Source organism: Artemia franciscana, chromosome 2 (assembly GCF_032884065.1).
Source record: "Artemia franciscana chromosome 2, ASM3288406v1, whole genome shotgun sequence".
In the NCBI taxonomy this organism is placed as follows: domain Eukaryota; kingdom Metazoa; phylum Arthropoda; class Branchiopoda; order Anostraca; family Artemiidae; genus Artemia; species Artemia franciscana.
Window position 1 is genome coordinate 58,790,442 of NC_088864.1, and position 72,089 is coordinate 58,862,530.

The window sequence follows — 72,089 nt, forward strand, 5'->3', positions numbered from 1 at the left end:
GAGAGGGCTAGTTGCCCTCCAGTCTTTTTGGTAACTTGAAAAGGTCACTAGTATTTTTAATTTCCGTTCAAATGCACTCTCCACCGATCTTCTAAGACCATTATTCTGATGCAATCACCCTGAGTAAAAAAAAAGAAGAAAAACAGGCATCCGTTCTGGCAAAATACAAAAAATTCTACATTTTGTACATAAGACCTTGAAACTTCTACATCAGGGTTCTATGATACGCTGAATCTGATGGTGTGATTTTTATTAAGATTCCTTGACTTTTAGGGGGCGTTTCTCCCTTTTTCAAAAATCATGCAACTTTTTTCAGGCTCTTAATTCTTGACAAGTAACAGTAAACCGGATAAATCTCATACATTTGGAATCAGCAGGATAAGATGATTCTTTTGATGTGTCTATAGATATAACAATTTCGTTTTTTAGAGTTTTAGTTATTATTGAACCGAGTTGCTCCTTACTGACAGTTTGTTAGCACGAACTGTTTAATGCGGAATTCAGACGAGGGGAGGGCAGAGGAAAAAATTGATGTATAAAAAAATTGATGTATAATTCCCAGGGCCATAACCAGGAATTTAGTTGGGTGGGCTGCTTTTCCAGGGGGGGGGGGGGTGTACAAAAAACAACTAAAAACATCAGAAATTTTAATCGATATTTAATCCCTCTTGCTATATGGGAATATTTCTAGTCTACGCAGCTATTATGAAAGTAAAGGGTAACATTTGACCACAAAATTAGCATTCCATTTCTGAGGCGGACTGAGCCTTATTCAACCTCAAGGTCTCAAAAGTGCTCCTTATATCAGAAATCGAGAGTTCTAGTCCTTTTTTATAAACCGGAAGCGATTAAAAATCAACCATCCAGGGGGGGGGGGGGGGTAAACATTGGCTCTCTTGTATTAAATGCATCTTTATACTGTCTCTATAGCCGTCAACGAAGCAGTCCAGTCAAGCCGTAATAGAACTAACTCATTAGGAATAGACTTCCACATTTCAAATCGGAACAACCTGTTTGTCAAAGTTGTGATGGATAAGAGTTTTGATAGAATTGGACATAGCCAATGAAAAAACTAAGGAGCCACAGAACAGTTTCTTATAATAAATAAGTCAATATCTTTTTTACAAATACATATATATATATATATATATATATATATATATATATATATATATATATATATATATATATATATATGAATATGTATGTATGTATATATATTTCCTTAATATTTCATTAGAATCTATTTTATCTACTGATCTACCTAATTAATTTAGTCTATTCAATCTATAAGTCTATTTAGTTTTGCTTTCTACAGTTTTTATTTTATTTATATTTTCTTCTCCATTTTGCTCTTCTCTCTTTGAGTAAGTGATTATTTTATTTTATTTCTTCTCTGAGTAAATGAGCAGGGGAGGGGGGCCAGCTGCCCTCCAATATTTTTGTCCACTTCAAAAACGGCACTAGAACTTTTGATTTCTGATAAATGAATCCTCTTCCGATATTTTACCATCACTTGTTGGATACGGTCAGCCCTGAAAAACAACAACAAATAAACACACGTCCAAGATCTTTCTTATGGCAGAAAATACGAAATTCCGTAATTTTTGTACAAAATTCTCAGGTATGCTGACTTTGATGGTGTCATTTTCACTTTAAAATGATTGTGTCAAAATGACTTGATGTTTTGGGGATGTTTCCTTCTTTTTTCAAAAATTGGGCAAATTTTCTCAGGCTTATATCTTTTGAAGGGTGGCACTAAATTTGATGAATTTTACATATTTTGAATAAGCATCAAAATTCGATTCTTTTAATGTTTTTATTGTTATCAATACTCTGTTTCTTACAATTTCAGTTACTATTGAGATGCATCGCTCCTTACTTACAATTCGATGCTACAAACAGTCTGATGAGAGATCAAGTATACGATATCAACTTCGCCTCATCAGCAAGCGAATCCCTGTCAGTGCTCACATTAAAAATGTATTTAAGGCAGATTCTTTCAGGTTACAGTACCAGACTGTTCTAATATTTTGTGGTGATTATCATCCCCATTTTCAGTTACTTTTTTCTCCAATTAGCCCCTTCTCATTTTCATTCCTCCTCTTTTTGGAAGTGTAATTTTTTATTTTATTGTTGGTTTATTCCTTGTCCCTAAGGAGATACTATTGAGATGCATCACTCCTTACTTACAATTTGATGCTACAAACAGTCTGATGAGAGATCAAGTATAAGATATCAACTTCGCCTCATCAGCAAGCGAATCCCTGTCAGTGCTCACATTAAAAATGTAATTAAGGCAGATTCTTTCAGGTTACAGTACCAGACTGTTCTAATATTTTGTGGTGATTATCATCCCCATTTTCAGTAACTTTTTTCTCCAATTAGCCCCTTCCCATTTTCACTCCTCTTCATTGTTGGTTTAATCCTTGTCCCTAAGGAGATGAATCGAGTTTAACTCTCTGTGTACCTTGTAAACTAAAATTATATTAATTCAATAAAATAGTTCAATTCATCAGTTTTACTTTTATTCATTCCTTAATTTAGAGTTTTTTCATTTCCTCAAGCTGAACTGGTTTGAAATATTTTCCGATTTTCACAGTTTTCTACGAGTTTTTAAGTCTACAAAAACTAAATTTGAGAAAAAAATGGATCTAACTGACTCATTGCTATGGAATAACAGCCTAGAAAATACTATTACTTTTTCAATTCTATTCAGTTTTTTTCTTTTTTTGCGAAATAAATGATTTAGACACCTTTCCTATCATTACCTTGCTTTTCTAGGTATATTTTTGGACGCCTAAAAATTCTAATAGGCATGCGCTTTGGACACTATATTCTTCTATTTCTGTTCAAATAACTCATAAAAGAAAATATTGTATTGCAAACTAAGCAAAAGTATGTCTCTACTCCGGTAATTCTACAAATACTTGGGTTAATGGATAAAATCAAAATTCACTTGCCAAAGAAGCAGAGAAGCTGGAGACAAAAATCTCACTTAAAAAGTTTTTTTTGCGCATGCACTCTTTCATGCTTCTGCAAATTGCTCGAATAGGAAAAGCTTTTCTCGCATAAATCATATTTAAATGGTCTTTCACCTGTATGCACACTTTTATGCCTATGCAAGTCACTCAAAGAGGAAAATCTTTTCTGACTCACGTTACATTTCTATAATTTTTCTCTTGTATGCACTCTTTGATGCCTATTCAAACTGGATGGTACAGAAAAGCTCTTCTTACATAAACCACATTTAAATGGCTTTTCACCAGTATGAATCCTTTGATGGATGTGCAAATGGTACTTTTGAGAAAAGCTCTTTTTACATACACTGCATTTAAAAGGTTTCTCGCCGGCGTGTACTGCTAGATGTCTGTTCAAATTGCTCAATAAAGAAAAATGTTTCTTACATATATCACATTTAAATCGTTTATCACCGTCATGTACTCTTTGGTGCTTATTCAAATTGCTCTTAAAAGAAAAGCATTTCTGACATATTTCGCATTTGAATGGTCTCTCTCCAGTATGTACTCTTTGATGCCCGTTCAAACTGCTTGATACAGAAAAGCATTTCTTACATGTATCACATTTAAATGGTTTATTACCAGTGTGGATTCTTCTGTGCTGATTTAAATTGCCCAAAAAAATAAAGCATTTTTGACATATATCACATTTAAATGGTTTATCACCAGTATGCACTTTTTGATGCTGTTTCAAATTACCCAAGGAAGAATAGTCTTTCTGACATTGATCACATTTAAATGGGTTTTTCCCTGTATCTACTATTTTTTGTCTTTCCAATTTTCTGTACCGTTTAGTTTGCGAGCGAATACTCAAATGCGATTTTTGATTATTTAAGCTTTTTGTTTCAGATTCCGATTCAGAGGAATTTAAGCAAGTTCTTGAAGACGAATCGTGTGATGTATTCCGCTGTAATTCTAGTTCAGAAACATACAGTGAAAAGTGGCCTTGTGTGACTAGATGCTGTCGCATATCACCAATATCTTTTTGTAAACAAATTGGACATTTTCTTGTCCCTCCCATTTGGTGTTCCATAAAATGAACAACAAAATTTTTGTAGTTACGAGCCACTGCAGGACACAGATCGCATTCTATTGGCGATAGTTCTTCACAGCCAGTGTCCACGTGAAGATCTAGCATCAAAAATGAGTTCTCTGCTTTTCCACAGGTGCTGCAACGCCAGACACCGGCTGTTGATTCTTCTATAAACTTCTCCGTCAGCCTTCTCACCACAACGACCGATTTCGGGCCTAATAGTTTTAGCTGAGATAGAGTATCAGAACTGCATGCTGTAGAATTCAAAATCTCTAAAGTAAAGAATTTTTTATTTGTAATAGAATAATATTAAAAAATTAAACAGAGGGGAGTCAAAGCAATTATAAATGAATGGGGAACACTCGACAACTATTATACGATTAAGATCTACATCGTCTACCACTTGTTTCATCTGGTAAGGTTAAATATTAACAGAAAACGAAATGAAAATATTTCAAATTAGTTTCAATTCACAGATTAATTGAATTAAAATACAAAAGCAATCTTATGCCGAGTAAAAAAAAAAAAACAAAAAAAAAACAAACATTCAAATGCTTCGATATGTTTTATGGATCTTCTATTTCTCTTTCTCACCTGGCTGTACTTACTTTAACTGTTGAAAATAGACTTTCTGATCACAGGCAGTGCACATGCGCTGCCTAAATAAAGAGAGATGTTGGCACAATGTAATATTTTTTTTTGGTCTTAGACCAGGGCATTTCGTATCGAAGGAGTTGTCATAGAAACTTCAAAAACGACTCATTCGATTGGAAATTTAAAGAGCTCTTTTTAATAGTCAAAAGTGATTAAAGGACAACTAACCCCCTTCCCACGCCCACCATTTGCCCAAACACATCCAATGAAAATTTTGAGATAGCCTTTTTTTCAACGTAGTTGAAAGGTCCGGAAATTATTTCTTTGAGGCGGACAACCCCCCTCCTCTACAGCCCTGAGGGCAAGGGTTTTAAGTTATGCCATGGGGGCATTTAACGTTTATATAGAAAGGGTGATTGTATAAACTTCAGATGAGGTTTATTGGATTGTTAATTATCAACTCTAGTGCCCTTTTTAAGATTCAGAGTGATCCGAGGGTGGATACCCCCCCTACATATCGTGTATTCTCCCGAAATACACCTAATAGAAATTTTTAGATGGCCATTTGTTGTCATGGGAACTTCAAAAAAGGCTCACTTGATTGGAAATTGAAACGGCTACTGCCCTTTTTAATAGTCAAAAGTGAATGGAGGGCAAGAAGCCCCCCCCCCCCACCCATCAATTCTCTAAAAACATCTAATAATTTTTTTTAGATTTTTTAGCCATTTTGTTCAACGTAATTGAAAGGTCTGAAAATTATGTCTTTGAGGATGACAAACCCCACCCCCTTCATAGCCCTCAGCGCAAGGGTTGTAAGATATGCCCCGACGGCATGTAAGGTTCATATGGAAAGTGTGTGCGTAAAAACTCCGGAGGGGGCTCATTTGACAGAAAATCATATGTTCTAGTTAGCTTTCTACGAATCAAAGTAATTGGGAACACCCCCCCCCCCCACGTAGTATTTTCCACAAATGCATCTGATAGAAATTTTTAGATAGCCATTTGTTCAAAAATAGTCCAAAGATCATATAATAACGCCTTAAGGGTTGACAGAATCCCCCAGAGTCTGGGAGTAAGGGTTGTAAGTTATGCCCAAGGGGCAGGGGCATATAAGATTTTTACATTCCAGGAATATATAAGGGAAGGGGTGGTCGTTTAAACTTTAGAAGAGGCTTATTGATTGAAAATGTAAAGTTCTAATTCCCTTCTAAGATTCAAGCATGATGGAGATCAACAGGCCCCCCCTTCCCTGACATCCTCTTTTCTCGAAACGCATTCAATTGAAAGTGTGAGATAGCCATTTTGTTACTGACAGTCCAATAATCATGTAACAATGTCTTTAGGGCGGACACAATCCCCCAGAGCCCACGGACAAGGGTTGTAAGTTACACCCCGGGGCATATACGTTTTTTTGATGGAACGGGTGGTTATATAAACTTTGAATCGGATGGATCTCATTTGATTGGAAGTCGGAATTTTCAACGAGTGTTGAAGGGGATGAAGAAGCCAAAGGTGCTATGCGCATACTGCTACTATTACTGCTACAATTATTGCGACTGCGCAAGCTAAGGGCATTAAGGTGAAGCTTCTAAGGAATATTTAGGCGGTTGTTGAAATAAATCAAAACAAACTATGAGCATATGGACTTTCAAAAAGATGACAAAGCAATATCTCAAGAACAACTCATATTCTTAAGTTAGACCTTTAACGGTAAGTTGTAGGGAATTTTGAACTAGCCAGAAGGCACTACGTGTATACTTTCAATGCTACCACTGGAGTTACTGTAGCTAATGATGCTAAGGATATTAAAGGGAAACTTTTAGGCAACTTTTAGGAGGAGTCATAGTAGGGGAGCTAATTTGATTCAAAATTAAAAGTTCCAGTGCCTTTTTTAATAGTAAAAAGAGATTGGAAGGCAGCAACCTTTCTCTCAAGCCCGTTCTTTTTCCAAACACATCCAGTCAAAATTTTGAGACAATCATTTTTTTTTCAGCATAGTAGAAAAGTCCAGCAACTATGTCTTTAAGGATATTGGGCATATTAACCCCCATAATTATGCAATGGCCCATTATGGTTTAAAACTAAAAGTTGCTTTAAACTAAATCAAAAGGCATTGTATTTTTGGTTGCCAATAAGACACCTCCAGCAATATATCGAGAACGACTGAGGGTATTAAGTTGAAACTTTTGAAGCTACTACTATTACTACTTCTGCTCTTAAATTTAAACAAATAAAAGATGTAAGTATATCTAGGTTTTCACAGAGCAATGTTATGTCAGGATTAAAAATTGTTTCTCCAACATACAAACAGCAACCCAAACTGTGGATTCTTATAGAACAAAACTGAAAAGATATAAGATATTATTTTTTTCATGAAAAAGACTTTGCCAACAAAAAACAAACAGAAATTGATTTAAAAACAATTTCCACAAAACAAGTTTTCAAAGAAAAGTAAGAGCTTAATTTAGCCAAAAATGGCAGAAATAAAGTCATATAATCTTCTAAGCTTAAAACTACCACAAACCATTATCAATAAATAAATGAATCAAAATGAACAGAAATTACAATAAATAGCCGAGTCAAACTCAAAATGAACATGAGTAAGGCTGATAGCCCCCATACCTTCTCAATTCAGTCATATATATTTAAACAAAAAACACATAACTGCTGTACATAATCTACCATGAAAGCACAAAAAGTGCTTGGCTAGGGCAGAAACTTCAATAAAGAATAACTAAACAATCAACAAACAGAAACAATGAATCAACTGGATTTATCACAAAAAGAAAAAAAGGGGCGAACAAAAAGAAAGAAAGAAAAAAAAAGAAAAGAAAACGACCGAAAAGAGGAGGACCGCACAATATTCAAATCTAAACAGTATTTCTCTAATGACCCTTCAATGCTTGCTGGAACATAATAAGATTATTTGAATTCCAGATTTCCAAGGGGATTAAATTCCAAATAGCTGGTGCAAAAAATCTAATTAAAAAAGAAGCTCTTTTTGTTGGTGGTGTCTTGTGGACAATGTAACATGGATTTTGTGCTTTGTATGCAAATCTTGATTTAAAACCAATAGATTTTTAAATGATGATGGAAGGAGGTTGTTTAAATATTTAAAACAAAAAGTTGCAATCTGAAAATCCCTAGTCTTTGCCACATCAAATATTTTAGTAAGTTTAAAATATAATGTTATCTGAATGCTGAAGAGGTGATATAAATTCAATGGCCTTATTTTGGATGATCTGGATTCACTTATAACATGAGATGAAGTTACTTACCCATACAGAGCATCCATAAGACAAATAAAGATGTAAAACAGAATGATAAATCATTTTCAGGATTTTTTTTTAGGGAAATGGAATTTAAGATGGCAGATAACTCCTAGGGACCTTGATACTTTGTTACCAATTAATTTGGCATTTTCTTTCCACAAAATATTCTCATCAATAATAAATCCAAGATATCTACTGGTTTTTACTCTATTTAAAATATTATTTTTTAATTTTAAATTGAGGTCTGTTTGGATTGATCCAACTCTAGAAAATAAAATATAATTTGTTTGACCTAATTTAGTGTTATAGACTGTGAATCAGCCCACAATACAAATTCTGTCAGAGCAATTATCATTTTCTAAAATAATGAAGACCAGAACATAACTTGCACTTTATTTAAAACAGAATACATTTTAAATATGTTCACTTTTTTTACTTTCACAAATATAAAATTATCAAAACTTTCAGGAATAAATATCAATATGTCAATTAAACTGATAGTCCATAGTTATTTGTCTTATCAGTAAACCACTTAACACTTAAATTCCGTTGATATGTTTGCTAAGGATTAAAAGTGAAAACTTGACTCAAAATAAAACACTTATTTTGACCCAATATTACCCCTTAGAGACTAGAATGGGATAATGAAAAAAGAATAAACCCTTTGCAAATTTGATTTAACTTTTTTATTTACTCAAAAAGTGCTGTTATACCTCAAACATAAAAAGGGTCCTACAAGAAGCTATTAAGCTCACAATTGTTTTGTGTTTAATACTTAAATTGCTTTTAAGTATTTTCTAAGGATCCCTAATAAAAACTTTAGACTTTTAGTAAAGCTATTTGAAAGTTTCATGGTTTATCTGAGATAATAAATTTCTTTAGTATAAGATCATTTTTTATTGATTAGACAATATTGTAGGTTCAAATATACCTTTGCCATTACTATCCACTTCCTGGGAGCTGGTTTCTGGCAAATGAGTGGAAGTTCTAGGTGAAATACCACCAGGTGGTAGAATTTGATGTTGAGGCAGTGTACTAGAGTGTGAGCTGTCCATGAGCATTCCAGTATCACTTCATTAAGTAGCCTATCTTCAAATCCTACAAAAAAAGAAAATATTTAACAAAATATAATAAAAAATTCTTAATAACCTACCCAGACATTATAAAGCTTACAAACAAAAAACAAAAGATGAAAACTAAACTGAAAGATTGGAAAAACAAGAGGCTTGAACAGATTTAAACAGGGTATTTGAAAAAATACAAAGCCAGCTTCATTAATTAACTCTTTATTCACAAATTTTAATGTTCAAATCAGTAAAAACGTTTTCTTCTGTTAAAAAACAGAAAAAAAAATCAATTATTGGAGCTTTGCATCAAATGTACAATTGACTTCAAATTTCCAGGGTTAATTTTTGTTTGCTGATATTGAGGTAAAAATTTACCCCCCCCCTTCCTGATTGGATTCAACCACAGCAATACTAACTTTGAAATCCTTTTACTCCATGAAATAGTCAATGTATATGAATTGAATTTATTGATGACCCATTGTAAACACAATAGCAAATTGAGTGCAAAAAGGAAAAGAAGGACAGAAATAGCAAATAAAACAGAATCAAAATTTACACCATAACAAAAGCACAACAATTAAACACATAAAAAAATCCAACACATTTGATGTTTAAAAAAAAAAAACACAATGAGGGCCCATTGATTTGTTTATGATTTGAAATGGAGGTGTTTCAAAATATCTTCCCAGTAGATCAGTAGACTTTTGATATATTCCAGAGAATTTTCTTCACCTGACTCAATTGCTTTTCAAGATAGCATGAAGCCCCTCTGCTAGAATTTACATATCACAACACTTGTCTCAAACTAAACATTTCCCATATTGAGCCTGTTTATGATTTAAATTTTTTGCTCTAACTTTAACATCCTCTTTCTAAGGTTTGATAACATTTTCAAGGAAAAAGCTCAAGGTTTGAAGGTGTGTGGAAGATAAGATTCCATTATTGCTAAACTTCACAAATTGTTTTTCCAAAATTATTCCATCCATCTTCCATGTTGTCAAATTTTAAACTCTCAAGTTCAGTATTCAACTGTTCCTGGAAGGTTTTTCTCAAATTTTCATCCTGGAGTCTATCAACATCATAACTTTCTGGGAAGTAGTTACTCTTCCAAAATTTCAGCTTTAAATTAACCTTAGACACTACTAGATGGTGATCTTTACTTTTAAAATCAACAACAGCACTCCTATACACCCTAGTATCTTGTATTGATCCTGCTAGTCTTTAGTTTACAATAACATAATCAATAAGGTTTTCTGTCTTACCATCACATGAATACCATGTCAACTCATGGGCCATTTTGTGACCAAACACTGTATTGGTTATAACTAGGTGGTTATACCTAAAAATTGCAAGATTGCAAGTCTATAGCCATTACTGTTTTCTTTTCCTATACTGAATTTACCTAGGCTAGGATACCATATATCCCTATTTCTACCAACCTGGGCATTAAAATCTCCTAGAACCCTGCTATTTGCTCCTGTAACTGTAAGTAAAATTTGTCTGAGTCACTAGTATCTCTGTTAGTTGGTTCTACAGGGGCATATACTACTACAACTGATACCCTGAACTTTTTAGTCATGAAATGAGTAATTAGTGTTCTATTATTAACACCTTCCCAACCTAAAGAAGACTTAGCAGCTTCCTTATTCATCATGAACCCTACTCCCTGTTTGTGTACTCTATCCTTCCTGCCTGAGTAAATAAATTATATGTCACCTAATTTCTTGCTTCCTACCCCTGGATATGAGTTTCTGAAACTACTAATAAATCCAGTTCAAACCATCTGAATTTGTCTTTCAAAATGTCAATATGATAATCATTTTTTAACATTGTAACATTCTAAGTTCCAATTTTCATGTTCTTCAAATCTTTGAAATTATTTTGGGCTCAGGAAAAGCAATGATCCTGGAATACCAGTGCAGGATGGGGACCAACACATCTTCTTACCTCTATACCAAAGTGCTTAACCTGGCTTAGAACCAGACAGCAATAAGTCCCTGGGTCCTCCAATAAGTTGGAGGCTTTGTGCATTCCTGGGCCCATATTGGTCATAACATGGTTTTCAGCACTTGGCAATGCTCTTCTATCAACAAGAGTCAAAACCCTTCACAGACAGTCTCAAGCCTATTACCTCTAACTCATTATATATTCATGCCTACAAATATTATGCCACTATGGGGAGGCAGCCCATAGTAGATAAAGTAGCTAAGAAGAGGTTTTTCAGCCCAAAAATGCCCATTGAGACAAACCAAACCCAGAAAAATATCCAATCATCAGAATCCCATGCAAGTGCTCTGTTGCTTACTAGGCTACAATTTCCAAAGGGGCACAACCCCTCAAGTGGGAAAAGTTGACCACAAGTTTCCCAGTCTTGCAGGTAGCCTACCCTGAAAGGGTCAAGACAGCCCTTTACAGAGAGTGTTGTGCATAGATGTGGATCTTATGCCCTGCAGCAGTTGTCCTCCTATACAGGATCCTCCCACAATAGTGTTCTGCATCACCATGCAATTTAACCTATTACTGGGGAAAGGTTTGTAACTCATGGGACATGTGGAAATGAGGGCCCTCTTGAGTGAACATTTTGGGGCCTTCTTACTCCTCCACCTGCATTTATAGCCTCAGGAGAGGGTGCCCTAGTTTCTATTATGTGCACCCCTGAGATAAGATCCTTCTGGGTCTGTGCCTCCTATGGAGGTACTCTATATATCTGTAGGGCATTCCCCTATCTGTTGTCCTCTACCAAAACCTAGCATGATTATCTAATAACTAATGCAAATAATGAATATTTGCAGTAAAATGTAACTATGGGTGGTCTGAATATCATCAGGAGCCTTTACAATTTTCTATAAATTCTTAATATTCAAACAGTTTACCTTTCTTAATAGCCTAGCCTAATAAACAAATTAATAATAGGCTGTTTTTCTTAAATCATAAACACTGTTGCCAGATTGTCAACGCAGAAAAGGGCCCTGGGGTTTCAAAATAAGCCCGAACAATCCCACTTTTGAGATTTCACTTTTTATAGTAAGCATGTATGAAAGCTTGTTTCACGGAGAATGCTACATCTGGATGCAACACTAATGCTGAATTTTCAGTCCGAAAGCTGTTCTCACTGTTTCTTCTTTAAACTTAAGGATAAGGAAGAGTCGTAATTTTGTTGATCTCCCCTCAACATTCGCAGGGAAGAAGAATAAACCTACCCGGCAGACGGAAATACTTGACATTTTATGCTGCTTTTAAGTTTGAAATATAAAAGAATTACCTTAAGCTGTATTGCAGTTTAATATTTTGAACTCTTGGTTTTTTCTCTGACGCTAAGCCTTTCCATTGAAAAACTAATGGTGCGAAAGTAAAACTGTTTACTTGAAAACGAAGTCGTCCATGAAAATCTCAAACTCGAGACTTTTGAAATCAAAGAACATGTGTTCAGACTTAGGATCAAAGTTGGACGATTTAATTGTGTACGGTATGGGATATTTGCCATGAATAATATTTTTCAGTGATTTTTCTACTAAAAATATAAAACATAAAAACCTAAGGCTGAAGAAAAGACAGTAATTTCAAGGGTTGTCAGTGGATCAGCTACTCCAATCAGCTGTGTGAATGTGACTTTTCGGTTTTTTCAAGGGAACAACAACTCTTACTTTACTTATGATTCATGGTCATCCATCAAAGAAGAGGAGGCAGCTCGATGAAATGACGTCAATGCAGTGAAGATGGAGAACAGCTCGAAAATGATGATGCTGGCGTCTAAGACCCCCTTTACAAAAATATTAAGAAGTCACGTTTTTTCATTTTTTTGTTTTGTTTTGAAGCATTTTAAATGCATAAGTTGAACTTTGACATAAAAGCTGAGGATGTATTAAAATAAATATGACAGTAAAAAAGAATCTAAAGTCCTTAGTAAACGAGAAAACATTTTGAGGGAATAAAAAATTGAGAGAAATATAAAAACCACTTGCATGTCTTCATCAGTTATTGATGAACTGCCAAAAACATCATGACCATTTTTTTGCAGACGAAAAACCATAAATCTTTTGTGTATGACATTCAGCCATTAGGTAATCCTATAAATGGTTTTTGCTGTTTTCACTTGGTCACATTAGGGGTAATTCTGATGTATTATAAAAGTGAATCTGATGTGAATTGATCCTAATATGTTCTATTTACAGTCTGAATAGCATTTTGTCATAATGTCTTAATAGTTTGCTTAATAATTACTTAATAATATATATATATATATATATATATATATATATATATATATATATATATATATATATATATATATATATATATATATATATATGTATATATATATATAATGAAAAGAGAAATCACCAATGCTACAGCACAAACACACAAAAAAAAAAAAAAAAAAAAAAAACGGAGCTCTGAGCTCCGTTTTCTTTCTTTCTTTTCTTTTTTTCATTTCTTTTTAGCAAGAGATATGTTTTTCAAGTTTGGGATAGCGGGATCATAAATACTGTACTAGCGTTACTTAAGTGGCGAACAAAGAGGAATCGATATAATATTTACATTTTTTTTTATGGCACTTCGTAAGTTTGAAATTATTTTAAAAACTTCTGAGGGGGCTTATTTGGTTGGAAATTTTAATCTCTAGTACCCTCTATTAAAAAGCAAAAGAGATTGAGGGCAAGCACCCATGCATCCCTTAATTTCTAAAATACTTCCAAAAATTTTTTAGATAGCCATCTTGTTCAGCCTAGTTAAAAGATCCAGTAAGTACACTTTTGGGATTAACAAGATCCTAAAAAACCCATGCGACAAGCGCCGTAAGTTATAGAATTTGCTGATGATTTACATACAATAATGGAGAAGGATATAATATTTGATTCTTAATATTCAAAAAGGCTAAGGATATTAAGGTGAAAATTTTGTGTCATATAGCGAGAGGTATTGAAAATAATCAAAAGTGACTCTGTGCTGGCAGACTATTGAAAAGAAGTAATGCAGAAACGCCTTAGTGTATTATACTGAATTAAAACAGTTCAACCTAAATCAGAGAGCACCATTAAAATATAAAAGGGACAGAAATTATTCTATTTCAGAGAAGCCCTGCCCTTTCATTAGTACCTTGCTCTTTACACTAAAGCTTTTTTAGTATTTTGAAGGAACTTCTAATTCTAATAACAGCTTTTATGTTTCAGAAGTTACTTTTACAAATTGATACACAAAGTCAAACTTTAGCGTAAATCACGGATTTCCTTCTTGTTCATACTAAGGGGCTGTAAGTTTCCTACATAAGGGTTTTTGACGAGGCGGCTCAAATAGTGTATGTCCTGTTTTGACCTGACATCATTTTTTTGGAGTTATAGGCTATTTTATCTGGATTGCACTGGTAGCAAGCAATCTAGCAAGAGTCTTAGTATAGGGTGGTATAATCTCTTATTAAGTTGCTAATTACCGCTGCAACCCCAATTCGTTTTGGATTTCAAGCTTATTGGTCAGATGGGAAGAACTTGAGAAATAGGGTCTAAAATTCATAAAGGTTGCTGCGGTAGCTTGCAGCTTAGTAAGAGACGATCACCAAAATTAAAATTGGTAATTTGTTTGTAACAACAAATGTCATTAAGGATAAAATTGAACCCTGGAATACAACTGGTCAACTATTAAAACTTTCCTTTAACGTATAAGTTAATCAAATATCATGAAAATATGGAAAAATTTGGCTTGCTATTACCCCACCAAAGAAAAGGGGTATCGCCTTGTAATCCAGAAAAAAGTAAAGTAGTACTACAGCCTCATTGTAACAATAATGCTGTAGCCCAGCCATATCGCGATATTTCAATCCCTTTAGTGATACCTTTTGATGCTGTGATGAAAAAGAAGCGAGATATTGGAGCCCTTTTTCAATTTCCAGCTGAATGAAAGCCCTTTGGAGTTTTCATGACAACTCCAGCCATATAAACGTTCTAGGAAAAAATACATTGAATTCTTTTCATTTATCTAGGGTTGGCAGCCCTACCTTTTTATCACTATTTCTAGTGATTTCTTATATTGCCAAAGACAAAAATCACTTAAACAGCACGTAAATCACTAGACCATTGAAGAAATTCCATAAAAATACACAAAATTAATTTTAGTTGCTCACAACCCTGCATTTGTATATTCCCAAATGGAACGTTGGATTTTATTGTTTTACTTTGCAAAAGTTTGTTAGTAACCATAGAAAAGGTAACCGTAACTAGCTCAGGTTTGAAGTCTGTTGAAATGTAACTGTGATTATCATCATAGCTGTTGCCTGTAAGGTCTATGGATAATCTTCCTTGCTGGAAGACATAAAAATTTTAGTGATTGTGTGGGTTTGGCCTTATCTCTTATGCTACTTGGTATAGGTCTAGACTAGTGGCTATTGAGAAGGGAACACATTAGAAAACAATTTTTACCTCACATAATGCAGAATAATTAGTAGCTAACACATTTGGTAAATTTATAGCAGTTCATCCTATAACTGACTTAGGCTACCAATAAAATGAACATACCACTTGATGCCTTTTTTATGCTCTTTATAAATATAATAATTGCTTCTGCTGTAAATTCAAATTTAAGCACTTTTTAACCTAAACTAGCCTAATTAGAAAATTTTAGCACTGAGAAAATATAGCATTATTCTTTTGAAAACAATGGAAAAGATGGCTCTGAGAAAACATTGAGATGGCTTTGATTAAAAATTTGTCATTTTTAAGTTTTCAAAAAGTGCTTAAATCTGAATTTGCAATTTAAGCAATTATTCTATTTGTAAAGAACATAAAAAAGGCATTGATTGGTATGTTTACTTTATTGGCAAGTCAGTTATATGAACTGTCATAACTTTTTGAAAATTTGTCATTTTTAAGAGCTGAAAAAGTGCTTAAATTTGAATTTATGGTAGAGATAATTTTTATATTAGTAAAGAGCATGAAAAAGGCATTTGACAAATATTTAATATTTGTGATATATACAATAAATATTAAGTAATAAAAGTTACATTTTTAGAATCACAAGAAAATAACCTTCTGTTAATATGTGAATAAAACTGAAACACTGGAAGGATATATAGCCTAAAAATAGGATACTTTGTATTTCCAGAAAAGGGTTCTTGTAAGTAAGTCAATAAATTAATAATTTCAAGTGTCTGATTTTAAATAATTTAACTAATAATCATATTGATGCATAGCTTAGATGTTTAGCTACTCATTGATATATACAATTCTTCCCTATTCCTCTTTGATAAAAAGATGTGAGGGTTCTAGTTTTACATAATCTGGCTCAATTGGACACTGATTTTTTTATCCTAGCTAAAATTATATATTTCCAATACATTCCATCATCCTTTGCTGTTTTTGTCATAGTTCATTCAATTTACTGGTAAATGGGTTAAAAAAAGACAGACATATGGTGCAGTGCACAGGAGATATAAAAAGCAGAGCTATGGTTCTAGGTGTTTACCCTTCAAAAACAACCTCCTCACTCCTAGGACTCATTTTATATGTAGACCTACTATACTTTACCTTAAATACGTTAAAATTACCTTAAATTGCAGCTTAGAGCAATCTAAGGATTTCCTCCTTGTAGGGTCTGTGAAGAATTAAAGATGAGTTGAAGACTCATGGACTGCCCAATTGTATTTCCACTCTACATCACTCTATTCAGCATCCATTCTTGATTTGAAAGTTTCAGAGACAGCATATTCTGACAGTCTATTCCAAAGTGACTCTTTTGGAAAAGAACTGATTTCTCTGGCACAGTGTGCATGGTGTCTTAGAATATACCAAGGATATTCTGCAGTATTTTCTATGGAGGGGTATTTTTCTGCAGGCAGGGGGGGGGGGAATGCCAGCCACCCAGAGCTATATGTAATATGTGTTAGCAACAATTATTCAACATATTTATACTAGTACTATTACTAACTCACCACAGCACCAACCTGCACCAAGCCAACACAGCTATGTATGCTCCTTCTCCATCCTAATCTATCAAAGACTCCCTCTTTAAACCCTCCCAGGAAGTTTCCATTTCCTTTAAATCTTTCTTTATGACACCCTCTATTCCCACCCTGGGATGACCTTCTCTCCATTTAGCCATAGACAGCTGGCCAAAAACAACAATTTTCAGCAATCTATCATCCTTCATCCACAGAATTTGCCACATCCATCTCAACCTTTCTCTCATTATAACCCTTGAAATCAGGATTGTACTACACTTTTCAAAGCCTAGTGTTTAAAATATGGGCAGTCAGCTGACCCAGAATAACCCATAGACAATTTCTCTGAAAAAAAATATGGCAAATTTTCATCTGCTTTTTGGAGCACCCATGCTTTAGAGCCATATTTAACTACTGTCATCACTCTAGTTTCCAAAATTCTTATCTTGGTTTGCTGACTTATCTTCCTATTCTTCCAAGCTTTTTATGGCACCTGGTATCTACCAAGTGACATATAGCAATTGCAAATTCTGTTGGTCTGTTTGTCTTTCAGTCTGTCTGTCTGTCCCAGTTTTGCTAGTTTAGGCACTTCCAGGTAAGCTAGGACAACAAAATTTGACAGGCATATCAGGAACCAGACCAGATTAATTCAGAAATTGTTGTTTCCCCAATTCGATCATCTGGTGGGGAGTGGGGGAATGGTAAATAGGAAAAATTAGAAAAAATAGGTATTTTTAACTTACAAATGGGTGATTAAATCCTAATGAAATTTGATGTTTAGAAGGATATCGTTTCTCAGAGCTCTTATTTTAAACCCTGATTTAATCTGGTGACATTGGGTGGGGGGACCTAAAATCTTTGAAAATGCTTAGGATGGAGGGATTGGGATGAAACTGGGTGGTAAAAATAAGTACAAGTCCTAGATACATGATTGACATAACTGGAACAGATCTGCTCTCTTTGGGGGGGGGGGTTCTCATTCTGAAAAATTAGAAAAAATTAGGTATTTTTAACTTACTAAGGAGTGATCAGATCTTAATGAAATTTGATGTTTGGATAAGAATGTCTCAGAACTCTTACTTTAAATCCTGACTGGCTCCAGTGAAATTGTGGGAGCAGTGGCCTACAATCAGGGGTTCAACCAGTAGAGGATGTCAAGTGCCTCTAACTTTCATAAGGTTTATGTGTCAAGAATAAAAATGTTTATTTACACATACAATACAGTAAATGTATATAAGATGAGGACAGAAACAGAACAAGAACTGACTCAAGTAATCTAAAACGGTGGCTTATATTCACTAAAACAAAGAAATAAATGTCAAAACTTTTGACAGGAACTGACCTATTTTAATCTGGCAACTTAAAGGAATTACTGCAAATATTCAGGATTTATAATATTAATATGATCATCTAGGAAATGGGCATTTGACAGAACTTGAGCATTTTATTATGTATCTAACCTACTTTCAAAGTGTACAATGATTAATAGCAAATAGCATAATTACCCCAAGGGTCGTCAGGTAATTATGCTTTTTGGTTAATAGGCATGCAGTAATCTCTAATCAATTGGACAAAATGGATTATGTTGGACATAAGGGACTATTATGCCTGGCAAAGGGCCCTGTGTGGTGGAAGCTTGGACCCCCTGGAAAATCAGGAGTGGGCATTTGCCCACCCCTTACCCCCCAAATGGCGCCTCTGCTGGGTAGTCCAGTATATGAGAACAAATCAGGTTTGGCTGTTTTTTTGCCTGTCCATTAATTTTTATGTGCCAAACAGCTGTTGTAAGTAGAAAATTTAAGTTACTTTGGTCTGGCTAAATTTTAAGGCTATTAGATCCTGCAAAAATATTTATACTGAGAGTTGGGATAAAGCCAAAGTGGCATAGTTTTTTGTGTAGATTTCAGAATCAAAATTTTTTTTTGCAAGAAAGGCGTCCTTGTTGCATCCCTAACTAAAGAAAGGAAAATAATAATGTATTATTAGTTTAAAATACTGTTTTCTACATGTTGCCTAAAGGCAAGGTGCTAAATTCTATAATTTATGATTTTACAAGGGAACTAGCTTTGTGGGTAATTTAATTATTAAAGGTGTGAGAGAAAGTTGTTTTATTTTATTCTAAAGTTTTTTGGTACTTGAAGACTTTGTTTATGTGGTATCATAATTTATGTACAAACCTGGCTGCACCAACTCAGTCTTACTGCTTTTTCCACATGAGTGTAGACAGCAGTGGGGTTTCTTGAGATAGGGCATGTAATTTGTTTGTAGGAGGTTATTTGTGACAAGTCAATGCCTTAAGAGTAAATCAATGCTAGTTAAATACACCCAATGAAATGGGTAGCTAGGCTTCAAGACCAGATGGTAAAAAATTATCATTCCCATAATTGTTTGAAAGATTTTGTTGTTCTAAATCAGCATTTATAAACTTGGTCAGGATTATCCTAGGTGGTCAAAAATACTATTCATTTTTTGCAGTTATTGATTAAAAGACTAAGCTACAAAATTTTAAATACTCTGCAAATACCAATCTGACAGCTATCTTATGATACTAGGTCTATTTCTCCCTCGAAAATTCTGTATCATGAATTTTTTTTTGGTCAGGGGGGACAATTGATTCCACCCATTTGTTGGTCATTTTTACTTACTTGGCTTTGAAATTACTTCATTATATCAAGAAAAAGCTTACTAACTTATTGCAAGAGATGAAGAATAAACTAAAGCTTGGGGTATTGTCAACCTAAGCCAGAAAGAAGAAGGGGAAATGAACTGAATATTGGGAAGCACGCCTCAATTGTCTACAGTTGAATTTATGTTCTTTGCCGACTTACACTGATCATCTTTCATTTTGCATCATATACGTCCATCAGACCATTTGATTTAATTGTAATAAAAAATTGAGACTGTTAAATAGTAATCTTTCGCGCCAAGTTTATTTGACTGACTGAAAAAAATTCGGGAGGGTTGTACCCCTCCTTCAATGTGTGATGCCTCTGTTGGCAGCTATTATACATGATACCAATTCACCCCTTGCAATCAAGAACGCGTTACGTACACATAAGAAGAATTAGTTTTATCTAAAGTACCTTTAAAGGACATTTTGTAAAAATTTACCTAACAAGGATTGAAACTCTAGGGCCATCACACATTGACTAATCATTTTTTTTTGTTGGATGTGCAAGTCAGTCGTATCCTACTGAGTTTGCTTGGTCAGAGCCAAGCAAATTTTAAATGGACAGAACTCCTTATTCTACATAAACAAGCAATAACTTAAGTAGAAAGGTTTTCAAAAAGTTTTTAACCCCTCTTCACAAAAAAGGATGGGGTATCATCCACCAAACATACATCAGAATATTTTCCAATCAGAAGTACCATCATTTGTATGGACTATGTACTTTTTCAGGAACGAATGTACAGCCCTACAACATTATGTCCTCTACAATTTGGAAAATCAACTCCTAGTTTTGATACTTCTATGAGGTTTGGCTGTCTCTGAAGTTTTATTTGACAGCAATTAGTCATTTGTGGTGCAAAATCATAGTTCCGGTGCCACGAAACGGCAGAAAACGCCACTCCCCTTTTGTAATTTTTTAATCACTAAAAGGGATCTAGAGCCTCTAGTTTTCGTTCGAATGTGTTCCCTCCAAATCACTTAGGATTTTGGAGGACAATAACAATAAAAAACAATAAAGTTTTTTATTGTTTTAAAAAGTAGAGTTGCGAGAAAGAATCAAACTTTAGCACAAGGAGCGGGGTGTCGAGGAGGAAAAGCCCCTTTCATATATGGAGTAATTTCTGTTCGTTTTAAGTTTTAATGTCGCTCCTTACTTTCATTTCAAAAAACTTGTTTTTTTTTATTTAATTTCTGAAAGTTTTTGAATTAATGCATGTCTGATTTTGGCTCTCCGTACATAAATTATTAAAATGAAATTTGCATATTAATTCTTTTTTTGGCTAAATGGCTTTCTCTTAGTTTTGATCAGACGATTTTGAGAAATCAGGGGTGGGGAAGGAGGCCTAGTTGCCCTCCAATTTTTCGGTTACTTAAAAAGGCAACTAGATCTTTTAATTTTTAACGAACGTTTTTATTAGTAAAAACAATACGTAACTTAAGAATTAACTTACGTAACAAACTTCTATATTCTTATATTTTTGATTATATATATGAGGGGGTTGGTCCCCTCGTTAATGCCTCGCTCTTCACACTAAATCTTGTTTTGTCCCAGTTCTTTAAGAATGACCCCTGAATCAGAAAGGCCGTAGAATAAATAGTTGAAATTACTTAAAATTTTTTAGCATAAAGAGCAAAGCATTTATCTCCTCCTAAATACCTCGCTCTTTATGCTAAAGTATTTTTAGAACCCCTCATATGCGTAATAATCTCTGTTCGTTTTAAGTTTTAATGCTTCTCCTTACTTTCAATTGAAAAAAACTTTTTCATGTTTATATTTTCATTGTTTTTTTTATAGTAATGCTAGAAAGTCCTGCGCCCTTTTCATTGAATTTCTCTTCCCCCATGAAATATTCCTCCAAGGAAAGATCCTCCCATATAGCCCCCTCCCCTGAACCCCACACCCAAACCAAAAAAATCCCCCTGATAACGTCGGTACACTTCCCAGTAACCATTACTGTATGTAAACATTGGTCAAAGTTTGTAACTTGCAGCCCCTTCCCCAGGGACTGTGGGGGGTAAGTCATCCCCAAAGACATAGTTATTATGGTTTTCGACTATGCGGAACAAAATGGCCATCTCAAAATTTTGATCTGTTGACTTTGGGGAAAAAATGAGCATGGGAGGGGGCCTAGGTGCCCTCCAATTTTTTTGGTCACTTAAAAAGGGCACTAGAACTTTTCATTTCCTTTAGAATGAGCCCTCTTGCAACACTCTAGGACCACTTGGTCGATATGATGACCCCTGGAAAAAAAAAACAAAAAAAACAAAAAACAAATAAACACGTACCCATGATTTGTCTTCTGGCAAAAAATACGAAATTTCCACATTTTTGTAGATTGGACCTTGAAATTTTTTCTATAGGGTTCTCTGATACGCTGAATGCGACGGTGCGATTTTTGTTAAGATCCTATGACTTTTAGGGGGTGTTACCCCTTTTTTCCGAAATAAGGCAAATTTTCTCAGGTTCGTAACTTTTGATGACAAAGACTAAATTTGATGAAACTTATATATTTAAAATCAGCATAAAAATCTGATTCTTTTGATATATCTTTTAGCATCGAAGTTCCGGTTTTTAGAGTTTCGTTTACTATTGAGCCGGGTCGCTCCTTACTACAGTTTGTTACCACGAACTGTTTGATAAGATTTGCCCATTGTTTACGCATAGTATTTGCTATTGGGATGCATTCATACATTTTTGGGTGGGGGAACAAATTTTCTACTGTTTTTTTTTCCACGGGGGAATTTTCATGGGGAGGGAAGTTTCCAGGGAGTTAACTTGTCAGGGGAAATTACACACTGCAGGAATTTTTCAGAATTCTTATACAAAATTCTTTTTATGTCTTGCTTTCTCTTTTCCGTCTCAATTTTACGCGCGGAGTGGTAAAAGAGTATTTTCTGGGCTTAATTTTCACCGGGATTTAATCGTCTAGAGGGAATTTCCTTGGTGAGGAGGTTTTTCCGTGGAGATGGGGTCAGACTTTCTGGCATTATTTAAAAAACGGTCAGAAATTAAATAAAAAAATGAAAGTATTTTCTACTGAAAGTAAGAAGCGACATTAAAACGAACAGAAATTACTCTGTATATGAAAGGGGCTGTCCCCTTCTCAACACCTCGTTCTTTACGGTAAAGTTTGACTCTTTCTTACAGCTCTATTTAAAAAAAAACTAAACTAGTAAGTTTTGGTCAATTGGTCTCTTTGTATATTAAAATTTTAACTGTCACTAAGAATGTTGCTATTCCATTTCCATTAACCTGTTGTTCTATTTAACCTGCATTCCAGTATTTTGGATACAACAAATGGTATGTTGAATAGCCATTAATTCTCAGGTATAAATTAATCACCCATCTTAAACATTTAAGTAATGTTAGCTTTTTCAAACAGTTCGTTGTAAGGAACTGTTCAACCCGGCTCAATTGTAAATGAAACTCTAAAAGCCCGAAATTTTATATAAATAGGTGTATCAAATTTTTATGCTCATTTCAAATATATATGTTTCATCAATATATATGTTTCAAGTTTAGTCTTACTTATCAAAGGTTACGAGCCCAAAAATGCTTGCCTTTATTTTTCAAAAAAAGAGGGAAACACCCCTTAAAAGGCACAGAGTCTTAATGAAAATCACACCATCAGATTCAGCGTCTCAGAGAACTCTACTATAGAGGACGGATGTATGTTCATTTGTTTTTTTTCTATTGTTTTTCTCAAGGGTGATCGTATCAAATCAAGGGTCCTAGAATATCGGAAGAGGGTTCATTCGAATGGCAGTTAAAAGTTCTAGTGCCTTTTTTAATTGACCAAAAAGATTGGAGGGCAACTCGGTCCTTTCCATGCCTATCCCCCCAAAAAAAATTCTGATCAAAATTTTGAGATAGCCATTTTGCTCAGTATAGTTGAAAGATTAAACATTTATATCTTTAGGTGTAAAATGACCCCTTATAGTCCGTGGGGAGAGGCCTTTAAGTGTTATGAAATTCGCCCATTGTCTAAGTAGGGGAGATGTGGGCACCATGGGACAAGTTCAAATCTATGGCAGATATCTGGAGAATGCTTTGGTCAAATTACTTGATTCTGCTACTTACTCACATAGAACTGAATGGGCTTTCTCCCGTGTTTTTGCAGATTGTTCCCTTGATAAACTTTCTTGGCACCAGCAATTTTCCTAACCCCCTCCTATTGTCCCAGAGGACCCAGACCTCCGTGTACTCTTGGACATCCCAGATGGTACTCTTGGACACCGATCTTTTTTACGCAATATCATTTATTAAAAACCTATGATCTACTTTGATTGTAGTAAACTCAGTTAAAAAAACAAGTTTTTTTCCATTTAATTCTATCAATAAGGCAATTCTGTATAGGGTGCTGATATATTGAGTTTTTAAAGAGATTTTGCTAATAGATGTGTGATTTATTTGAAAAGGGCCTGAATTTTTTAGCCTATGAACCTTATATTTGTTGAGTCCATTATAAACTTTATTAACAGTCCAAGCAATGATAAGGGGTAACTACCTCCACTACTTATTTTTAAACCTATTCTAGCACCCTGAACTCGCTAAACGTCTAAAAGATCATTCATTTTTCTCACACTTTTATCTAGGATGCTTAAATCATAAGCATAGTCTAAGTCCAGAAGAGTCCCCCCCACATTTGATTCCGTGGTCTCCCATTACCTTTCTTGTGCTCCTTAAGAAAAAGTCCATCAAAATGACCCATATAAAGGGGGATAGAACACAACCCTGCTTAACTCCTGATGTAATACAAAACCAGCTGCTAACCTCATTTCCTATCTTGACCACAGCTGTGTTATTCTTGTACGTAGCACTAATCGCTATAATGTATTTGTCTGGTATACCATACAAGTATAAGACCTTCGCTAAAGCTCTTTTATCTACAGAATCGAACGCTTGCTCATAACCTATAAAACTGAAGCGTTTGATAATTTAGGCCCCTCTCAATTATATTAACCTAAGAGTAAAAATTGGTCGACGCATCCTCTACCTTTTCTAAAACTGCACTGTTGTTCTCTTTAAACTTTGTCTACGGCATCTCTCTGTCTAAAAAGCATCATATTACTTAGTAATTTGCTACCTACACATACCAGACTAATGCCTCGACAATTTTGGCACTCACTTTTATCACCTTACTAATACTGTGGTTTAATTAAGGTTTTCCTAAAATCGTTAGTTACTTCTCCTTTTTCAAAAATCATATTCATGATCTTCAGTAACTTATTTCAAACCTCAGAGCCACCATAGTTAAGAAATTCATTTACCACACCAACAGTACGTGGTGCCTTATTATGTTATAATCCTTTTAGTACTGTCGCTAATTCTTCATCACAAAACAAATCTCCCTTCACATCGGAACATTCTCAAATGTTCCGCCCATCTCTCTTTAACTCTTCCCTTATCGGACCTAAAATTGAAATATAATAAATATTTCTTCGTTTTGATGGCTGTCACACTACTCCCAAATTTTCTCGAAGCTAGATCATTCTGTACATTCGGTCTGGATTATAGTAAGTTACTAAACATTTGCTTACCTCGCCACAGCGGTATGTCTTACCTGTTTCATATGACCTTATCATTAAGTCAGTGAATTGGCTCAAATCAAAATCATGTGATATAGATGGTATTTCTGTTTAAACTATTCGGCCTGATTCCAAAGAACTGATGTTTTCTTTTGTAGCTATTATTTCAAATGTGTTTGGTTAGTTCCATAGTTCATGACAGTTTCCTCTCTGAAACTGTTACATCAATATTGAAACGCAGAATGATGCTTCTGTTTGTTCTTCTTATCGCCCCATTACAGTCTCATGTATTCTAAGCAAGATTTTGAATATGTTTTACTTCCGTCAATCAATGAGAGTGCATTTTATGAACAAAATCAGTTTGGGTTTAAGCAAGGAAAAAGTTGTGCACATGCCCACAGGGTACTGGCGAATGTTCTACGTCAAGCCTCTCAACAAAATGAGCAAGTTCATATTTGTTCGTTAGATACAAATATGTTGTACTTCCGTCAATCAATGAGAGTGCATTTTATGGACAAAATCAGTTTGGGTTTAAGCAAGGAAAAAGTTGTGCACATGCCCACAGGGTACTGGCGAATGTTCTACGTCAAGCCTCTCAACAAAATGAGCAAGTTCATATTTGTTCGTTAGATACAAATATGTTGTACTTCCGTCAATCAATGAGAGTGCATTTTATGGACAAAATCAGTTTGGGTTTAAGCAAGGAAAAAGTTGTGCACATGCCCACAGGGTACTGGCGAATGTTCTACGTCAAGCCTCTCAACAAAATGAGCAAGTTCATATTTGTTCGTTAGATACAAATATGTTTTACTTCCGTCAATCAATGAGAGTGCATTTTATGGACAAAATCAGTTTGGGTTTAAGCAAGGAAAAAGTTGTGCACACGCCGACAGGGTACTGGTGAATGTTCTACGTCAAGCCTCTCAACAAAATGAGCAAGTTCATATTTGTTCGTTAGATACAAATATGTTGTACTTCCGTCAATCAATGAGAGTGCATTTTATGGACAAAATCAGTTTGGGTTTAAGCAAGGAAAAAGTCGTGCACATGCCCACAGGGTACTGGCGAATGTTCTACGTCAAGCCTCTCAACAAAATGAGCAAGTTCATATTTGTTCGTTAGATACAAATATGTTGTACTTCCGTCAATCAATGAGAGTGCATTTTATGGACAAAATCAGTTTGGGTTTAAGCAAGGAAAAAGTTGTGCACATGCCCACAGGGTACTGGCGAATGTTCTACGTCAAGCCTATCAACAAAATGAGCAAGTTCATATTTGTTCGTTAGATACAAATATGTTGTACTTCCGTCAATCAATGAGAGTGCATTTTATGGACAAAATCAGTTTGGGTTTAAGCAAGGAAAAAGTTGTGCACACGCCGACAGGGTACTGGTGAATGTTCTACGTCAAGCCTCTCAACAAAATGAGCAAGTTCATATTTGTTCGTTAGATACAAATATGTTGTACTTCCGTCAATCAATGAGAGTGCATTTTATGGACAAAATCAGTTTGGGTTTAAGCAAGGAAAAAGTCGTGCACATGCCCACAGGGTACTGGCGAATGTTCTACGTCAAGCCTCTCAACAAAATGAGCAAGTTCATATTTGTTCGTTAGATACAAATATGTTTTACTTCCGTCAATCAATGAGAGTGCATTTTATGGACAAAATCAGTTTGGGTTTAAGCAAGGAAAAAGTTGTGCACATGCCCACAGGGTACTGGTGAATGTTCTACGTCAAGCCTCTCAACAAAATGAGCAAGTTCATATTTGTTCGTTAGATACAAATATGTTATACTTCCGTCAATCAATGAGAGTGCATTTTATGGACAAAATCAGTTTGGGTTTAAGCAAGGAAAAAGTTGTGCACATGCCCACAGGGTACTGGCGAATGTTCTACGTCAAGCCTCTCAACAAAATGAGCAAGTTCATATTTGTTCGTTAGATACAAATATGTTGTACTTCCGTCAATCAATGAGAGTGCATTTTATGGACAAAATCAGTTTGGGTTTAAGCAAGGAAAAAGTTGTGCACATGCCCACAGGGTACTGGCGAATGTTCTACGTCAAGCCTCTCAACAAAATGAGCAAGTTCATATTTGTTCGTTAGATACAAATATGTTTTACTTCCGTCAATCAATGAGAGTGCATTTTATGGACAAAATCAGTTTGGGTTTAAGCAAGGAAAAAGTTGTGCACATGCCCACAGGGTACTGGCGAATGTTCTACGTCAAGCCTCTCAACAAAATGAGCAAGTTCATATTTGTTCGTTAGATACAAATATGTTTTACTTCCGTCAATCAATGAGAGTGCATTTTATGGACAAAATCAGTTTGGGTTTAAGCAAGGAAAAAGTTGTGCACATGCCCACAGGGTACTGGCGAATGTTCTACGTCAAGCCTCTCAACAAAATGAGCAAGTTCATATTTGTTCGTTAGATACAAATATGTTTTACTTCCGTCAATCAATGAGAGTGCATTTTATGGACAAAATCAGTTTGGGTTTAAGCAAGGAAAAAGTTGTGCACACGCCGACAGGGTACTGGTGAATGTTCTACGTCAAGCCTCTCAACAAAATGAGCAAGTTCATATTTGTTCGTTAGATACAAATATGTTGTACTTCCGTCAATCAATGAGAGTGCATTTTATGGACAAAATCAGTTTGGGTTTAAGCAAGGAAAAAGTCGTGCACATGCCCACAGGGTACTGGCGAATGTTCTACGTCAAGCCTCTCAACAAAATGAGCAAGTTCATATTTGTTCGTTAGATACAAATATGTTTTACTTCCGTCAATCAATGAGAGTGCATTTTATGGACAAAATCAGTTTGGGTTTAAGCAAGGAAAAAGTTTTGCACATGCCCACAGGGTACTGGCGAATGTTCTACGTCAAGCCTCTCAACAAAATGAGCAAGTTCATATTTGTTCGTTAGATACAAATATGTTATGCTTCCGTCAATCAATGAGAGTGCATTTTATGGACAAAATCAGTTTGGGTTTAAGCAAGGAAAAAGTTGTGCACATGCCCACAGGGTACTGGCGAATGTTCTACGTCAAGCCTCTCAACAAAATGAGCAAGTTCATATTTGTTCGTTAGATACAAATATGTTTTACTTCCGTCAATCAATGAGAGTGCATTTTATGGACAAAATCAGTTTGGGTTTAAGCAAGGAAAAAGTTGTGCACATGCCCACAGGGTACTGGCGAATGTTCTACGTCAAGCCTCTCAACAAAATGAGCAAGTTCATATTTGTTCGTTAGATACAAATATGTTTTACTTCCGTCAATCAATGAGAGTGCATTTTATGGACAAAATCAGTTTGGGTTTAAGCAAGGAAAAAGTTGTGCACACGCCGACAGGGTACTGGTGAATGTTCTACGTCAAGCCTCTCAACAAAATGAGCAAGTTCATATTTGTTCGTTAGATACAAATATGTTGTACTTCCGTCAATCAATGAGAGTGCATTTTATGGACAAAATCAGTTTGGGTTTAAGCAAGGAAAAAGTTGTGCACATGCCCACAGGGTACTGGCGAATGTTCTACGTCAAGCCTCTCAACAAAATGAGCAAGTTCATATTTGTTCGTTAGATACAAATATGTTTTACTTCCGTCAATCAATGAGAGTGCATTTTATGGACAAAATCAGTTTGGGTTTAAGCAAGGAAAAAGTTTTGCACATGCCCACAGGGTACTGGCGAATGTTCTACGTCAAGCCTCTCAACAAAATGAGAAAGTTCATATTTGTTCGTTAGATACAAATATGTTTTACTTCCGTCAATCAATGAGAGTGCATTTTATGGACAAAATCAGTTTGGGTTTAAGCAAGGAAAAAGTTGTGCACATGCCCACAGGGTACTGGCGAATGTTCTACGTCAAGCCTCTCAACAAAATGAGCAAGTTCATATTTGTTCGTTAGATACAAATATGTTGTACTTCCGTCAATCAATGAGAGTGCATTTTATGGACAAAATCAGTTTGGGTTTAAGCAAGGAAAAAGTCGTGCACATGCCCACAGGGTACTGGCGAATGTTCTACGTCAAGCCTCTCAACAAAATGAGCAAGTTCATATTTGTTCGTTAGATACAAATATGTTTTACTTCCGTCAATCAATGAGAGTGCATTTTATGGACAAAATCAGTTTGGGTTTAAGCAAGGAAAAAGTTGTGCACATGCCCACAGGGTACTGGCGAATGTTCTACGTCAAGCCTCTCAACAAAATGAGCAAGTTCATATTTGTTCGTTAGATACAAATATGTTTTACTTCCGTCAATCAATGAGAGTGCATTTTATGGACAAAATCAGTTTGGGTTTAAGCAAGGAAAAAGTTGTGCACATGCCCACAGGGTACTGGCGAATGTTCTACGTCAAGCCTCTCAACAAAATGAGCAAGTTCATATTTGTTCGTTAGATACAAATATGTTTTACTTCCGTCAATCAATGAGAGTGCATTTTATGGACAAAATCAGTTTGGGTTTAAGCAAGGAAAAAGTTGTGCACACGGCGACAGGGTACTGGTGAATGTTCTACGTCAAGCCTCTCAACAAAATGAGCAAGTTCATATTTGTTCGTTAGATACAAATATGTTGTACTTCCGTCAATCAATGAGAGTGCATTTTATGGACAAAATCAGTTTGGGTTTAAGCAAGGAAAAAGTCGTGCACATGCCCACAGGGTACTGGCGAATGTTTTACGTCAAGCCTCTCAACAAAATGAGCAAGTTCATTATTGTTCGTTAGATACAAATATGTTTTACTTCCGTCAATCAATGAGAGTGCATTTTATGGACAAAATCAGTTTGGGTTTAAGCAAGGAAAAAGTTGTGCACATGCCCACAGGGTACTGGCGAATGTTCTACGTCAAGCCTCTCAACAAAATGAGCAAGTTCATATTTGTTCGTTAGATACAAATATGTTTTACTTCCGTCAATCAATGAGAGTGCATTTTATGGACAAAATCAGTTTGGGTTTAAGCAAGGAAAAAGTTGTGTACATGCCCACAGGGTACTGGCGAATGTTCTACGTCAAGCCTCTCAACAAAATGAGCAAGTTCATATTTGTTCGTTAGATACAAATATGTTGTACTTCCGTCAATCAATGAGAGTGCATTTTATGGACAAAATCAGTTTGGGTTTAAGCAAGGAAAAAGTTGTGCACATGCCCACAGGGTACTGGCGAATGTTCTACGTCAAGCCTCTCAACAAAATGAGCAAGTTCATATTTGTTCGTTAGATACAAATATGTTGTACTTCCGTCAATCAATGAGAGTGCATTTTATGGACAAAATCAGTTTGGGTTTAAGCAAGGAAAAAGTTGTGCACATGCCCACAGGGTACTGGCGAATGTTCTACGTCAAGCCTCTCAACAAAATGAGCAAGTTCATATTTGTTCGTTAGATACAAATATGTTGTACTTCCGTCAATCAATGAGAGTGCATTTTATGGACAAAATCAGTTTGGGTTTAAGCAAGGAAAAAGTTGTGCACATGCCCACAGGGTACTGGCGAATGTTCTACGTCAAGCCTCTCAACAAAATGAGCAAGTTCATATTTGTTCGTTAGATACAAATATGTTGTACTTCCGTCAATCAATGAGAGTGCATTTTATGGACAAAATCAGTTTGGGTTTAAGCAAGGAAAAAGTTGTGCACATGCCCACAGGGTACTGGCGAATGTTCTACGTCAAGCCTCTCAACAAAATGAGCAAGTTCATATTTGTTCGTTAGATACAAATATGTTGTACTTCCGTCAATCAATGAGAGTGCATTTTATGGACAAAATCAGTTTGGGTTTAAGCAAGGAAAAAGTTGTGCACATGCCCACAGGGTACTGGCGAATGTTCTACGTCAAGCCTCTCAACAAAATGAGCAAGTTCATATTTGTTCGTTAGATACAAATATGTTGTACTTCCGTCAATCAATGAGAGTGCATTTTATGGACAAAATCAGTTTGGGTTTAAGCAAGGAAAAAGTTGTGCACATGCCCATAGGGTACTGGCGAATGTTCTACGTCAAGCCTCTCAACAAAATGAGCAAGTTCATATTTGTTCGTTAGATACAAATATGTTGTACTTCCGTCAATCAATGAGAGTGCATTTTATGGACAAAATCAGTTTGGGTTTAAGCAAGGAAAAAGTTGTGCACATGCCCACAGGGTACTGGCGAATGTTCTACGTCAAGCCTCTCAACAAAATGAGCAAGTTCATATTTGTTCGTTAGATATTTCTAAGGCGTTCGATAGTATTGTTCATAGTCGAGCTTTGTATTCTCTTCCTGTAAATGGTGTAAATATTTCTATTATCTTTGTTCTGAGATATTGGTACAGTCATGCTTACTTGCGTTTAAAACTAAATGGGACTCTCATGAAAGAAAATATTGCAATTTATTGTGGTGTATTGCTTACGCAGATGATATTCTCCTTATGAGTAGATGCAAATCTTCCCTGTCTCACACAGTTCAAAGGGTTAAAAAAATTTCCTTGATATTCGACTGAATCTGAATCTTGAAAAATGCGAGTTTTGCAAAAAATATTTTGTCCTTCTGCCAGTCTACAATATCTGAAGCTTTTAAAAAAGTCAGATTTGGATACTCTAAGATTGTATGAAACCGGTCTAAGTATAACCAAAAGACTGGTTTCTTTATATTCAGTTTTTTGTGATCACTCTGTACTTTTTCTTTCTGGCACCTTCATTCTACTGAAAAAGAGTGACTTATGTAAACTACGTAGATGTTACTATAAATACTGTAAATACTGCTTTATCTACCTCTATCGTATCTAAATCGCAGAATATTCCTAAAATACAAAGCTCCCAATATAACTACAAAACTACTGGAGCTTCATGATACGTTATCAGCAAAAGCATATCAACGGCTTACCCCATATCACGGGCTCATCCATTTGTTCTGTTAGCCTTTATCCTTGTTGATTTTGTTGTACTTATTGTGTTGTACCTATGTACCTTTGTTCTCATCCGTTTGATCTTTTGATTTTGTTGTGCTTATGTGCTGTTTTCTTTTCTTGCGTTTTCTTTTCTGATGTTTATTTCTTTTGACTCAATGTTTTTACTCCACTATCCTCACATTATTTTATGCAGTGGGCTATAAATAAATTATTTATATTATTATAATAAAAATTAAGTTTTAGAGATTGTAAGACTCTCTATTTTGGGCATGGAATGAGTTAGAATGATAAAACAGAAATAGAATAATTACAGATGAGATAATTGACAGAAGAAGGATAGAAATTCACATAGAAAAAAATCACGAAAACTGGGAAAATTTGGTCTGAAATTGTACTTTTTGCTGCGTAAGACTCTAGGAAATGGATTCTGTGCCTTTTCCAAAGTGATGTTGGGAATTTTGCTACCTTTTATAGTTCTCCTTGTGTGAACTGGTGATGGGTTAACCATATTTTACGTTCTTATTAGAAATTGTCCTTGATTCTTTTTGTTTTATTTCTTCCTGTTGACAGGTAATGAATGGGAACACTGAATAAAACTCCTGAAATAATGGGATTTCTTTTTCGACATGGGGGCAGAGTCGACAAGACTCTGTTTCGGAAGATGCCACCCACCAAGGAGGGTGGCCAGGAGTACTAAGATTGTCTAGTTTTTAGCTTTTATATCATCAAACACTATTTATTCTTAAATATTTACAAGGGGCAAAGGGAGGATCTGAGCCTACAAACTGTTCACTCAACAAATCAATGCAAATACGCCTATACTATTCAGTTGTATGTCTGGGTTTTTGAGTCCAAGCAAGAAAGATGTATATATTGTTGGTAATTAAAATATATTTAAACGAAGAAGATTTGGCTGTTTGAATTATAGAAGCATGAAGGGTTTAACAAATTTTAAGTTTTTACTTGTAAGTTTGGCATTTCTTCCATTGTTTTTTTTCTTCAGGACATTGGGACAATTTAGCCTGTGTACTGAACCAGTGCTTTATATGCATTGACTGAAGACTTGTAATTTGCTCCTTGTCAAGAAAAGCGGAATGGAGCCAAATGCAGAATGCCCATCCCTCAATAGTAGCTTGAATATATCTGAGGTAATTCTACTTCCATCTCTATATGCAGCTTTTTTGATTAATTTCGTTATTAAAATAGCCTTACAGTGATATTTTTCCTTACATAGCATAGAACAGTTCCAGTCCTGTTGGAAATAAAAGAATGAAGATCTCTGTGCTGTCTTAAATCGTTTGAATGTGATTGAGTGTTGGATTCCTGACTTTTGTTCTTAGTATGAACACAATTGATTCTGCTGAATCTTACCTGGGGTTCATGTTAATTCATAATCCTAGGTATACATAGTAAAACCATAGTAAAACGAGTATCAGAATCACAAATTTGTCTTCGCAATGAACTTGTATTGTTAAGAACAATTAAAGTAATAAATATTATTCCAGAATCAGCCTCGATTAGCGATTCTTCCTCATTTGACATTTTATTTTTACGTGCCAGTTTCTGCTAGAGTTCGTTCTTTAGTTCTTAACTTACTTTTACTTAATCATTATGCTGGAGTGGATCGGCAGGTAATCGCAAAAGATGTCCAAACCAAAGAAGTCTCCGCCTGCAACCAGGTGTGACAAAGGCGACTGGGAAGTCGTACTTCGTAGACGGTCGTTGCTGAAAAAGTGTCTGTCGGATTCTTTTGATTGTCCGAAGCAACTTCAATTGAAGAGTGTTGAGACAGCGCTGGACAGCTGAAGTTGCAGACTAAGTTTAAGCTCCTAATAGTATGATAAAATAGACTGACCCTCCAAGGATATGTATTTAGTGGCTCGTTTGATCATTGGATTTTTCCAAATATGCCTCAGTCTACCGATGACGGCAGAGACCTTGACCGTGCGGGCAGCAACGTCATAGTTGATGCAGCCGTCTGATGATAACAGACGGCTGCTCATCAGCAAATATTTGCTCATCAGCAAACAAGTTGCCGTTCACAAGAACTTGGGAATTTCTAGTTTCTGCTTGTATCTTCGTTCCAATGTTAGTAAGAGAATCACCAAACTTGTCATGCAACTCTTGTCTATCCTCTACAAATACTCATTTGCTATTAATTCACGGGTCTTGAGTTCTCCAAGGCCCGCTAACCAGTTCATTGATAACTTTTCAAGTTCTTTTTGGATCTCGCTTTATTTTTCTCAAAAAAAGCCGAGTAATACTGTCAGTTTTTTTCCTTTTCAGTGAGTTCACCATATTCCCAATCATTTTAAAATGAGCGTTATCTTCCTCTTTTGAAGATCTCAGATAATCTTGAAAAGCACTGTCACGGTGTTCAAATAAGTTAACTAGCTCTTCATCAGCCCATGGTTTTCTCGGCATATTTGGTCTCTATTTGAGTGTCTTCAGCGGACCAGTTTTATGTAGTAGTTATGATGCTACTAAATTGTTCAAAAGCTTCACACGGGATTTCCTGGTTTAAGACAGATGCAAAAGATGTTGCACATATTTCTTCTTTAAACTTCTGAAGGTTTTCAGGCTTACTCGAACAAGTTTATTTTGCTTTTTCTGGCATGACACTTGTAAATCTAACCTAAATACCACTGGAAAGATGATCAGATGCCGAATCCACTACAATATTAGAAAACGCTTTTCGGATATTCTTGAAGAGACAAACACATTGTCAATCAGGGTAGCAGAGTCATCCTAGTTTGAATTGTTACAATGGAAAAAAGATGATTAAGAACCATACAATTTAGAAAATGTAAGTTAAAACCACCTATAGATAAAAGATCAAAATTAAAATCACCTGTGTATAAAAACTCTTGCTTTGACCTTTGAACCATCATTGAAAGACTTTGGAAACCTTTGTGAAATCCTCAATCGACGCATTTGGAGGTTTGTAAACTATTGATCGGAAAATTTCCCTCACACCAATCATCATGCCAATCTCAATTTCAACAGAAAATGTTTCCATCTTACCATCAGTCTTGACATCAATATCCTGCCTTGGCTTTCATTTAAGTGAATCACTTACTGTCAAACTGAGCCTGCCACGGTTCTACACTTTGGGAACCTTTTGTAAAATCCTCATACAATGCACTAGGATGTTTATAAACCATTGAGGGGATAAGTTTCCTCACATCAATCCTTGTAGCAATCTCAATTTCAACGAAAACTGTTTCTATCGTGCCATTACTCCAGACATCAAGACTGCCGGGGTAAGCTGATAGCTTGGAAAACTAAAAGACGAGAGAGGACTCTCCTGACAGAAAAATGTTTCACAAAGGGTCATAACATGGAGATTCTGTCATTTCGAAAGAAAATCCAATATCTCATCATACAAAGAAGTAAGGTGGCAGTTCCACGAACACGCATTGAAACCAGTATTTTGCATAGTTCCAAGGGTTCTAGACTTTTACCTCCCCTAACGTTTATCCCTCCGAAATAAAACCTCGGTGTCCCCCCCCCCCCGTGGAAAACAATGCTTTCCAAATTTGAGAATTTTTTTTTTAGTTTTATTTTTTGTAGGGGGAAGTAATTTTGGTACTTGTATATTATACGCAAATCAAGTTTGCGCTGAGTAAAACTCAAGAACAAACCGGTTTCTTTCGTTTCGTTCAGCTTAGCGTGAGACAAGACAAAGACAACTGACAGAATAAATGGGAAATATTTAGTCTGGGCTATATGTTTGAACATAGGGGGGGGGGGGGGGGGGGTAAAGTGTTTGGACATTTTGGAGTCAGAAAACAATTCTTACATTCATAATATGCAGTATAATTGTACCTAACATATTTTGCTTGCTAGCCCGCTATACTATCTCCCCCCTAATGTGCTAATATATACCTCAAATTATATATTTCCCATCTATTCTGTCACTTTTCTTTGTCTTTTCTCACGCTAAGCTGAAGGAAACTAATGAAGAAACCCGCTTGTTCTTGAGTTTTACACAGCGTAAACTTGAGTGAATGGAGTATAATACACTAGTACCAAGATTTCTTCCCCCTACGGAAAACACAAAAAAACTCAAATAAAACTCTCAAATTTGGAAAGTCTTATTTTCCACGGAGGTTTCCGGAGGTTTCCTTGTTTTCCAGGGGGGGGGGGGTAAATCTGGCCACAAGTTCTAAAATACCATGAATAACAATAGTTACTAAACTGCGAAGGTCTATAACTCACTGTAGACTCTTCATTCGCCAAATCCGATAGTAAATAACTATCAATATTAAACGGGCAGCTTTCTAACTTGCTAATCTCGATGTGCTACCGATTGGTACATCACACATATCTATATCTAATAAACACTTTCATAGCTCTCACTTTGAAAAAAAATAAAATAATAAAAGACAAGAAAAAAGGCGCAACTGAGCTTTCGGGAACAGATAAATAACAATAAGAATAATAGATGTAAAGCGAACAAAAATTGATAGACAATAAACCATAACAACAAAACAAGCACAGTCAACTAAAAGCAATCCGCACAGTGACCGGATCCCGCGAGCAATGGTCTCTGTTGGGAGTTTGGCGAGAATTAGCCCACGATCAGACATTTCGCACTCCAAAACTATCCCTTGCCATATTCAGAACTCAAGGGACACTGAGGCATACATTTCACTATTTATCGTCTCGCACGATTCCTTTCATGAATCCCCACTTTTCTGTTGTTTTTCCCTGCACTTTTCTAATACTTTCTCAGTAATTCTTTCCATATTTGATTTTAGCGTTCTTGCAATCTCATCCTTGCTAGGATCAATTATCTCCAACTGCTGAGACAACGAGCTCGTTGGCAGGCTGATTTTGAGCGCAGCGTACGATATGCTTTGTTTGTAGACTTCGAGAGAGTTTTTAGCTTCTTCAAAGGCAAGCCTTACTCCTTTTCCCGTTTTTTTCGACGCTTCCCTTATATTAACTTAATACAATACCAAACTTTTTTTCTGTGAGCCTTATTTCCTTGTGATCTCCGTAGCGAAAAACAATGAAGTTTCCTTGGCCTTTGTTATCTGGAACGATCTGCAGGACTCTGACTGGCTATAAAGGGAATCCATGGAAATGAGCTAGGGCTAAATCAAACTTTTTTAAGGGCATCTTGAAGACAAAACGAGAAAAAACAACAACAAAAAACCTTATCTTTTAGTGAGCAGGCCCATGGATTGCATTGGGAATCACCTTCGTGGGTATATAGTTTATATAGATAAAGATTATAGCAAAAGGTTGTGTCTCACCTGCACTTGCTTTGTGAAGATCAAAGCCAACATTTTGATATCAACCACCGTGCCTTGTTAGACAAAATGAAGACCCCCAATACTATTAAGCCCCCCTTTAACTTTTCTTAATCATCAAATCAGGCATGTATGCGTGAATTTATTGCGAGACCAAAAATAAATGAAAACAAATTTTATCGATGGTTTGAGTAAGAAGTATCAAGAAATACTGGAGAATTCGTGATTTTAAGGAAGTTCCCAAGGCTCCCACTTCCCTCTGCATATCTTCTTGTATTGAATGAAGAAGACTTAAAGTGTTCTCGCCTGAAGTATCATGTTTTTTCCGAGTGTTCACTCTCAATGTCAACACAACCAAGAGTCAAAAGAAGTTTTGACATTCCAACTCCCAAAACCGGGGTTAATTTATTTAGCTATGTATAAAAGGGCGAATATCATTAAATGTTTCTTTGACAAAAAGCCGTCCTGGCTTAGTGGTTGGTGCGCTGGCGTGGGAATTCTTTGTCCAAGGGTTACGGGTTCAATCCCAGTTGTGACCACTTATTTAGTTTGGGACGGGGGTCAGTGGCGTGACTCGTAAGCTCAGCCAGAGTCGACCCAGCTCTAAATGGGTACCTGGAGAAATCTGGGGAAGGTAAGCAAGAAGGGTGTGTGAAAACACAGGGTGGTTGGCCCCCAACCCCCCATTGCACTTCTTGGCTGAAGGGCCATGAAACGGAGATCAGCACCGCCGGTTTGGACCTTAAGGGTCTAGTGCCGTCTTACTTACTTACTTTGACACTTATATACTTACTTGCTTTGACAAAAAAAACTAAATTTTATTTTTATTTCTTAAAGAACCAGTTTGTTGTCGATGAAGTTAGTGCCATTATTAAAGAAGCAATCGAATCAACTATCGGAGGAAATAGTTATCAACATGGGAAAGTTAGCACATGGTCAACAACTATTATGGACACTATTCTGGCAAGTTTGGTTAAGCTCCATAAACCATTTAAATATGTTGGTAGGTGTTATATGTATATAGCTATGTATATCTTATCCCTTTAAACGAGCACTAATTGTATATTTATTTAGGTATAAATCTTTTCTCGAAAACAGTTCCATATTTTTTTTTCGAAAACGGATATCCTGGGATTTTCTGGCTGAAAAAAAAAACTATAAATAGGTAACGAGTTTGAGAAAACTCGTTAAGACCTTAATTTAAGAAAAAAATCAGTTGAGTGACGTCATATTTATGAGCATATTTCAAGAGCATAAAAATCTTATCCATCCCCCCTCCGCCACCGACCAAATAAAAAATTCTAATAACCATGTGTTGTTTTGTTTTTTTTTTCATTTTCATTTCGTTTTAAAAAACTACGCGAAAGTTAAAGCTGCAGGGCAATAGTTCCAATTCTTTTTGTTTGTTAAGTTAGTTTAATGCACTTTTGGCTTTGTTTAATAGGTAGCGCTGAAGTATCCCATTAGGTATATGCGCTGTTTTTTTCGATTGTATTTTTATGCGTATTAAAATAAAAGTGTAATAATGTGATCTAGTATTCAACTGGATTTTTTAGCCTACACATGAACATAAAAAACGAAACAAACCCCATATACTAGGGGCAATGGGCTAAACAGGAGAGGCTAAGGACAAAAAATATCCTTGATACCAGTTATTCATATGAACTAACTACATGCACAATACCGATGATGCAAACAAACATGTACCTTTTCCCCCACCAATATGCTACTGGAACCGCCATACTAAAATCAATCAAAAATTTCCACAATCATCCTCCAGTCATAGGTAAATGGAAATCACTGAAAGGAATAACACAAACAAAGGAATTTGTGTTTAAATCTAAGAAATGATATTACTTGTTGTGTGATATTAGTTGCAAATCGGGCACTTTTTTCTATAGGCCTTTTAATTGGCAAATGTTTGGAGAGTTTTTCATTGTTTTCCCATTTTTTGTTTATATTCAGGACCAATAGAAACTACTACCACTACTAATAACTCACTGCAGCACCAAGCCGCCTGAGGCCAACACAGCTACACACGCTCCTCCTCCAATCTAATCTATTTAAAGCCCCCCTCTTTACACCCTCCCAGGAAGTTCCCATTTCCTTTAAATCTTTATTTATGACATCCTCCCAACCCAGACAAGGACGACCTGCTTTCCGTGTAGCCCCAGAGGGTAGGCCAAAAAGGACAATCTTTGGTAATCTGTCATCCTTCATCCGTAGAACGTGGCCTAGCCATCTCAACCTTTCTTTCATTATAGCCCTAGAAAGCGGGATTGAACCACATTTTTCGTACAACCTACTGTTTGACATACGGTCAGTCAACCGGGTACCCAGAACAATCCGTAGGCAATTTTACTAGAAAACATCTAGTATATTTTCATCTGCTTTTCAGAGCGCCCATGCTTCAGAGCCATATTTGACCACTGTCATCACTGTAGCTTCCAATATTCTAATCTTGGTTTGCAGACTTATCTTTCTATTCTTCCAAACTTTTTTTATCTTTGAAAAAACACCCTGAGCCTTAGCTATTCTACTTTTAACATCTTCACTGCTCCCACCATCTTTACTAATAATACTACAAGGTAACTGAAGCTCCCAACCTGATCAATATTTCGTTACCTAATGTCACCTGTTCATCTTCACTTATTCCTAGCCTTAGTGACTTAGTCTTCTTAACATTAATTTTCAAGCCTATTTTAGCACCCTGAAATTGCAAAACCTCTAAAAATTCATTCATTTTGCTCACTCTTTCATCTAATATGCTTAAATCATCAGCATAATAAGTCCAGATGCGTTTTTCCTTCCCATTTGATTCCATGGTCTTCAATTGCCTTTCCTGTGCTCCTTAAGACGAAGTCCATCAAAATGATCCATATAAAAGAGGACAGAACACAACCCTGCTTAACTCCTGATTTAATACAAAACCAGTTGCTAACCTCATTTCCTACCTTAACCGCAGCAGTATTATTCTCGTACGTAGCACAAATCACTTGTATTTTTCTGGTATACCATATAGCGATAAGACCTTTGTTAACGCTCTTCTATCAACAGAATCGAAAGCTTGCTCATAATCGATAAAACTGAGGACCAAAGGTGTTTGACAACAAAAGGACTTCTCAATTATTAACCTAAGAGTGAAAACTTGGTCGACACATCCTCTACCTTTTGTAAAACCGCATCGTTCTTCCCTTAAAACTTTGTCTACAGCATCTCTCAGTCTAAAAAGTATAATATTACTCAGTAATTTGCTACCTACAGAGACCAGACTAATGCCTCGATAATTTCGACACTCACTCTTGTCACCTTTCTTATACAGTGGTTTAACTAAGGTTCTCCTAAAATCATTGGGTACTTCCCCTTTTTCAAAAATCAGGTTCATAATCTTCAGTAGCTTATTCCTAACCTAACGTCTTACATTTGGTCTTTTTCCTGGACAAAAGTCTATCCTTCTTTCACAATTACCTCTGTTGAGTCCTTTCGACTGAGGCATTAATGAATAATCTTTCATTTTCCTTGCATTATATAAATTGAGGAAGAGTGGAAAGGAAAAAATTTCTCCTTCTACCACTACCTCTATTGAGTCTTTTTAGTTTGACCGTCTCATCAATCATGACCAATGGAAACGTTCTAAAATTAGCTTGTTTTATTTGGTAAATTTACCCAGATTTCCATTACTTCTGTAGGGTCAAGATTAAGACACTACTTAATGCCTTTTATGGTCTTTTCAAACACATAATAAACATTTTCCTTACAAATGAACCCCCCCCCTGGTGATCCCATAAATAACCTTGAAAAATATAGACTTTCCAAGATTAAAACAAACGCTTCGGCAGCAAAATTTCTTCTTTATTAGGCACCATGATTTAATTAAGTACATTAATTTGTTTACTTTCATTGTTATCCAAATTCCAGAATCATTTTTAAACAATATTCGATATTCAACAAATCTGAAATTCTTTTACTATCAAATATGGGTCTAACGGTTTTGATGAGTCAAAAAACCTGTTTGCAAAGGAAATTGTGTATCAACAAATGCAAAACAACACGGAAATATACTAATTATGGCTGTGTGTTGGACCACGAGGGGTGAAGGGTGGGATGCATTTGCGAGTGAAATGATAATTACGCTCAAAGAGCATCATAAAAGGTATCGAGTAGTAGGCTCACCTTATCCCTAAGTAGTAATGGAATCACGTATATATTTACCAAGAATGTATCTAAGATTTTTTCGGGAGGGGTAGGTTACAAAGATACTTACGTGTTATAGTGACCATACCAAAGAAGTGAAGTTAGGTTAATCGTAATGAAATTTACCAAAATATGATGACAATATAATACTTTAGTAACAAGATAATAGAAAATACAACAGAGAATTATGGAAAGCCGGCCGCCCAGAATGCATTATATTAAATACCTAACCTAACCACCTCTATACATTAAATATCTAGTTAAAGTATACTTGCAAAGTAGTTTCTCTCCCTGAGGCTAAGCTGATTATCTTTGAGTGGACACAAAAAACCGGTTTCATTACAGATCAAGAGTAAAGTGTGGTCGCTTTTACAGGTAATACCTTTACGAAAAAATTTAAAAACCGCGTAAAAGATTTGTTTATTTTCATTTTTGTTACGTTCTTACGAGTCTGACAAACATTTTGGGGAGTGGGGACTCAAACCTCCTACCCTCCCCCCTGGATATGACCTTGACATTTAATATTCTCCTTCCAGAAAAAAGCTATTTTTTCTTTCTCCTGTCATAACCCTGATTTATTGACAATTATCCCAGTTATAGGTTCAGTTTCAAACTCTTAACGCAATTGTTTAATCCATAAGGGTAATGCTAAAAGCGAAACCGTGCTTATGGTTGCATAAAATAATAAGCACGGTAATAAAAATATTAATAATAGGTCATGAGCATAAAACATAAGCAGAGACCGATTTTGTCCAACCGACTTTGATAGGGTCAAAGTCGTAGATCGTCTTTGGGTAGATGTGGTGGCATTCGAAGCAGGTGCCCGAACCATCGTAAGGTTCGCTCGGCTGCTTGAGTCGAAAACCAAGACTGCTTTGTGAGCTGCAGAAGCTTCTCATTGCTGACGAAGTTGGACCATCGTAGGCCCTCGATCCTCTTCAGGCTCTTCGTATGAAATACGTTGATTGTCTTGAGGGTTGCAGCTCATGCTTGCCATGTCTCAGCTCCGTAAAGTATCACAGAGCCGACTAGAGCGTTGAAGATCCGCAGTTTGGTTGTACGACTGATGTTTGGTTTTCGCCAGAGGTGGCGATTCAGGCTGCCCATGACAGAAGACACCTTGGATAATCTTGCTTGTAGCTCGGGGAGAAGCGAGCCATTTGAAGAAATTATTGAGCCTAAGTAGGTGAAGTCTTGAACAACCTCGATGCCAGTGGTGCTGTCTATGCTAACTGGAGTTTTTTAGTTTTATTTATTTTTGGAAATTTTAGTTTTGTTCAGTTTATATGCAGTCCTACTTTGGCAGCCTCTTCTCGTTGAATTCGGAGCGCTTCCAGCAGCTGTTCCATGGAGTCCGCCAGAATGGCCAAGTCATCGGCAAAATCAACATCTGTGGTGAAACGATCTCCGAATTTAAGCCCAAAGCTGAGACGTGAAGTGGTTTCTGTCATAATGTAATTTACGATGACATTGAAGAGCTCTGGGGCCACTGCACATCCTTGGCGCACCCCTGTCGTGATTTGAAAGAACGGGCTGCGTCGACCATTTACTTGTACACAGCTCTCCGTCCCATGGTGCAGAGCCTTGAGAAGTCTGCAATATTTTTCGGGTAGGCCTGTCAACTCTTGAATCCGCCAAAGAGCTTTTCGATCGACTGAGTCAAATGCAGCGCGTAAGTCGACGGAGGCAATAAATGCTTTCTGTTGGAACTCTGTGGTCTTTTCCACTATTTGTCGAATCGTGAAAATCTGCTCGATGGTTGATCGTTCCGACATAAAACCAGCTTGCTCCGGTCGCCAGATTTTTCGAATGATATTCCGACATCGATCCAGCAGGACCATCGATCCAACAGTTTGCCAGTGACAGACAGTAGGGTTACTCCCAACGGAACGGAATTATTCCAAATCGAATTATCTCCGCTTGCAAGATGTTAGAGAACAAGGTGTGGAGAAACAGGAGCATTGCAGAACCTCCATATTTTAGTAGCTTTAATCTTAAGCCGCAGATACCAGCAGCTTTATTATTCTTGAGCCTTTTTACTGCATGTCCGATTTCTGAGGGGCTGAAAGGCTCGTCTGGAGGAGCATCTGTTTCAGGTCTTTGACTGCAAGGTTGGCTGGGACTATCATTAGGAGGCATAGATGGGCTAGTATTGTTGAGGAGCGAACAGAAGTGGTCCTTCTACCGCTCAAGACAAGAACCTTCATCAGAAAGAAGTGCCCCATCCCTGGACAGGACGGGACCCAAGGTGGGAGTTTTATTTTCCGTGAGGTCTTGGAGATGCTTGAATAGGCTGCCCATGTCTTTCATTTTTACTGCTAGTTCAATTTCATCGACTTTTCTTACAACAAACTGGGTACTATCCCGGTGAATGAGTGTTCCGTACTCCATTGAGTCTTTGATATGTGGTCGTGTCCCCAAGAAGTATTTCCTTCCGTCTTTGCTCTATGACTTGCAGTGTTTCATTAGTTAGCCACTATTTCCTTGGGTAACTCCTCTTGCCAAGCCCTAGTTGTTCTGCTTCGCTGGTCTGCGACTTAAAATGCTTCCAGAAATCTCTGCTGCTATTCAATGAGCCAAGGGGCTCGAAGCGATTCGATATCTCGATACTGCACTTCTGGCGAGTATCTGGTTCCTTTATTTTCCCAATATCTGCAGCGACCGGTTTTCTTTCCGATCATCGGCGCACACAAGCCTGTGGTCTGCGTTTCCGAGCTCTGCTGATCTGTAAGTTCTACAGTTCTTCATCACTGATCTCCAGCGTTTGGAAATAATGACGTAGTCAATCATCTTCTTTGTACGACCGTCGTTACTATACCACGTGTACTGATGAATAGGTCTGCGTTGGAAGTAGGGGTTTGCGCTGCAAAGGTCGTGAGATCGACACAGTTCAAGTAGGCGAAGCCCATTGTCGTCAACTGGGTTGGGGGATGCAGGACCAACTGTGCCGCACCTACACCCATGTCATCGCACACTGACGCATTGAAGTTGCCAAGGAGAACAGTTATATCATGGGGGGGCATTGTTTCAAGGCATCTGGACAAAGCAGAGTAGAAATCCTCCTTAGTCACATCATCAGAATCGTTGGTCGGGGCATAGCATACGATAACAGTCATTTTACCATGCTTGTCTCCAAAGCGGGACTTCTCTGTCAGATACAGCTTCGTGTAAAAGTAAGGCCTTTCTTGTAAGGTTATTTAGTGCAAGGCCAACGCCATTCCTTCTCGTGCTTCCTCCAGACTAGAACAATGAGTCACTGTTACTTATTCGCTCTTCTCCGCTTTCGGTAAGACGGGTTTCTGTAAGACCCGTAGTCGACATTTTATTCTTGCGAAGTTCTTCAAAGACTAGGTTCTTTGACGCGAGTGCATTCAGAGTCAAGACATTCAAGGTGGCTGTCCGTAGCCCCACTTTGATAAATAAAGTTTAGTCTGTCAGTCTTTCTGACGTCGTCAGTATGTCGATTGACGCGTGATGGTCGAGATCTTAAAAGGGAATCCGGACCCGAGGCTATGTTGTCACTTTTCGTAGCACTTAATTTTCAGGTGGAGGGTCGCTAGCCCAACCAACCCCAGACCTGGAATCTGTTTAGAGCTATGTTTAACCTAGGTACTGAGATTCCGGGGTTGGCTCAACTCGCCACATGAGGTTGCGGCCGTCCTGATCGGAGTGTTTATATAGGGGAGAAACCACATATCCAGAGGCACGTGATCAGCAGACAGAGTCTGCCTCTTTCCGGACGAACTCCATTAACCTCCAAGATATGGAGATACAGAATGAGGTTTTTAAGACCAACGAAAATATTGCGAGTAACATTGTTTTTCTTAATTCGTAAATATTTTTGTAAGTGGCTCGCTTTTGAAATTAGAATTTTTTGGCTTTTGAAATTCTGTTGAATTTGATTTATTCCCTTGTCCCTTGTTGGTATCCCTTATTGGTGGTCGAATTTTAAGGTTTATGATTTCTTCGAATTGCTTCCGAGTTTTTTTTTATTTATTTTTTATTTTCCTTTCCTGCTTTGTTTGTTTTTATCCAATATTTTGTTTGCATTTTCATTCAGAAAATGTGAACGTGTTTCCTTGTAACTTCCTCTTATAGTGCCGAAGAAGGGAAGCGGTTGTCCTCGCAAAAAATTTGCCTTTTCGCCCAGTATTTTCGTTAACCTTAAAAAAACTTAATTCTTGATCTCTATTTTTTCAATTTTTTTCTTTGAGCAGATACGGCTTATATGTGGTAATTCCAGACAGTAGTTTCAAGCCCAAAGTTTTTAATTTGTTTCTGTACTGATAAATCACTTTACTGAATAGGAGCCCGAAAATAGGAGGAGATATGGCTGAGTCTGTTTCCCTCTGAAAGGATATAAGCTTAATATTCCTGCCCGGAGGAAGTCCAAAGTACATCAGGTTTCACAATATCGACCAATTTAAGTCTATTAATATAAAGTCTTAACTGTATCAAACAGTTCGTGGTAACGAACTGTAGTAAGGAGCGACCCGATTCAATAGTAAATGAAACTCTAAAAAACGGAATTTTTTACTGTTTTAAAAAGTAGAGTTGAGAGAGTCAAACTTTAGCGTAAAGAGTGGGGCGTTGTAGAGGGAACATCCCCTTTCATACACGGAGTAATTTCTGCCCGTTTTAAGTCTTAATGTTGCTTCTTACTTTCAGTAATTTTCTTTTATTTAATAATTGAGTGGGAGCGTTGAGGAGGGAACAACCCCTTTCATACACGGAGTAACTTCTGTTTGTTTTAAATTTTAATGTCGCTTCTTACTTCCAGTTAAAAAAAAACTTTTCTTTAATTTAATTACAAATAAAAGTTGAAATTTTCTTTTGTAGTGTCTTGTGTGATAATGCAGAAAACTGGTGCTGGCCTTCAAACAGCTGCTTCATGTCTGTGGGACAACGATACCGATGGCAGCTCTACACTCAGATGGGAAAACAAAACGATGTATTGCATAGTGTCTGTCTACGGGCTAGCTGTTTAGTAGATATTCATGCCATTTTCAACAAATTTGATTGAATGCTTTGATTTATTGCTTTCTTTTGATGTTTATACGGAATTAAATAAATTTTTAAAGTCCCTTGCTTAAGTCTTTAATTTCTTACTGTACCGATAAATCACACTAATGAATAGAAGGCCGAAACTAGGGAGGAGGTGTGGCCGAGCCCGATTTCCTCCGAAAACTCAGTTTTTTCACAATTTCTTTCCATATATTTCAGTATTTTGCGAATAATTCACCTGATTTTGTGTGATTTTAAGTTATTTTTGGGCTTTTTATTTGGCATAAGTAGGATGTAAAACAAAGCGAACTCGTGGCTATCGATAATATTGTGGATGTCGTGACCGTGGGTGTTATGGGAAACAAAATGAACACATGGATTTCAATATTGTTTCATAATATTATTCATGGATTTCTATAATAGAGCTCATTTCTGGGAAGAAGGCTAATCATCTTTTTTGTTCCCGCTCAATTTTTGAAACAGATCCTAAGAATCTTAATAACGCCACTGCTAGTATCTATTTGATAGCAAACCCGTTTATTAGACTGCTGACAAAAACATAATTAGTCTGCATGTTTTTACATAATGTTAATCCAGTGGGAGAAAAAAAAAGGTGTTTGTTTAGTAAAAGCAAGTTAGATTCTACGAAGATTAATTTAGATGAACAGGTTATGCAAAAGAAATGTAAAAGAACATATACCCACTGCTGAGCTAAAAAAAAGTGTTTTCTTTTGCACATCAAATGAAAGGATAATCCTATATTTTTTCGCGCAGAGAATCTGATTAAATGTGCATTAGTGCAAATGGTAGAACTTGTACGGAAAATTGAAAAATCTTTTATTTTCAAGGTGGGTGTCCGTTCTGAAATGTAGTGTGACCCTCCCAAACCTCGACCGAGACCGAGTCCGTTTGGAAGTGAAAATTGTTTGGCTATTGGGAGAGCCCTTGGGCATTGGGAATTGAAAGCAGTTAGCCAGGTGGGTGAAACACCCACCTGATTATTTATTTTATGTTCGCAAAGAATTCCTGCGAACATAACTCTAGTACAGCTTGCATCAAACAATAAGTGCGTAATGGGTAATTTGATGTGTGTGTGTGTGTGTGTGTGTGTGTAGACTTGATCCTGTGTTTGCGTACGTTTGTGTGTTCTTGTGCTCCTCAATCTTATCCTGCTAATAACTTGCTAAATAGAATCTGTAAACTTTAATTGTTGATGCTTCCTGTAATTAGCATATTAAACAATTATACATTAAACATTCAGTTCATTTTCAATAGTTCTTTCCAGTCACCTTGTTTTTTACTGGAGTTTTATTCTTTTTTTTGTCAGTATTTTAGAAACTGAAGTTTCCAAACTGTGTTTCAGACAAAAAGACAAATAGTTTCATTCGTTTCGGGCAAAACCTTCACCATTTTTGACGCCATTTTCGAGGGGCTTTTAGGATATGTTTTTATGTCCATAAATTTTTTGCGCCTTTTTTGTGCGAAAACTAACACACTCTTTTTGTGCGAAAACTAAGCTTAGCTAGAGATATCTAGCACAATGAGGATCCAAAACTTTCCAAATAACCCGGTAATATAAAGCGTAGTGAAACGATAAAATTATTGCAAATAATTTTATGGCGGAATCGTACCATGCGCGGAACAAGTGTTACAAGTGTGGTAGAAATGGGCCAAGTGTGGCTTAAGTGTGCCAAGAGTAGCATAACTGTACCAAGCATGGCGGAACTGCACCAAGATTGGCAAAACTGTTCGGCGTGGGGTTCCAATATATCAAGCAGGTGGTGAAAAGTGAGCACCCCTCGTGGAATAGTAACGGTACAAGTTCAGCCACTTCAACAAAGAATTTAACAATCAACTGCACTATCTAAGATATAAATATTAATAAGATGAAAGCTATTTTCCTTATAATAAGATTAGGGCATTAACATTATTTTGTGTTAGGGCGAGATGCACAAGATTTTGGTAAGAGAGTTAATGATGCTTTGATTGAATTTCAAAAATGAACGAATTGTACAAAAACGTAAGAATTGTAGAAAAAACTGTAAAAATCAAAATATTAAGCCCAAGTAACATACAAGAAATTTATCAAAAACTAAAATTTTTTGTATTAAATGTATTTAATATACTTCAGACCAGATATGAAACTTCATTAGTTTTGTACATTGACGAAGAATGAGACAGAAATTTATGGAGGAAAAAAGAATTTTCCTTACCAACATTTTTTAACACTTTTTTTTTATCAAACAGGAAGATTTATCTATTCCAAATCAGGCCAAATTATCTCTTCAAAATCACTGTTTTCATGCATAGAGTTCCTGGTAAATTCACTGTTCTCTCCCGATCCCTTCTGTACTTTTTTTTGCTGCTCACTTCATCTAGACTCAACCTTCTTTTTTTCCTCTTTTTATTTCTTGAGACAAGCTTGAGTCCTTTGGTTGGTGGGCTGTTGTACATTTTACAGACACATGCTCTCTGATTTCCATATTCCTTGCAACCCTTGAGTCTAAAATTTCAGGAAGTAAGGATTCATTCCAAAAGACTTCAAGCTTCGGAAATATTTTTTCCCAGTATTCTTTCGATCTGTGAACTGTAATTATTTCCCAATCGTCAATAGAGTTATAAACTATTAAGTGGCATATCATTTTATCCAATATCTCGAGTTAGCCTTGTATCTGGGCGAAATACCTGTGATTTTTTTTTAGCTGAAGACCTTCACTGGATAATTCAAGAAAATATCCTTTAACTAAATTTTTTTACTGAGCCACATCAAAAATGGTTTTGAACTCTGGTATATTATGCACAGTTTTTATTTCTATAGGTGTGCCATTAGGTAGCAATCCATCTACAGATACAGCAAGATACTGATGCTGTAGATGCACACTGAGTCCTATTTGATCTCCCTTTGTGACTTTTAAGTTGAATTTGTTTTCATATACTTCTAGTGCCACTACTTCTAAATCTAAGCCCTTTTTCATTAGGGAAGAGCGGAGTCTAGGTCCCAAGTTTCGAATTTGCTTAACAATTGGGGCAACTCGGGTGGTTTTTTTTCTGGTTGCAATTCTGTGGAAGTAACTGCTAGTTATTTTCTTAGATCTTTTTTCAACCCAATTGTCATTTTTGGATTGGCCCTTGATAACGTTAAACAGACAGCTTATACTGGCAAAATCCCATTTTAAATACTGGTCAGTATATTTTTGTATGGCCAAATTTATTTCATCGGAAGTCATGTCTGGCTTATTACAATTTGGTCCATAGTTACGATCACCAAAGTTATAATTTCTATTTTTTAACTTAGCGACGTGTTTTCCTCCAAGAGAACTATAATAACTGGTCAAATTTTGTTTAGATCTTACACGAAGTTTAGCCGTTTTATTGCAATATTCTTTTGTTACGCTAGAAGGACTAAGCCCAAAAATATTTTTCCAGGCTAATTGATGCCATTTTGGATCTGAATTATAAGCAAGACTTGCTCCATTAACTCTTGCATGGTATGAACCTCGTTTAAACCGGCTTATTTGCTTTCCTCCGATGAATTTTGCAACAACTGGCATGTAGCTTTCAGCTAAGTATGTAGTTGCGTCATTTCGAAGCTGCTCTGCTTTTCGACACGCAATATCGACCCCTGTCATAACATCTTCAAACACATGAAGGGGAAAAGTATTCCACCGACCTTCTATTTTACTGTTCACGGTCATTTCAGCAATCTTAGGACAGCCAGAATCACATTTTGTGTGGTTTCCGAAAACATGGTACGGACATCTTTTTAACAAGTTTTTCAATTCTTCCGCTGTTCCATTATTTTCAATTTATTTTTATCGTACCCCTTAAATTTTTTGTCGGTTCTTGGATAATTTCTCTGGGAAGGAATTTTGTTTACAACCCTTTTTTTTATTTTTGCACAAATTATATAGGTGGGTTGTATAATGTTTTGTGACGTGATTTGCACATTCATGTTTCCGTATGTTGGAAACACTTTGTTTTAGTTTATAAAAAACACTAGAATCACCGCCACCGATAAACTCTACAAACTGTAATCCGTGCATCTCCTCACAGGAACGAAAGCCTTCAACTAGAATATTTGTTTCCATGCTCTTCGAATTTGCGTTCTAATTTAGAAAGCAGAAATGATCTTTGGGAATAACTTTGACGTTTGAAGAAGAAAAACATATATAACAGTATTTATTTTTATGCCAACATATAATAGCTTTTTCGTAAATGCATCTATGATAACTGCAGCACATCCTTTGGCCGAATGATCATGTCTTTTGCTACGCTTATTCCAGCCTCCATCACATATCACTTTTGTCCAGTATGAGTCCTCCTTTTACCTATCATCATGAATGGCTGATTTTAAGGCCTCTCGTCCATTTTATAGCAAATTTTCCGATAAACTATTCATCCAAGCATCACCAAGCTGCCTTTCAATACGGGAATAAACTATTTGTGACATTGGTTTCACTCCAAGCACCCCGAAGAATTCACACAGTGTAGAATACCCTCCACCACTACCCATGGCTCCCCCAAACAGCCTTCAAATTCAAACAACCTTTAAGACTTGATTTTTTTTTTCGGAAAAAGCAACCAGTGCCTGGTCCGTAAAACTTGAAAAATATTCTTTTACTTTTGTTACTGGACATTCTGGTTCACCTCTAATCCTCACCTTAAGTTTCAGTTCAGTTGTCAGGCCTTTCTTTTCTAATTGCTTTATAATCAATTTTCCATGATCGCAACTGATTTTGTGTGTGAATGCTGAAATTACTTCAGTAAGGAAATACCTTAGATTCACAATGCAGTTTCCATCTGGAATTCCATATAAGTCTATATCAGTATTGGTATCGGGGCAATCAATACCATAAGAACCACCACCGTTTCCCAATTTATTTGAATCGTCTATAAGAGGATTTGCTGAAAATTCGCTGAAATTTTAGATCCATTTGACAAATTATCTTTATCTTATTCTCCAAGCAGCACCTTCCTAAAAAAAATGAAAAGAACCATAGAAAAAAAAAAACAGATGTTGATTAACAATCATTTGTGAAACATACGCACATAAGGGAAATATAGGTAATTATTACCATATTGGAAGGGTTACCTTATACAGCTTACGAGGTAGAAGGTAAAGATCATCAGAGGTAAAATATGACACTTATTTTTACTTACCTTGAAGTTTAGTTGATTTATGTCTTTTCAGACATGCACACAGGTAGGTGGAACAGTTTCAAACCCCTCCCCTCAGGCATATTTGTATACTTGTGATTTTTTACTTATTTTTTTTTCATATTATCAGCCTTTTATAAAAGGTGTTCCCTGTCTGAAATAACATCCCACATCCAGCACCCCTTCCCTCCAAAAAAAAATTCTCTTCTGTTTAATATCCCGGAGACGAAAAGTTAATGTCCCTCCAAATCATGAACATGTAGAACTCCCAAGCCATCGGAAGCGATTTTACAAGCTTTTGGACAAGAGGGAATGAAACTTGTATATGTAATTTTCACTTACCGGTATTTTAAATTCAGCCACCTTTTGTGTGATATTTTTCTTCCTCATAGCTCAAATGTGTTATTTACAAGTTGACAGTTTCAATCGGAAAGACATAATGCCTTGCGGAAAAAATTCCAACCTTTTTTTCTACTGGCTGATGAACAACGCTATTAAGCTGGAAACAGGGGTAAAATAAAGTAAAAAGCAAGCAAATTTTGAAATTGTATTTTTCTGATTTTGCTTTCAAACTATTTGTGATAGACATCATAAATTTGCTGTAATGGTTGTAGATTATAAAATCTACACATAATCCTAAATTCTACCTCTAGAGCCAACTTCATACTTTCTAGCCAGAAAAATGTTGAAAATTAAAAATAATTTTTTGCACTATTAAAAATAAAAATATAACAATTCTGCAACGAACATTTTTTTTTAATACTGGCAGAATGAACTAAAAAAAAAAATCTACTGTCATTTCCCATCCACTAAATTTTTATTCAACAAACTAAACTAACTTGATTTCTTTTTTTTCCACAATATGTAAAGCATATACAGAAAAAGTGACACCAACACTTTTTTTCCTTTTTAACTCGTCATAAAAAAAATCAGCTCAAAATCGCGTAAATCGCAGAAGTTATTTTATGATTTTCTATCATAGGAAAAAATAGCATTGGACACAAATTAAGACGATTAGCCTTAAGGCCTAGCCAAAGTCCAAGAATTTTACGCCCTAGTTAATTCTTTTTCTTAGGCGGCAACTCGTTCATATACAAAGGTATTAGTTTTCTTCGTCGCTTCAACTAAACAAACATAAGAAGGTTGAACTTAAGGGGTTTCTCACTCAAAATTACGATTAGGGGCAGGCTATCCTTAGCAATTCTTCTTGTAATTATTTATACAATATAATTTTTTTCTATTTATTAACAGGTAGTTTGGTTATAACTAACAGGTTATAACTAACTAATACTTGACTGAATCGCTCCTGAACAATCCGAGTGATTAGTCCCTTGGTGTAACTTATGCATTCTCACACGCTCCGATTACAGCTGGATCTAGTCTTTGAGGAGAATTTTTTACTTAGGAATACAAATATGTAAGGTATTTCAAGTGACTGCAGCCAGGAAGTATATATTTAGAAATAAGTTTCTGATTGTTGAATAGAAAATTTTTGGCTCTACTTTTTGATACCACACAACAACAGTGTCAAGCATAGGAATCTAGAGTGCAAACCGAAACAGATTTTGTAATTATTTTGGAATTATAAAAACAATAATTATCGGCTTTAAGATTTGATTAGATCAAAATATTCACCAGATTTTTTATTTCTATTGACATAAAAACCGCTGAAATCACTAATTCAGGAACGTCAGGCAAACTCCAAATGTTTAACATGGGAGGTATAGGAAGATTCCTTGAGAGCGCGTCCTGCCAAAAGAAAATTTGTTTAATAAAATCCTCGCCTAATTAAATGGAGGAACTTTTAAGCGAAATGAAAATGGAAAATAAATACAATCTAACTGTTAAAAAAGAAAGCATGGATCTAGGAAATGCAAATGAAATTGAAACAATAAAATGCTTAAGAACTAAACATGGAAGTAAACTTGATATTACTATTAATTTTAAAGGTGAAACGGTTGACCTTTATGCCCCATTATGATTTGATTCTGCAGAGGCTGATTTTGAAAATAAATTTAAAAACCTTTTAAGAGAAACTAAAATGGAAAATAACTATAATCAAACCGTCAAAAAGAAGAATTTGATCTAGAAATTGAATATGAAGTTAAACCAATGAAATATGCAAAAGCTAAATATGGAAAAAAGCTCGTTATTAATATTAATTTTAAAGGTGAAGTGGTTGAAAAGTTTGCACCAAAACAAATTGATTCTACAGTAGCTGATTTTGAAAAGAAGTTAAAAAAATAGATAAAGGTGTGACTTTAAAGGTTCTTGAAAGAAAAAATAAAGATAATAAAAATTATTTAGATATTGATATTAACATGATATATCAAGCTATCCTTTACATATTAAATTTGACCAATAGTATATAAAATATAGTAGTATATAATGCAAAATATTGAATATAAGTAAACTAATCGAAATATTGATTATAAGTAAAGTAAAATAATCAAATTATTATTTCACAAGGCCTTTTTAAGGCACTTGCCCGTCGGCCAAGTACGATTTAGCGATCACAATTTCTGTCCGTCTATCCGTCACTCGGTCTGTCGATCCTGGTTTTGATAGTTCGGGAACTTCCAGATAAGCTAGGACGATGAAAGTTGGCAGGCTTATCAGAGACTGGACTTGATTAAATTATAAATAGTCGCTTCTTCGCTTCCTCGATTCGACCATCTAGGGGGAGTGGAGGGACGGTTAATTCGGAAAAATTCGAAAAAATTAGGTATTTTTAACTTATGAACGGGTGATCGGATCCTAATGAAATTTGATTTTTTGAAAAACCTTGTGTCTCAGAGCTCTTATGTGAAATCCGGATTAGATCCAGTGACATTTGGGGAAGTTGGAGGGGAAACCGGATATATTGGAAAACGTTTAGAGTGGAGAGATTGGGATTAAACTTGCTGGGAAGAATAAGCACAAGTCTTAGATACGTGATTGACATAAACTAACCGGATCCGCTCTCTTTGGGGGAGTTGGGAAGATTCCCAGTGCTTTGGTAAGTTTGGTGCTTCTGGACGTGCCAGGACGATGATATTCCATTTTCAGTTCAGATCGGGTCCAGGGACATTGGAGGGGTGAAACGAAATTCTTGGAAAACTGAAATCTTGGAAAACGCTTAGAGTGGAGAGATCGGAATAAAACTTGATGGGAAGAATAAGCACAAAATTTAGATACGTGATTGACCTAAGCAGACCGGATCCAATCTCTTTGGGGGAGTTGGAGGGATTTCTAGAGCTTTGGCGAGATCGATAATAAGCACAAGTTCTAGATACCTGACTGACATAACCCGACCGGATCCGACCTCTTTAGGGGAATTGGAAGGATTTGTTAAAATCGATAACTCTAGTACAGAGCCTAAATTTAGGTTCTGACCTCGTCACGAGTGCCTTATGAGCTCTTGGCTCTTGTTTGATGATAAAAGTTATGAAGGAAATTGTTAAAATGTTGCAGATTTTCATTTAAAACGGTGTAGATTCTATTGAAAAGGGGGTAAATTAGACTGATTTTATGAGTGGTCAAGAATCAGCAATAACTATAGGCCTACTATTAGGATGAAAAATCTAAATTACAAATCAAATTAAAATTAAATTTAATTAACCCAATTTAATAATCAAAATTTCACTTTTCATAACAACGTAGCGTATCTTTTCACTTTTTAAAATTCGATATATTTTGTTTAAATTACAGAATTCACAATTTTATAAAAGAAAGTCCATTTTTGTCTTTCTACTCCTGCCCTATCTATTTATTTCACGGTCGATGTCTACCTCAAAATGTTGGGGGACGTTTATGATGGTTATGACGCCCCCACCTCGATCCACTATTGGATACTGCTGCTATGGTCTTACGACAACCTGCACACGGACGGCATTTTCTGATTCAGTTCACCTTACCCCCTTAATACCCATTTCACCTTCATATTTTTAAACATAGGTGAAATTTGTATTAGTTGTAGCAGTATTAATAGTAATTTCGGTAGTACTAGGTAGTACTAGGAGAAGCAGTAATAGTAACGTATTGCCTTTTGGTCAGTAGAACACACGTCTCATCAAGTTCTGAAAGTTTCAACTAAATACAATTAGCCATTGCTATGATATTGCTGACATATCCTGCATCTTCTTCTTCTTCAAAGAAGAACTAAAAGCAAATGAGTGTGGATTGACAGTTTAATGTACAAATATTTATTCCTTAAGGCATTAATAATTTTTTTTTAAGTTAAAACAGTAAAACATTTAAAATATATTTTGTTCTCAGTAAAGTGCTAATTGTGTTCTAGTCTTCAGAAGGCATGGGGGTTGTCAGCCCTACTCATGTTAATTTTTTGCTCGTTTTGAGTTTGACTCGGTTATTTATTGTAATTTCTGTTCTTTTTGGGTTTCATTTATTTATTGATGGTGATTTGTGGTAGTTTTACGCTTGGAAGATTATTCGACTTTATTTCTGCTCATTTTTGGTTTAATAGAGCTCTTTTCATTGAAAAACTTTTTTTGTGGAAAAGATTTTTTTTTTAATCAATCAACCAGTTCGTGGTAACGAACTGTAGTAAGAAGCGACCCGGCTCAATAGTAACCGAAACTGTAAAACATGGAATTTTGATACCAATAGTTACATCAAAAGAATTGCATTTTAATGCTGATTTTAAATATATAAGCTTCATTAAGTTTAGTTTTACCCATTAAAAGTTAAGAGACTGAGAAAATTTGTCTCATTTTAGAAAATAGGGGGAAACATTCCCTTAAAAGTGATAGAATCTTAACAAAAATTACACCATCAAATTCAATGTATCATAGATCCCTACTGTAGACGTTTCAAGCTCCTATCTACAAAAATGTGGAACTCCGTATTTTTTGCCAGAAGACCGATCACGGGTGCGTGTTTATTTGTTTGCTGTTGTTTTTTTCCATGGGTTATTGCATCGACCAAGTGGTTCTAGAATATCGCGAGAGGGCTCATTCTGACGGAAATTAAAAGTTCTAGTGCCCTTTTTAAGTGACCAAAAAATTGGAGGACACTCAGGCCCCCTCCCACGCTCATTTTTTCCCAAAGTCAACAGATCGAAATTTTTAGATAGCCAGTTTGTTCAACATAGTCGAAAAATATAATAACTAGGTCCTTGGGGCTGTCTTACTCCCCCTCAGTCCCCGGGAGAGGGGCTGCAAGTTACAAGCTTTGGTCATTGTTTACATACAGTAATGGTTATTGGAAAGTGTACAGACGTTTTCAGGGGGATTTCTTGGCTGGGGATAATTAAAACCAAATTTGTATTTTTGTTTTTGGCTAAATGGCTTTCTCATAGTTTTGATCGAATGATTTTGAGAAAAAAAGGAGTGGGGGAGGAAGCCTAGTTGTCCTCCGATTTTTTGACTTAAAAAGGAAACTAGAACTTTTAATTTTTTGCGAATGTTTTTATTAGTAAAAGATATACGCAACTTATAAATTAGCTTACGTAACGAACTTTTGTATTCTCATGTTTTTATTACATATATGAGGGGGTTCACCCCCTCGTCAGTACCTCGCTCTTTACACTAAAGCTTAAATTTTGTCCCAATTCATTAAGAATGACCCCTGAACCAAAAAAGCCGTAGAATAAATAGTTGAAATTACTAAAAATACTTTAGTGTAAAGAGCGAAGAAGGGAATTTTCTTCCCCATGACAAATTCCTCGATGGAAAGTTCCCCAAATATATCCCCAACATACCCCCCTCTTCTCAACCCCTTCCCCCAACCAAAATATCTTCTGAAAACGTCTGTACACTTCCCAATAACCATTACTATATGTAAGCACTGGTCAAAGTTTGTAACTTGTAGCCCCTCCCACTGGGACTGTGGGGGAGTAAGTGGTCCCCAAAGACATAGTTATAAGATTTTTCGACTACGCTGAGTAAAATGGCTATCTCAGAATTTTGATCCGTTGAATTTGGGAAAATAATTAGCGTGAAAGGGGGCCTAGGTGCCCTCCAATTTTTTTTTCACTTAAAAAGGGCACTAGAACTTTTCATTTCCGTTAGAATGAGCCCTCTCACAACATTCTAGGACAACTGGATAGATACGATCATCCCTGGAAAAAAAAAACAAAAAACAAACAAACAAATAAAGACGCATCCGTAATCTGCCTTCTGGCAAAAAATACAAAATTCCATATTTTTGTAGATAGGAGCTTGAAACTTCTACAATAGGGTTTTCTGATACACTGAATCTGATGGTTTAATTTTCGTTAAGATTCTATGACTTTTAGGGGGTGTGTTCCCCTATTTTCTAAAATAAGGCAAATTTTCTCAGGCTCGTAACTTTTGATGGGTAAGACTAAACTTGATGAAACTTATATATTTAAAATCAGCATTAAAATGCGATTCTTTTGATGTTACTATTGGTATCAAAATTCCATTTTTTAGAGTTTTGGTTGTTATTGAGCCGGGTCGCTCCTTACTACAGTTCGTTACCACGAACTGTTTGATTTGTTTCTACTCGCCTTTGCCTTGATTTGAATCTTTACTTTTCTTTGAAAGAAAAAATTTAATCTATTTAATAAAAAAAAAAAAAAAAACAGTTGCGGATGAACGAGACGTAAAGAAGACTTTGAAAATATATACCTTCCAACCTAAACTTTCAAATATGACATCAATATATCCTTCCTCCAAAAATACGCGACAAATAGACAACCTATACAAAGGTTAAAGGAAAATATAAAAATATTGCAATTATTTGCAATCTTGCAATACCTGTCTTTCTTAGTTTTGACGAAAAATACCAGCTTCATTAGAAAAGGTAAAAGTCAATTCGGCTGTTTGATCTTTTCAACCCTTCAACGCATTTCTGTTGCTGATCAATCGAAAACAATATTGAAAGCCCAAGGAAAAATTTCTAGATATCTGAATCCTTTGTCAGACAAAATAATTTTTGACATTTAACCCTAATTTAGCAGTATACCTTGCTTCAATACAATTCATGTACTGGTGAACCCCTTAGCAACGCAACGGGAAAAAAGCAAATGAAATATGTTACTTCAAACTCGAGCTATTCCAGTATTTTTGCTAAGCAAGAGATGACTTTGTATTAAATAATATGAAAAAAACTTCGTTTTCTTAAAGAGTTAAAGAGGCTGCGTCCCAAAGTCGAACCTTAAAACGTACAGGAATTAGAAGAGGCAGTTGGGGGGCTGCCGGCCCCCAAACCCCCCGCTTTTAAAGACTATTTTGTACAGGTTTTTTGTTTTTTTGCTAACCCCCCGCTCTCGGCTTCGGAAAGGCCCTCTTTTAATTAACAAAAAATTGAAATGAATGAATAATGGAATAACTTCGAAAAATGTTAAACACAAGAGGACAGGAGAACCATTGCGCCGAAACTAGTAATTAGTAACAATGAAGTCCCCCCACAAAAAAACCTGTACAAAAGAGTCTTTAAAAGCGAGGGGTTTGGGGGGCGGCAGCCCCCCCAACTGCCTCTTCTAATTCCTGTACGTTTAAGGTTCGACTTTGGGACGCAGCCTCTTTAACTCTTTAAGAAAACGAAGTTTTTTTCATATTATTTCTGTACGTTTTTCTACAATCCATGGTGGATGTAATTTAATAATTCCTGTACTCCTCGTAGAGGAATTAGGAGAGGAAGTTGGGTGGCTGCCGCCCCCCAACCCCCCCGCTTTTAAATCATTGTATAAAATAGAAAAAAAAATAGATAGAATGACCGAAATGTTTCTTTTGCTCATAAGAAGCTAATATTCTGTTATCTCTCAAATGATAAGCAGTCCAGGTGTTAACAAAATTATACACTTTTATTTTGATCGCTACGTCCAAAAGCCTATAATAAAGAATTTATTCTAAAAATGCCTTCTCATATAGGAAACATCTTTTGGTAATTATAATAAATTATATATTATTTATCTTATTTAGCAACTATTTATATAAAATAAGTAAATATCCACGTTTCATTAAATCGAGAAAAACTTAAACTTCTTCAAAACATTTGAAAATTCACCTAAAAATTGGCAATGAGCACTTAAAGGCTATAAAATATATACTTAAAGCACATTTATATCACACTTATTTCGGACATCGCTGAGGATTGCCCCAGTTGCAAAGTCCCCAACAGGGTCAAAAGTCAGTTCTTTTGGACATGTATCTTACAGCTCCAGTCAACTCGTGCATTTCTGGAATGGAGCTGAATTTTTATGATGCTTGCAGTCATTCTCGCCGTGCCGAGCTGATTATTTTGATGTACTTGAATGTTGATATTCGTAACTTTTAAGAATTTCAAAAATTAACATGGGACTATTAGACTATTAGGACTATAAGAAGACTATTAGGAGAGGCAAACCCCCCGCTTTTAAAGACTCTTTTGTACAGGTTTAATTTTTTTTCATATTAATTCTGTACGTTTTTCTACAATCCATGGTGGATGTAATTTAATAATTCCTGTACTCCTCGTACAGGAATTAGGAGAGGACCCCCCCCCCGCTTTTAAATCATTGTATAAAATAGAAAAAAAAATAGATAGAATGACCGAAATGTTTCTTTTGCTCATAAGAAGCTAATATTCTGTTATCCCTCAAATGATAAGCTGTCCAGGTGTTATCAAAATTTTTTTGATGTTGTGAAAAAAAACCGCCCGTAAGGGACTTGAACCCTTGACCCAAGGATTAAAAGTCCTACGCTCTACCGACTGAGCTAATCACTTGCATGTGTGTAAATATAACTTCTCAATAACTTTTAAAAATTTCAAATTAACATGGGCTCTTATGGAGAGAAATGCGTTAATTAAGTAGCTAATGCGTGGTTTCTGGAAACAGGGAAGGAGTTATCGGATCGAGCTGAAATTTCGCGGATAAACTCCTGGGCCGTAGGGGGACCTTAACTTGTGAAATTCAGTTCGATCGGACAACGTTAAAAGGGGGGGGGGTGGGGTTGGGGGGTCGAAACTTTCGGGGGGTTAAGATTTTCCTACGAAACTTTCCAGGAAAATTACTCGGAGAATTCCGCATCGAATGAGTCTTCGTACACCCAGATCCGATGTCGGATGTGACCTGTAGGCGTCTAGAAAAAAAAAGAAAATGAATTTTAAGTGGCTATGCGTGGTTTCTGGAAAACAGGGAAGGAGTTATTGGATCGAGCTGAAATTTCGCGGATAAGCTCCTGGGCCCTAGGGGACCTTAACTTGTGAATTTCAGCCCGATCGGACAACGTTAAAGGGGGGCTGGGGTTGACGGGTCGAAACTTTCGGCCAGATTTTCCCCATGAAGGAAAAGTTGGAGGGGGATGAAATATTGCAGGTTTCTTAGTTGGAGCTCGGGCTACGAAATGCATCCCTCCCCATCCCTCTGCGACCACTGGAACCGAAGATTGCTTAACATTGTCGTGGGTCGCCTCTTTATAGAGGCACGAGTGTGCCTCCTTGATTTCAGAAACCTGTTTCGAATTCAAATGATCCACATATGATAATGCAATTTGCCACTTGACTAGTTTCACATTATTGCTTACTAGAAGCTACGTTTCGGATCATAGGATATGCGACAATATATTTACTTTTGTTATTAGTTTCATGTTTTGAAGTAGTTGCTCAAGGTCTGAACTGTTTGCTTATTTTGTCAACTGTGTCATTTTTTCTTATCTACATGCAATACCAACAAAGAAACGGTGTCATTTAGGGGATGGGGGGGCCTGGGGAAGCCATGTCTCTTCGGGTTTAAAAAATACCTTTTTAGGGTTTTTTCATTGAAAAATACTTTTTTTGGTAGTTTCATTGAAGAAATTAAAGAATGACAATGTCACTAAAGTTCACTGCCAATGACAATGGTATTGAAAAATAACACTAGTCAGTGTTTCACTAGACATAACACCGGTCAATGACAATGTTGTCAAATATAAATTTACTAATTTTAATTGTTGTACCTTAATCCCTAATTTAAAAAAAAAATATCACGAAACTTTTTTGTTACCCACAGAAGGTTAAGATGGCTAGGATACGTTCTGCGGATAAAGGATACGAAATCGCCAAAGATTCTCCTTTTCGGGCAACTGTCTAGGGCTAAACGGATAGCCAGTCGTCTTTGTCCGGGGTTGGAGGATGTCATAAAGTTAGATTTAAAGGAAATGGAAACTTTCTGGGAGGGTATAAAGAGGGGGACTTTGAATAGATCGGGATGGGGGAGGAGCGTGCGTAGCTGTGTTGGCCTCAGGCGGCTTGGTTCTGCAGTAAACAGTTAGTAGTAGTAGTATACCATCGTCATGGTAAAAAACTGGCAATCCTCTTTCCTGCATGTTCCCCCTTTCGTCCCCCCTATTATTTGAAAACAAATAAACAAGCTTTAAGAAATGTTTGAAGAAAAAGTGTCAATTATTTAACATACCCCTTAGAATCTTTAGTTATATGACGAAATTGTGCATATCTTGTAAGAAATTTTAAATGAGGCAGGCTGTAAAACCGATACTTACGATGTTCTATATCCTATTTCACGAAAAAAAAAAAATCCTACTGAGATTTTGTTATTCAAATTTTATTTTGTAAAGTTTTTTCTTACGGAAGTAAGGAGCAAAATCAAAACTTAATTCTGAGGTCGAAGAGTTTTTAGAGAAGTAATGTACCAATATCACGGCCAGTGGAAAGATTATTGAGAGCCGTAGTCTTTCATTTTTTGCAGGCTACCTATTGGATTTTCTGATTTTCTGCTCCAAAGAGAACATTCTGTTTTTGGGGAACTTTCTGGTTTCAGTAATCCACTAGCTTTGAAAATTTAGCATATATCGGAAAATATTAGGAGTCAGTTTATTCGAGGTAGCTTCGTCGATAAATTTTGAACAATCTGCGAAGCAAAAAGTTTCTTGTGGGAATAAGTTTCAACATCTCTATTAAATTCCTTAAAGAAAAACGTAGCTTTACGAAACTAATCAATAGCAGAAATGAGATTATGCCACTTGTAGCTACATGGGATTAACCACATCATGATTTTATGGCTTTGCATTGCAATTAACTTTAAAAAAACCAAAAAGGCGTTTTTCAAAAAAAAGTTGAGAGTAAATGAAGTACAATAACTATCGAAATTTAAAATGAACAAAATCACAATGAATGAATAAATGGGACCCAAAAGGAGGCAAAATCGTAGGTAGCACTGCCAATGTAAAAAGCGACGTCGACATAATGTATTGATTTTTCTTTCATACCAGGGCGCTTCACATAAAAAAGAGTTGTCTTAGAAACTTCGAAAGGGGCTAATAAAATTAGAAATTGAAAATCCTAGTGCAATTTGTAATAGTTGAAAGTGATTAGAAGGCAACCGGTCTCCACACCCATCATTTTCCAAACAAATTTTGAGATATCTACTTTGTTCAGCGCAGTTGAAAGAAACAGTAATATGTCTTTGAGGATGATAACCCCCTACAGCCCTCAGAGCAAAGGCCATAAGTTATACTAGTTGCCTATTATTAATATGTAAAATTTTTATGGAAAGGGTAGTCGTATAAACTTCGGAGAGGCTCATTAGATTGGTAATCTGAAGTTCTAGTGCCCTTTCTAAGAATCAAAAATGATCGAAGGGCACCTAGCCCTCACATCCTCTTTTCTCAAAATGCACTCGACAGAAATTTTGAGACAGCCATTTTGTTCAAAACAGTCTAAAGATCATATAACAAGGCACTTGGGGTTAAAAAAAAAAAACCTCAGAGATTGGGAGCAAGGATTATAAGTGGTGTCCTGGGCCCATATATATTTTAATGGAAGGGGTAGTCGTATAAATTCTAGAGGAGGCTCATTAAATTAGAAATTTAGAGTCAAAAGTGACGGAGGGCAACTATCCCCCTCAACACCCTTTTCACCAAGCGCGTCTGATCAAAATTGTGATATAGCCATTTTGTTCAAAATAGTCAAAAGAGCATATAACAATGTATACAGGGTTGAAAACTTAGATAATTTTTTAAGCCTCACTGAGCCTTCAGATGCCAATTGAATGGGTTTTTAAGACTTGCTGTCTAACTCTTCTTTGTTCCAACGTATATTTTTGGTCTACTCCTTTAATATTGGTGCTTGGGGAGAGAGGAGTAGTAGTGTCCCTGTGTCCTGGCAGTGACCAAGTTAATTCAGGCTATGTTTGAAAATTGTATTAAATAAGTTATGATGAAAATCTGGATGCATGTAGTATCTTTCGATTTAATCAAACATGCCCCTCAACATTCCTCGATGTTTCGCCTTAATACACATAATCATTTCGAACACACTCAGAATCAAACCTTCCCACTTTTACTAAAAATAAATGCAATAATTGAAAAAGGGTATATTATACAATTTACAATACTTGCCCTGGGGGCTTTGGGGGGCATTGAATCCCCGGAGGCATAGTTACTAGAACATATGCCTATTTTGAACAAAGTAGCCTTTCAAATTTTGATGAGTGTTGAGGGGATGGGGCATAAAAAAAAGGACAAGGGGCTTGTAGGCCACCCTTCACTGTTCAAGATCTTTCTCATCATACCCTGTAAGTTTCTACTTAGTACCCTCAGCCGTTCTTTAGATATTGCTGATACGCCCTTTTGACAACTAGTATGCACATAGTATGTGTTGAATGTGTTTGACATTTTTCCAAAGCTGTGGAGTGTTATGCCATACTCATAGACATAGCTATTCGTCCTTTAGACTATTCTGAGCAATTTCAAAATTTTAATCGAATGTTTTGGAGAGAGGACAGCAAAAGGGAATGGGAGGGAAACCGGCAGACCCCCAAAAACTTTAAAACATACCCCTTAGCATTTCTCTTTTTTGGTAAACTGGATGCATATAGTACCTTTTGATTTAGTTTGAGACACTACCCAACATTTTCAAAAGTTTCACCTTAATATCTTTGGCTTTTTCGGATACACCCAGAGTCAAAACGCACCCCTTTTTCTAATGAAAATCCTGAGTTTAAACAATGAATACGTTACATAATTTAAAATCCTTGCCCTGGGGCCGTGGGGGCCATGGTATCCCTGGAGGCAGAGCTACTAAGACTTTTGACTAGTTTGAACAAAATGAAAACTTTTGACCAATGTTAAGGAGAGGGGAAACATAAAATGGGTAAGGATGGGAAGGGGATTATGACCCTCTCCTCTCTCTTCTAGTTCTTCTCACTATACATTGGAAGTTTCAACATAAAACGATAAGCACCGGGGAGAGGAGGCTGTTAACCCTGGATGCATGGTTATTTGAGCTTTGGGCTCAATTTTGAACAAAATTGCTATCTCGAAACTTAGATTGGGTGCATGCGGGGAAAAGGGCGCGTTTCCCTTCGATCACTTTTGATTCTTTAAGAAAGGGATCTAGAACCTTCGATTTCTAATCGAATGAGCCTCCTTAAAGCTTATAGAACCACCCTTTCTATAAAATCTTATGTGTCAACAATGGGCTGCTTTCATAACTTCGGCCTAACTTACATGTTAGCATAACTAGGCCTTCGGGCATTTTTCAACCCCGAAGGCCATTGTTATTTGGGCTTTGGACTATATGGCTACCTCAATATTTTGATTGGATGTATTTAGGAAAAAAGATATACCCTTCCTTATCTTTCGACTCTTAAAAGAGCCAAAAACTTTTAATTAGCAATTGAATGAATCCCTTTTGAAGTTTATGCGACTTCCATTCCACATGAATTGCCTCAGGGAAAAAATATTTTGAAGCCTTTTGGTTCTTTATTATAGGTAACGCAACAGCATTGCCTCTGACTTAAACAGGCGAAAAGAACTTTCAATTTCCTTTCTAATGAACATCCGAAATGTTCCGCAGGTTTAGTTTTCCGTGGGGGGAACGTCCTCCATCATGTGTCTGTCTGTCCTTTGTGCATTATTAAAATGTTCAACCGATCGCCAAAAAACTTCAAGAAGTCGTTTGAGCACATTCTTGCGACAGTCTTAGGTATAAAAGCCCCCTTCTCTCAAGCAGGGTTGCCATCCGATAAAAAATAAATCACTAGATTCTTGAAAAAATAATCACTAAATCAGCAAAAAATCACTGGATTCATGAGAAAAAATCACTAAATTAGTAACTAAATCACTAAAATTATTATTAGCTATCAAACAGTTCGTGGTAACGAACTGTAGTAAGGAGCGACCCGGCTCAATAGTAACCAAAACTCTAAAAAATGGAATTTTGATACCAATAGCTACATCAAAAGAATCGCATTTTAATGCTGGTTTTAAATATATAAGTTTCATCAAGTTTAGTCTTACCCATCAAAAGTTACGAGCCTGAGAAAATTTGCGTTATTTTAGAAAATAGGGGAAACGCCCCCTAAAAGTCATAGAATCTTAACGAAAATCACACCATCAGATTCAGCGTATCAGAAAACCCTACTGTAGAAGTTTCGAGCTCCTATCTACAAAAATGTGGAATTTTGCATTTTTTGCCAGAAGGCAGATCACGGATGCGTGTTTATTTGTTTTTTTTGTTTTTTTTTTCTTTTTCCCAGGGGTGATCGTATCGACCCAGTTGTCCTAGAATGTTGCAAGAGGGCTCATTCTAACGGAAATGAAAAGTTGTAGTGCCCTTTTTAAGTGACCAAAAAAATTGGAGGGCACCTAGGCCCCCTCCCACGCTAATTATTTTCCCAAAGTCAACGGATCAAAATTCTGAGATAGCCATTTTATTCAACGTAGTCGGAAAACCTTATAACTATGTCTTTGGGGACGACTTACCCCCCCACAGTCCCCGTGGGAGGGGCAACAAGTTACAAACTTTGACCTGTGCTTACATATAGTAATGGTTATTGGGAAGTATACAGGCGTTTTCAGGAGGATTTTTTTGGTTTGGGGGAGGGGTTGAGAAGAGGGGGATATGCTGGGGGAACTTTCCTTAGAGAATTTGTAATGGGAGAAGAAAATTTCTATGAAGGGAGAGCAGGATATAGGCTACTAGCATTATTTAAAAAAAACAATTGAAAAATAAAAGTGAAATTGCTTTTTCAGCTGGAAGTAAGGAACAGCAATAAAACTTAAAACAAACAGAAATTATTACCCATATGAGGGGCTCACCTCCTTCTAATACCTCGCTCTTTACGCTAAAGTATTTTCAGTAATTTCAACTACTTATTCTACGGCTTTTGTGATTCAGGGGGTCATTCTTAATGAATTGGGATACAATTTAAGCTTTAGTGTAAAGAGCAAGGTACTGACGATGGGGCGAATCCCCTCATATATGTAATAAAAACATGAGAATACAAAAGTTCTTTACGTAAGCTAATTTATAAGTTACGTAAATCTTTTACCAATAAAAAGGTTCGTAAAAAATTAAAAGTTCTAGTTGCCTTTTTAATTAACCAAAAAATCGGCAGGCAACTAGGTTTCGTCCCCCGCTCTTTTTTTCTCAAAATTATTCGATCAAAATTATGAGAAAGCCATTAAGCCAAAAAAAAAATATGCAAATTTCGTTTTGATTATTCCTCTGCGGAGAGCCAAAATCAAAACATGCATTGATTCAAAAACGTTCAGAAATTAAATAAAAAAACAAGTTTTTTTAACTGAAAGTAAGGAGCGAAATTAAAACTTAAAACGCACAGAAATTACTTCGTATATGAAAGAGGCTGCTTCCTCATCAACGCCCCGCTCTTTACGCAAAAGTTTTTTACTGTTTTAAAAAGAAGAATCGAGAGAAAGAGTCAAACTTTAGCGTAAAGAGCGGGGCGTTGATGAGGAAGCAGCCTCTTTCATATACGAAGTAATTTCTGTGCGTTTTAAGTTTTAATTTCTCTCCTTACTTTCAGTTAAAAAAACTTGTTTTTTTTTATTTAATTTCAATAAGCAACGTGAATTGGCAGTTTAAAATCACTGGTTGTAGTTGTTTTTGTGCTTTTAGTACTGTTTTATCAATATAATCAATTTGTTTCTTCATTATATCAACGCAGGGCACAAATTGGAAGATAATGCAATTATCCGTCTAAATTTTGAAGAAAGAATATCTTTAGTTTGGTAAGAAATGCCTTTTTTTAAACACTTTCTTTGTACTCCCAAAAAGAATTGAAAAAAAGTACTTGCCCCACAGCCCGCACTTTGCTTAATTAGTGTACTTGGCTTATTTTCCCGATCTGTGAATATTGGCTTGGCTAGCAGTGGTTTAATTGAAACATTTACTTTTTCTTTTGATAATTTTTGATTTTCCATTTAAACCCACATTTTTTCTACACATTAAAAACCATTTTTTTCCCACTAGTTGAGCATGTATAATTACTGGAACATAATTTTTTTGGCACGATCTTATCCCTGAAATTACAAAAGAATTCAAAACAGAATTTAAAGTTGCCTTCAAAGCGAACCTTTCTATAAGGTTTTTATGAAATTCAAGCAGAGACGCAATTCCAAACAACCTATTGAGTTATATGAATAGAATACCTTGTTCTTGTGGAAAATATTATGATGAGAGAAACAACAAATTTTAGAACAAAAACTCCAACAACATGAAATTCCGATATACTATTCTTTAAAGCACAATTAAAAAAAATGTTTTTTTTTGTGGAACGTTTTTTTGATTTTTCGCACCATAATATCGCGTCTGAAGACGCAAAATTAATTTATAATCGTATTGGGCTATTACAAAGTTTATACGAAATTATAGGGATTAAATAAAAAAAGAATATGTATAACAGAGCTAGCACAAATAGAGACGAATTTCAATATCGATTCGATAATATATAATGGTTTAATAAGGAAAATAGGCTAAAAGTTTATATACCTTTAATAGTAGTAATTAAAAGAAATTTTCCAAAAAAGAAGTTTTTTAAAGAAAGTAAAGGCCATATTAAATTTAAGATTAGCAGAAATAGGTCATATAATAATCAAACAGTTCGTGGTAACGAGCTGTAGTAAGCAGCGATCCGGCTCAATAGTAACAAAACTCTAAAAGACGGATTTTGATACCAATAGTTACATCAAAAGAATCATATTTTTATGCTGATTTTAAATATATATGTTTCATCAAATGTAGTCTTACGCATCAAAAGTCACGAGCCTGAGAAAATTTGTCTAGTTTTAGAAAATAGGAGGAAACACCCCCTTAAAGTCATAGAATCTTAAAGAAAATCACACCATCAGATTCAGCGTATCAGAGCACCCTACTGTAGAAGTAGGGTTCAAGATACTATCTACAAAAATATGGAATTTTACATTTTTTGCCAAAACACAGATCACGGATGTGTGGTTTTTTTTCAGGAGTGATCGTATTGACCCAGTGGTCCTAGAATATCACCAGAGCGCTCATTTGAACGGAAATTAAGAGTTGGAGTGCCCTTTTTAAGTGACCAAAAATTGGAGGGCACCTAGACCCCCTCCCACGCTCATTTTTTTTTCAAAGTCACCGGATCAAAATTTTGAGATAGCCATATTGTTGAGCACATTCAAAAAACCTAATAATCATGTCTTTGGAGACAACTTAATTGGGTGAGGGGCTGCAAGTTCCAAACTTTGACCATTGTTTACGTATAGTAATGGTTATTGGGAAGTGTACAGACCTTTTCAGGGCGATTTTTTGCGCTGGAAAGGGGGTCGGGGGATACGTGGGAGGATCTTTTTATGGAGGAATTTATCGTGAGGGAAGATAATTTCCATGAAGGGGGCTTAGGATTTTCTAGCATTATTTAAAAAAACTAAGAAAAAAATAAAAAAGTTTCTTCAACTGGAAGTAAGAAGTGGTATTAAAACTTAAAACGAACAGAAATTATTACGTATATAAGGGGGTTCGTCTCCTTCTCAATACTTCGCTCTTTACGCTAGAGTATTTTTTAGTAATTTCAACTATTTATTTTACGGCCTTTGTATTAATTTATTTTACGGCCTTAAAGAATTGGGACAAAATTCAAGCTTTAGTGTAAAGAGCGAGGTATTGACGAGGGGACGAATCCCCTTATATGCGTAATAAAAATATAGAAGTTCATTATGTAAGTTAATTAGCTATTAGAAAGCCATTTAGCAAAAACAAAATTAATATGCAAATTTCGTTTTAATTATTCATGTGCGGCGATCCAAAATAAAAACATGCAAAACATTAAAAAACGTTGAGAAATTAAATAAAAAAAAATTTTTCAACTGAAATTAAGGAGTGATATTAAAACTTAAAATGAACAGAAATTACTCCTATACGAAAGGGGAAGTCCTCCCCTCAAGGCTTCGCTCTTTACCCTAAAGTTTTTATTGTTTTAAAAAGTAGAGTTTTGAGAGAGATTCAAACTTTAGGATAAAGAGTAAGGGGTTGAAGATTTTCATATACGGAACAATTTCGGTTCGTTTTAAGTTTTAACATCGCTCCTTACTTTCAGTGGAAACAAAAATCTGTTTCTTTATTTAATTCAAACTCAAAACGACCAGAAATTACTGTTAAAGAATAAATAAAATCCAAAACGAAAAGAAATTAAATAAGAAATCATAGCGAAAAAACCATGCAGTAGATACTAATATAAATGAATAAATAAGTCTTAAATGAGTTAGACTTAAATATGCAAATCAAGCTTATAATGAACAAAAATCTTTTACTATTAAAGTTTTATTCGTTTTAAGATTATTTATTCATCTAAATTAGTGCCTGTAGCATGTTTGTTTGCTCTGATTTTACCCTCAGCCGCACCTGAGATATTGATAATATGCCCATCTTGCAATAAGCACTCACATAGTGTGTTTTATTTTTTAAAGCATCCCTCTCGAAAGCTGAGGGGGGGGGGGTCATATCAGCCAATAGACATGGTTATTTTAGTTTTGACTTTTTTGAACCAAGTGTCTTTTTCAAAATTTTGATAAAATACTCTTAGAGATATTACAATTAAAAAGGCTTGGGAGGGAACTAGTGGTATTTCAATCATGTTTCAACACCCCCCCAAAATTCCCTGAAAGTTTCTACTTAATACCCTCAGCCGTTATCAAAATATCGCAGATCCCCCTTAAACTGGTTGCTCTTAGAGCCTTTTGAGTTGGTATAGCATACCCCTTAATATTCTCCAAGGTTTCCCCTTATACCCATAGCCGTTTCAGATACACCAAGAATCAAATATTTCCCCTTTTCGTAATGGCAAATCCAACATGTAAATAATGAACAAATTGCATCTAAGACCTGTCCGTATTTAATATAAAAGAATGAACGAGTAAAACACTTGCCATAGTATTCCTCACAGAGAAAGAAATAGGGGGTGATATTCATTAGTATACGAAACCTATTGCATAGAATGTATTTCCAACATCATAATATCATCACTGCCCTATCCGTTCAGTTGACAAAGCCATTATTCCTTTGTCATTGGAAATCCCGGGTCTCACGTTCGATTCCAATTCTATACAAAAATGGTATGTTGTTGGGTTATAAAGGCTTTTTGAACCAAAACAAATCTAGCGTAAGTTGCTTGGGGAATGCATTGAGGAAATATCACGAAGGATTTTTTTTTGAAAATGTCTTGAAGAAAAAAATCTTGAAAAATGCCTTGGAGAAAAAATCTCGAAGAAAAAGTCACGAAGGAAAAAATGTCTCGAAGAAAAAATCATGAATAATACCCCGAGGAAAAAAATCTCGAAGAAAAACATTTCGAAGAAAAAATCTTTAGAAAAGCATCTAGGAGAAAAAAAAGTTGAAGAGACACATCTCGAAGAAAAAAAAAATCTTCAAGGAAGTCTTGAAAAAAAACGTCTTAAAGAAAAATGTCTTAAAACATCTTGAAGAATGTCTTGAAGAAAAACGCCTTGAAGAAAATCTGTCTTGAAAGACGTCTTGCAAAATATTTTGGAAAATGTCTTGAAGAAAAATGTCTTGCCAAAACGTCTTGAAAATGAGATATGTCTAGCAAAAACTTACAACACCTACATTTAAATTTCCATATGTAAACAACTACATCTTCTAAACTATTACGTTACAACCACCTGCACGTAGTACCTGCGTCTTGCTCTGAAGAAACACGTCTTAAAAAATGAGTGAGGATGGTGACTCCGGGTATACCCCCTACAGGCGTTGTAGAATCCATAGATAGGATACTGCTAGTGAGGTATTGAGAAGGGGCAATCCCCCCTCATATATGCATTAACTTCCGTTCGTTTCAATTTTTGATGTTGCTTCTTACTTTCAGTTGAAAAAAACTTGCTTGTTTATTTAATTTCTGATTGTTTTTAAATAGTACCGGGATATCTAGCTCCCCCTCGATGGAAAATTCCCTTCCCTCACAGAAAATCCCACCATGGAAAGTTGTTACAACACAAAATACACCCTTCACCAGGAAAATTCCCCCAAGACAATTCCACTCTAGCTGAAAATTATCCCTAAAAAATTTCTTGCAAACAATTCTGGTTGAAAATTTTTTCCTAGGACACTTTCATTTGAAATAAACTTTAATTTCTATGAAATCTCGCCTCCGTGGAAAATTCTTTCTCCGCCCCTTAGTAGAAAGTTGCTCCCGCAGAAAATTCCCTCTGGACAATTCATCCCGTTGAAAACTCCCCCGTGGAGAATTTCTCCTATAGAAATCCCCACCCCCTTTGGAGAGATACTCTATACAAT

The 72,089-nt window shown here is 36.0% G+C and overlaps 2 protein-coding genes across 2 annotated transcripts; one reads left to right on the forward strand and one right to left on the reverse strand.

The window, feature by feature from the left end:
- Positions 1 to 2,861: 2,861 nt before the first annotated feature.
- Positions 2,862 to 12,032, reverse strand: LOC136043849 (zinc finger protein 235-like). Its single transcript, XM_065728797.1, has 3 exons — positions 11,860 to 12,032; positions 8,851 to 9,017; positions 2,862 to 4,325 (listed from the first exon to the last, which is right to left on the reverse strand). Exons 2-3 carry the CDS (start codon positions 8,978 to 8,980, stop codon positions 3,169 to 3,171), a joined length of 1,287 nt encoding a protein of 428 aa, XP_065584869.1. The 5' UTR covers positions 8,981 to 9,017; positions 11,860 to 12,032; the 3' UTR covers positions 2,862 to 3,168.
- Positions 12,033 to 15,040: 3,008 nt separating this feature from the next.
- LOC136043850 (dynein light chain Tctex-type 1-like) lies at positions 15,041 to 46,544 on the forward strand. Its single transcript, XM_065728798.1, has 4 exons — positions 15,041 to 15,184; positions 33,005 to 33,149; positions 38,100 to 38,265; positions 46,296 to 46,544. Exons 2-4 carry the CDS (start codon positions 33,096 to 33,098, stop codon positions 46,442 to 46,444), a joined length of 369 nt encoding a protein of 122 aa, XP_065584870.1. The 5' UTR covers positions 15,041 to 15,184; positions 33,005 to 33,095; the 3' UTR covers positions 46,445 to 46,544.
- The last annotated feature ends 25,545 nt before the right edge of the window (positions 46,545 to 72,089 follow it).

Coding starts and splice junctions, on each gene's coding strand:
- LOC136043850 (XM_065728798.1), top strand. CDS start 33,096: ATGGAGCCAAATGCAGAATGCCCATCCCTCAATAGTAGCTTGAATATA. Junction 33,150..38,099: donor GTAGCTTGAATATATCTGAG/GTAATTCTACTT, acceptor TATTTCTTAAAG/AACCAGTTTGTTGTCGATGA. Junction 38,266..46,295: donor TAAACCATTTAAATATGTTG/GTAGGTGTTATA, acceptor TTTCTTTTGTAG/TGTCTTGTGTGATAATGCAG.
- LOC136043849 (XM_065728797.1), bottom strand. CDS start 8,980: ATGCTCATGGACAGCTCACACTCTAGTACACTGCCTCAACATCAAATT. Junction 4,326..8,850: donor AGTGGATAGTAATGGCAAAG/GTATATTTGAAC, acceptor TCTTTACTTTAG/AGATTTTGAATTCTACAGCA.